At 44.5% G+C, this 72,089-nt stretch overlaps 2 protein-coding genes across 2 annotated transcripts; one reads left to right on the plus strand and one right to left on the minus strand.

Moving 5' to 3' along the window:
- The first annotated feature begins 30,178 nt into the window (after window positions 1-30,178).
- On the plus strand, window positions 30,179-32,808 carry LOC147960007 (putative methyltransferase At1g29790). The gene has a single exon (XM_087534426.1). The coding sequence runs from the start codon at window positions 30,860-30,862 to the stop codon at window positions 32,162-32,164; it is 1,305 nt and encodes a 434-aa protein (XP_087390552.1). The 5' UTR covers window positions 30,179-30,859; the 3' UTR covers window positions 32,165-32,808.
- Window positions 32,809-32,933: 125 nt separating this feature from the next.
- On the minus strand, window positions 32,934-38,940 carry CHIP (carboxyl terminus of HSC70-interacting protein). The gene is made up of 8 exons (XM_048685533.1): window positions 38,636-38,940; window positions 35,901-35,968; window positions 35,739-35,802; window positions 34,369-34,440; window positions 33,756-33,889; window positions 33,540-33,669; window positions 33,349-33,459; window positions 32,934-33,254 (listed from the first exon to the last, which is right to left on the minus strand). Exons 1-8 carry the CDS (start codon window positions 38,753-38,755, stop codon window positions 33,129-33,131), a joined length of 825 nt encoding a protein of 274 aa, XP_048541490.1. The 5' UTR covers window positions 38,756-38,940; the 3' UTR covers window positions 32,934-33,128.
- Window positions 38,941-72,089: the final 33,149 nt, after the last annotated feature.

Here is a 72,089-nt window from a genome sequence, read left to right on the forward strand (position 1 = left end):
TGCTAATACTACCAAGACTAAGTTCATGATAAATTAAAGTTCAATTAATCATATTACTTAAGAACTCCCACTTAGATAGACATCCCTCTAATCCTCTAAGTGATCATGTAATCCAAATCAACTAAACCATGTCCGATCATCACGTGAGATGGAGTAGTTTCAATGGTGAACATTACTATGTTGATCATATCTACTATATGATTCACGCTCGACCTTTCGGTCTTCGTGTTCCGAGGCCATATCTGTTATATGCTAGGCTCGTCAAGTTTAACCTGAGTATTCCACGTGTGCAACTGTTTTGCACCCGTTGCATTTGAACGTAGAGCCTATCACACCCGATCATCACGTGGTGTCTCAGCACGAAGAACTTTCGCAACGGTGCATACTCAGGGAGAACACTTATACTTTGATAATTTGGTGAGGGATCATCTTATAATGCTACCTTCAATCAAAGCAAGATAAGATGCATAAAAGATAAACATCACATGCAATCAATATAAGTGATATGATATGGCCATCATCATCTTGTACTTGTGATCTTCATCTCCGAAGTACCGTCATGATCACCATCGTCACCGGCGCAACACCTTGATCTCCATCGTAGCATTGTTGTCGTCTCGCCAATCTTATGCTTCCACGACTATCGCTACTGCTTAGTGATAAAGTAAAGCATTACAGCGCGATTGCATTGCATACAATAAAGCGACAACCATATGGCTCCTACCAGTTGCCGATAACTCGGTTACAAAACATGATTATCTCATACAATAAAATTTAGTATCATGTCTTGACCATATCACATCACAACATGCCCTGCAAAAACAAGTTAGACGTCCTCTACTTTGTTGTTGCAAGTTTTACGTGGCTGCTACGGGCTTAGCAAGAACCGTTCTTACCTACGCATCAAAACCACAACGATAGTTTGTCAAGTTGGTGCTGTTTTAACCTTCGCAAGGACCAGGCGTAGCCACACTTGGTTCAACTAAAGTTGGAGAAACTAACACCCGCCAGCCACCTGTGTGCAAAGCACGTCGGTAGAACCAGTCTCGCGTAAGCGTACGCGTAATGTCGGTCTGGGCCGCTTCATCCAACAATACCGTCGAACCAAAGTATGACATGCTGGTAAGCAGTATGACTTATCTCGCCCACAACTCACTTGTGTTCTACTCGTGCACAACATCAACGCATAAAACCTAGGCTCGGATGCCACTGTTGGGGAACGTAGTAATTTCAAAAAAAATCCTACGCACACGCAAGATCTTGGTGATGCATAGCAACGAGAGGGGAGAGTGTTGTCTACGTACCCTCGTAGACCGGCAACGGAAGTGTTGACACAACGTAGAGGAAATAGTCGTACGTCTTCCCGATCCGACCGATCCAAGTACCGAACGTACGGCACCCCCGAGTTTTGCACACGTTCAACTCACTGACGTCCCTCGAGTTCCGATCCAGCAAAACATTGAGGGAGAGTTTCGTCAGCACAACGGCGTGATGACGGTGATGATGTTCTACCGACGCAGGGCTTCGCCTAAGCACCGCTATGATATGACCGAGGTGGAATATGGTGGAAGGGGGCACCGCACACGGCTAAGGAACGATCACAATGATCAACTTGTGTGTCATGGGGTGCTCCCTTGCCTCAGTATATAAAGGAGGGAGAGGGGGAGGTGCGGCCGGCCCTAAGGGTGCGCCTGGAGGAGTCCTACTCCAACCGGGAGTAGGACTCCCCCCTCTTGCCTTGTTGGAAAAGGAAGGAGGAAGGGAGAAAGAGGAAAGAGGGGCGCCGCCCCCCCCCCTTCCTTGTCCTATTCGGACTAGGGGGAGGGGGCGCGCGGCCTGCCCTGGCCGGCCCTCCTCTTCTCCCTTATGGCCCATGTAGGCCCAATAACCCCCGGGGGGGTTCCGGTAACCCCCCGGTACTCCGGTAAAATCCCGATTTCACCCGGAACGTTTCCGATATCCAAATATAGGCTTCCAATATATCAATCTTTATGTCTCGACCATTTCGAGACTCCTCGTCATGTCCGTGATCACATCTAGGACTCCGAACAACCTTCGGTACATCAAAACGCAAAAACCCTAATTACGATCGTCACCGAACTTTAAGCGTGCGGACCCTACGAGTTCGAGAACTATGTAGACATGACCGAGACACGTCTCCGGTCAATAACCAATAGCGGAACCTGCATGCTCATATTGGCTCCTACATATTCTACGAAGATCATTATCGGTCAGACCGCATAACAACATACGTTGTTCCCTTTGTCATCGTATGTTACTTGCCGGAGATTCGATCGTCGGTATCTCAATACCTAGTTCAATCTCGTTACCGGCAAGTCTCTTTACTTGTTCCGTAATACATCATCCTGCAACTAACTTATTAGTTGCAATGCTTGCAAGGCTTGAGTGATGTGCATTACCGAGAGGACCCAGAGATACCTCTCCGACAATCGGAGTGATAAATCCTAATCTTGAAATACACCAACCCAACAAGTACCTTCGGAGACACCTGTAGAGCACCTTTATAATCACCCAGTTACGTTGTGACGTTTGGTAGCACACAAAGTGTTCCTCCGGTAAACGGGAGTTGCATAATCTCATAGTCATAGGAACATGTATAAGTTATGAAGAAAGCAATAGCAACAAACTAAACGATCAAGTGCTAAGCTAACGGAATGGGTCAAGTCAATCACATCATTCTCCTAATGATGTGATCCTGTTAATCAAATGACAACTCATGTCTATGGTTAGGAAACATAACCATCTTTGATTAACGAGCTAGTCAAGTAGAGGCATACTAGTGACTCTCTGTTTTTGTCTATGTATTCACACATGTATTATGTTTCCGGTTAATACAATTCTAGCATGAATAATAAACATTTATCATGATATAAGGAAATAAATAGTAACTTTATTATTGCCTCTAGGGCATATTTCCTTCAGCCATAGTTTTCATTAGATTCTTCTCTCTCGAATAAATAGTATGCGGTGAGTAGACCAATTACTGTTGGGCAATTTATAGAAAAGAGCATAGTTATGATGTTATTCGTGGCAATGATCATGTAAATAGGCATTACGTCTGTGACAAGTAGACCGACTCATACCTGCATCTTCTACTATTACTTCACTTCGGGGGTGCTTCTATGTTTGCCTCTCTACGTATTAAGTTCATGACAGACAGAGTAATGCAGGAAGTATGATGACATAATGTATACAAAATAAAACCAAACAATATGATTGAACCCCGTTGTTTTACCCTTAATGACAACAATACAAATACGTGTCTTGCTACCCCTTCTGCCACGAGGCGAGGACACCGCAAGATTGAATCCATTACAAAGCACCTCTCCCGCTGAAGATAAATCAATCTAGTTGGCCAAGCCAAACAGATAGATCAGAGAGAAATATAAAGCTATAACAATCATGCATAACAAAGTTTAGTAAAGACTGAATTACTTTTAGTGAATAATCTGATCATGGACCCACAATTCATCGGATCCCAACAAACACACCACAAAAGAAGATTACATCTGATAGAACTCCATGGAGATCATGAAGAACATGGTATTGAAGATCGGAGAGAAAGAAGAAGTCATCTATCTAGCTATGGACTCGTAGATCTGTGGTAGACTACTCACACATCATTGGAGGTACAGCAAGGTTGATGTAGAAACCCTCCGTGATCGATTCTCCCTCTGACAAAGTACTAGAAAAGGCCTTCAGATGGGATCGCGGAAGAACAGAAGTTTGCAGCGGCGGAAAAAATGTTTCGGGTGGCTCTCTGTTGGTTTGGGAATGTTTGGAAATTTATGGAGTTGGAATTAGGTCAAACGGTAGCTCAGGTGGCGCCCCCCTAGGGGTGCGCCATGTGAGCTCGTGGCTCTCCCGTAGATCTTCTAGCCTCCTCCTGAAAGTTCTAGGGTCCCTTCTGGTCTAGAAAAAATCACCCGTGAAGTTTCATCGTGTTTGGAATTTTTTTAGTACTGATTTTCTGAAAAACCAAAAACAAGCAAAAAAACAACAACTTGCATTGAGCATTGTGCTAATAGGTTAGTCCCCCAAAATAATATAAAATTGCATATAAAGTGTCTAAGATTGGTAATATAATAGCATGAAAAAGTTAGATACATTGAATATCAAGGTGGTGTTGCAGTGGTTGCCCTGTGGGTGTGGCGGTGTCTGATGTGGGTGTGGTAACGGCCTTGGGGTCCACAAGCTGGGAGAGTGTGGATTAGGAGGGGTGAGGTGGTGCACGGGTGGAATATTTGGGTGAGGCCCGACTATCGGATCGATGCGGCGGACAGTTCGTACTCCCCTACTCCTCTCCCCCATTTGACCTTGAATCGGGAGTATCGAAAATTCCACACTGTCCGAATTGAAAAGAGGGAGGTTGCTAGATGACCTTTTCGATCTAGACAATCCGGTCCAAATATATAGGGAGAAGTAGAATAGCCCGTTTGTTGCCCTCATGGGGGAGTAGTAGGAATATCAAAAGGTCCAGAATATCTGACTCGAAATGAGGGAGCTCGTTAGATGCCGTTTTTGATTCGAGCAATCTGGTCCAAACATAGAGAGGGGGTAGTAGAAGAGCCCGGTAAAGTTGGGACGAGGATTTTTGACACACAGGTCTCACGGCACGCAGGTTCCTCGGGTGTGCTTTTATTTTGGCTTCCAATTTTTAAACTTTTATGCCTTTTGAACGAAAAGTCTAGATTGAGTTCTGGTTCCATATTTGTGTTTTTCGTGATGAGGGCTTTCAAATAAGATCTATTTTAAATATGTTTCGACGAATTTCAAAAATAAATGTTAGGTTTCAAATCTTGAAACTTAGTATATGCAATCGATAAAATCATGATTTTTGTGCCTACAACTGACAAAAAAATGTCTTAAAGTTTTATCTATGAAACTTGGTAAGATCGAGCGAGTTGGACCGTTAGTGTACGACTGAAACTTAAAACTTATTGTGCCCTCGTGCGGGAAAGTCATAAGGTTTTTAAATGGAAAGTCATAAATTTCAATGACTGAAACTTAAAACTTAATGTGTCCTCGTGTGGGATCCAACTACTTTGCGAATCCCAAAGTAATCGAGCGGCCGCGCGACGCTTGGCAGATGTGTGCCCTGTGAATTTGTAGGTAGAGTTGCTCCTAGATTTGCATATGAATCAAGGACATGCCAGCATTTACACACACACCCGTACGTAAATAGGATGTCCTTCTGGGGCAATTCGATCTTCCCAAGCATGTGCCATTGTTTGCTAGCTAACACCGTCAGGCCCCTCCCAATGCTCCACCGTGGACAGGTGCTAAGCATGCCACATAAGCGAAAAAATGACATGGCACTACATTTAAGGAGGAGAGAGAGTACTTTGGTGACCCCAGAAAGAACCAATGCTAAGCGCAAAAACCTAGGCAAACCACTTAAGGGCATCTCCAATGGTTGTAAGATAGTTGTTGGTAGACTTTGTCACATAGGATTTTTGATGATGTGTCATACAATAAATGAGGGAAGAGAGGAAGGTTGTATGTACATGAACCAACACTCCTTGCACAAGCTCCAATGTAGAATGAGAGAGCACCTTATTTATTATCTCACATCCTATTGGGCAAACTAGATACAACCCATTGGAGTTGTTGTATGTTAAGTTGTTGGTTGATGACATGTCATATTTTACCAACAAGCTAACATACAAACTGTTGGAGATGCCCTAAATGAAACAATTTGACCAATACATGAAAGACTTTAGGTGCTAACTCATTAAATAATGTGTCCTTAGCAACAACAAGCTAAGCACCTATGCATTGGGGTGTTGAGTTGCTAAGGTATTTAATGCACTTAGCACCTCATCTAAGCACCTCATCTAAGCACCTTTGCATTGGAAGAGGTCTTAGGCTAGCCATAGTGGGGGTAACTTCGATAGTAACTTAACACATCCCAAGACAATTTTGCTTATGTGGCAAGTATTGAATGAGGAAAGAGGTGCTTGTGATAACATAAGGCCCCTCCCAATGCTCCACCTTGTACAGGTGCTAAGCCTTCCACGTAGGCAAAAAATCTGATGTCGCGAGTTATTTAAGAAGAGAGAGATGAGTGTGGTGACCCCAGAAAGAAACGATGCTAAGCGCGTAAACCTAGGCAAAACATTTAAAGGAAGAAAGCCCACCAATACATGAAGAGTTTTAGTTGCTAAATTATTAAATGAAGCAAACTTAGCAACCATAAGCTAAGCACCTATGCATTGGGGAGTATAGTTGCTAAGCTTTTAATGTGCTCAGCACCTCATCTAAGCACCCATGCATTGGCAGCAGCCTAATATGTTACTGTAACATAGCGTTTCCCGAGGCAAAATGAGTCTATAAGCTAATAAATGAAGCAATCTATGACACTACTACTATATTATTTTGCATTATGAAGATAGTAATTTAGACTAGTGTCATAGGCATGATACTATTATAAGTTACTTCCCACTATGACCAGTCTTAATGTATGTAGCATATCATGCATCAATGTATCGCAGTGTTCGGTCGTGTGGTTTCCAAAGGCTAAAACATCTCTATACTGTGATCTGTGTATGCCATCTCTAAGCCATTCAAATAGCGTCAAATTTGTATCCGCCCATAAGTGTTGTCAATATTTTTGGTCATTGGCTGGACAGTATTTCAAATAGGTACAAAATGCTAATAAGGATGGGACCGTATGCCTTACTATGGTCGCTTTGACTATGTAGAAATGATGTTGTTTTTAATGACAAAAATGCTTCTCATTTGTAGGTTATTTTTGGTTGTACGCACTCGTTTCGTACGTGGTGTACGCTACAACGAGCGGAGTACTAATCGTTGTTCAAGGCGGTGTGTACGCTGTTGAAGCAGGTGGTTACGGAGGTTTTTACCCAATATGGATGGCTGCATAATCTCCGGATTGGTCCACCATCTCTTTCGACATAGGCATAGTGTCGGTCTACGGACTCTACTGTTGCCGAATTGTCTGTCTTTTATCTTTCTGTTTATCAGACTACTGGTGTTTGGCTGTGTGTATCCTAATTATGCAGAAGTTGGGTAATACTCTTAATGCTTTATATCATTTTAATGCTACATTTTTGAGATAATAAAAACGCTCCTTATCGAAAAAACTGTGATCTGTGTTCGACCGAACTGTGATGAGTCAAGGGATGCCTGTGACTTTTTTTTTTACATAAAAGGCTTGACGCTCGATTTTATAAATAAACGCATGCCGGCAACGTCACCCGACAAATGATCAACCAAGTACAACGAGGTTCGAAAGCACAACAGGACAAATACAAAAAAATAAGTTCAACAATAGATCAGGCATGCATGCCAAGCTAAAGAAGGCAAAAAAAAACACTACGTAGGCAGGAGCGGTCATGAAGCATTTCGAACAAAAAAAGGAGGGGGGGGGGGGGGGGGGGGGGTGATGAAGCAGCAGGATGTGTCAAGTTGATAGGAGAAGCTCGGATCTTCGAACCCATCAAAATAAGGGCATCGGCATCCACAACTCTAGCGAGTGGCCTCCACTCCTGCAAATGAGCAATCATTTTGAACATGCAACGATAAACTTATTATGAGTATAGTCCACAAAGAACAACAAAGTGCCACAAAGGCGGTCCAGAGACAAGAAGAAGTTGACCCGATATGTTCGATACTTGCACAAATAATTCTGCAAAGTTGCTCGTGTTACAACGGATGTTCAGTCACAACCGAATGCAAGTCCAACCGAATTTAGCCAACACAGTTGAAAATAATATGTTTAGTGTTTCGATCTCCCCACAAAGAGACGAGCTAGGTTAGCGTTGCCATTGTGCTTAGGGATCTGATCACTAGTCCCAAGGCGCTTTCTAATTGCTTGCCAAAGAAAAATCTTGATTTTGAGAGGGATCCAAACGCGCCAAACACCCACGAAGTGGTTAGACCGATGCTTCTACACTAGCTTGGAGTAGGGCGATTTGACCGAGAACTCGCTCGAGAAAAGGTGTGGGGCCAGAGCAGCCGATCGGGAACCTGTGAGAGGGAAGGGAATATGTGGAAGTAAGGTCCTGTCAATTTGCCAACTCTTCAGGAGGAGACAGGGAATGGCGAAACCCCCATCCCCAACACTAGCGGCGAGCTCCCAAATGGAGGCCTCCTGGTTTGAATAATAGGAGAAAAGGGCTGGAAACCAAATTAAATCTAAGGGGGCTATCCCCTGCGACCAGTCGAGCCAAAAGCCGACCGAGGTCCAACCTCGAACTTGATCAAACTCCTAAATTCGTCGGCTCTCTCTCTCTCACACACACACACAGAGAGACATGCAGACATTTTTGAGCTATAGCTAGTGTTTTTTTTTAATCTATCTGCCTACCTTTGTGCGCACGCACACAGACCTTTCAGCAACGAACGGCATGAAGTAGTTAACAGAGAGAACCAAATAAACTACCGTTGATTTGTGTTGGCTAGCTCCAATACACGCTGATAAAAGTTAAGATGCTTCTCTCTCTAGCTACCTAGAGCTACAGCCGCATGCAAGCTTTATCATGACATTTGCTTGTCTTAGGTGCCGTGTCTACCAAGTGGAGCCTACACAAGTCTGGTGCATCACCATTTGTATGCATTAGACTAGCCTTATCATGTTGTCATCTCATCACCATGCACTGGTCACTGATACACAGTGCATGCATGCTACTATCCAACCCACCATTTGAACCAACCAATGAACCTACACATGCATATATATGTGCATGACATTACACTTTTAACCTAGCTAGCTAGACGCTGAGTTCCATGTCTCTGATCTCCCAAAGTATCAGTTGTCCATTGATGTGGCATAAGGAATCATGAGCTTCCGAAGCATCATGAGCTCCATGATGAACAGTTCTCCCGCTATGGTTGGATCTTCTTTTCTGGGCCCTCCTCCTTTTTCTCATTTGTCATGTCAATATATACATCTCAAATTCAAAAGCGTCGAAGATGCATACTCATGCACACCACGTTAGTTATATATATATCCTGTAGCTATATGTGTGATAACCATGCAGATATATAATACATAGTGTTATCTAAAAACAATAGAAGTGTACTAGTACATGATGAGTTGAGATATCAACATATATATGGATTTGACTCTCTCTATGAACCTCCTACAATGGACAGTGATCCTTGCATAACCAAACATGTGGAGAACTGAATCAGTGACAACGGCTAGATCAACGACTACAAGATGTATGCTTCAGTGCCTAATTCATTGAGGATTCGGTAGAACCAAACTTGAATCGTCTTTTCAGTAAGGCCCTCCTTCTCTTAATCTTAGTCCTTTTTCTCTTCGTGAAACTAGTTTCTTTAAAGTGGGCGTACATGAGACCTTGATTGAGGTAGCACACATATCATTTCATTTCATTTGAAACCTCATCATGTATGATGGTACAGCAATGAAATAACAGCTCATAGGCTTCTCTTTATATAGTGGAAGACTGAAACAAAAATGAGACCAAAATTTCATAGATTTAAACTATATTAACACTGAATACTGAGCATGTGATTTCCGTATCTTCGGTCATCAATGATTAAAGGATTTTTCTTCAGTTCTTTTTTCAAACAGAATATGGCTCAATTTTCACAGCTAGCAATTATAATTGTCAATGTAAAGTCAGATGAACGCGGCGTAAAATCTCACTCAACCTCAGCAACTATACTCTGATAGGGAATTTAGCTGTATCTTTCGTGTGTGTTTTTGGTATTCAACACCAAATTGGTTTTGTCATACATATGTCTAGAGTGCATGCATCTCTGTCCTGTTGTATTTTATAGATCATCTATTTGTACACCACACATGTTTTAATTGATGAAACCAACTGCATTTGTACACCACACATTGAATTAAAATTACGTATGTAAGTAAATTTCACTTCCAGATGCATCATTATTACTAGAACACCATACATGCAAGTATATTTTAGCGTGTGCTCAAAATCTACAAAATTAACTGCCTTTGAACTAGCATTGAGGTTGATCCAATAAAGAGCATATAGTTCAATAACATGATGTCACGATCCATTACAAAGAAGTGTAGAATTTGAATACTAAGATAAAGTGCGTATTTCACTGTGCAAAATAAAATAACACCAATTAGCATTGTTCATTGAGAAACTTGCGTAGGAGTCGCTAGCTAGACCGAATGCATTAATGGAAGGTTAAATCCTATTGGTTCTTGCACATGATGCACCTTTCCAATTGAATTCTTCAAGCGGATACCATACGGCAGGAATAGTCGCCTCTCGTTTATGATAATGCTAGGACACCTATACAACAAAATATACCAGTGGTCGACTATTTCTTAGCATGTTACATACTCCTTAGCATAAGTTGTGGAAACGGTTTTTTCCAATGGAAATTACAATAAATTAGTGGATGCTAAACATAAAAACATCAAGGTGTGATTGATTGAACAAGATGTATGACTTACCTTAATTTACCTCATGATCAAGATTGATTGATGTACCAATGTTAGAGATATAGAACTCAATTTGTGGCGCGGGCGCGGGATAATATGGATCAGTTAGGAATGACCACAGAACTAATTACAACTAGTTTTCACAAATGCAAAAGAAGTCAGACTAGTTATGCTTAATTAATCGGATGCATCTCCATCAATTCACAATTTCGTTTATAGAGATGTCAAATTAGCTAGGGAAAATAACACTACTTCAACTTGTAGCTCGAGCTACGAAAGATAAATATGAACCCAATTAATATTAGTAAGAAAACGTGTGACATTTTCAGTTACACAATTACCTAGTACCAAACTTCTATGTTTATCATAGCTAGGTATCCTGTAAATTTTCCCTCCGGTTCCCTAGTTAAAAATGTTTTGGGCCTAGAAAAGGAGTACATCTGACATCAGATTTTAGGGTTAAAAATCTGACAGCCCTCAGGTTTGTCGGAGCCCGATGGAATGCATGGCAATTACTCGCTGCAGCATGCAAATTTTGCTGAAAAAAATTTACACTACATATCAATTTTCACTTTAGAACATGGCAAATTTATCTGGTATTTTTCGCCTGGCAAATCTGGACATTTGCTGAGAAACATTAAGAATCTAATGGCAGAACTTTAACATTAGGCTAGAAAAATAGTAAGAACTTTGACCATCAACATGTGAAAGAAATGTTGCAAAAGAATTGTATGTGTGAATTTATCTCGTAAATTATTTTTAGAACACATAATTTGACGACGTTTCCTAAATGTATTCCAACCAAAAGTTTGAGATCAAAGCTAGGTATATTTTCAAGATGCGTAAGATGTCTACAAGGATACATGATCTATGGAAATCTGAGTTACTAACATTGAGGATGGCCAAAACCCTAAGCCCAATATCGGCTAGCATAAAATGAAGAGAGCATGGATAGAGGACGCTTGTGAGCTAGCTAGGTCAAGCATGCATTGTATTTAGTGAGTTCGGTGAGCTGGGTCCACAGCCACAAGGGGATCCATCGATGGAATCGTAAAAGAAGAACAATGAGAGGAGGAGGAAGAGGAAGTATTAAATGCGGCACCGCGTGAGATCGACATGGGCGCATGCATGGAGGTGAGGAATGCCCTACCGATCAGGAAGACGGTTCCAATTGGTCCCGGCACGTACGTCCATTGATGGATCTCTCCGACCTTGTCGCGGCCGACCCTCTCTCACTCTCTCTAGTATCATGTCTTTGCATTTGGCCGGCCGGCCAATTTAATTATATCGCTAGGAGTAGTACGTACTTTCGAGTAACCAGACCGCTCGAGCTTGAAGGATCACCTAATTTGCACTTGGCAGCTGTAGTTTAGTGCATGGGTAAGTTGTCCATATGCATGCATGCACGGAAAATACGTACGAAGTAGAGTATATGTGTATGCTTTCTTCTGAGAATTGATATGCATATATACGTATGCAAATGCAAAAGAACGGAGGCCAGTAACTCCATCGTCTTCCCGCAAAAAAAAAAAGTAACGCTATGTGTCAGGGCTGTTTTGTGCCGGTTTTAGCCTCGAATAAGTCTGGGGGTGACGGAGTATAAAGTGCCGGGCGTCAAGAAAAAAAATACTCTACTCGACGTTTGGAATGAGATTTTCCGCATCCAATTTCACTGGGCGTCAATGACCATATGAGCCCTCAAAAAAATTGACCTTATGAGGGGGTTTTTTTTTGTAGACAGGCATGATGAGGTGATTAATTGATTGAATTCGTGCGGTGCGAGGCCGGGCCGGAAGAATACGCGTACGTGCGTAACGCAGCGGCGGTCCAGTTGGTGCACGCGCCGGCCGGCCCGCCGCCCGCCGCCACGAGCTTTAAATTGTTTTTTCTCCACTTGCATGCCTTGCCTCGCTGGCTAGATTGACCCAGCAAAGCCGTTTCCTTTCCGGCTTGAGTGGTTGACCACCAGACGACGTACACTACACGCGATGCACTGGGAAAAAGTGAGGCGAATGGCGGTGCGTGGTCGGCCCGGAAACGAAAGCTCCTGCTACTCCACCGCACGCCTCCAATGTCTTGTAAGCCCACACGTCTACTGGCAATCCCTGGGGCCCAGCCCACGCAGTTTCTGCGGTTGGGTCATAACTTACTGGTGGGCTTTTCTCAACAACAACAAAAACTTACTAGTGGGACAAATCTTGGAAGCAACTAATCAAGAGGTACCCCTTGCAGTAGCCCCGCTAGTGTCACTTTGGTGTGCTGAGAGCATGGCATTTGGCGTGATCTCAGCCCAGAGTCGGAGCCAGCATTTCTCGAAGCCTGGGACTAAAATTAAGCAGCTAAACAAAACGTCTAAAACTAGTATACCACAAGTATCAATGCGTGTCAGATCTACACCACATATTCACAATTCGAAGGAAAAACCAGCTTCATTATTACCACATGAGAAAAATCGACAAAAGGATGTAAACAATTCGATAAAAATACCTCATTTCAAAAGTGGGTACCAAATTTACGAAGATTTATTCATTTGAGCCCATTGTTTCCTCATCGGCAGTTGTAGAAAGATCTAAAGCTTAAAGATAAAAATCAGTTTTCAAAAGCAAGACACTTGACATAGGATAAGTTAAATTTTCATAAATTTTAGAAATAAGAATATTATATATTATTACCATAAAATGTGTGATGTTTCATGGCAAATACATCACACTCTTCATCTTGGATATTTAATTTCCTGTTAACAGTAAAATCAAATTGACTCAAGTTATCCTGTACAATTAAAAATCACCAACTAGTTGATTTTGGCTGATTCAGAAACTAGGGGGCGGAGGTCGGATGATATGAGTAGAGATTATTTACCCGCGGAGGCGGCCAAACAGATTGTCAATCCGCAGTAGGGGGAGTAGTGCAGTAGGGGAGGGGGCTGCTCTCCGGTGAGATGATCTCATCCTGAGCCGCCTGGCGCAACCGCGCAGATCCGTTCCGCCCCTGTCAATTGACGAGGTTCCACGAAGGTACAAGGAATCTACGCTTGGGAGCTCCTAACCGGCGCTCTCAGCGCCGGTTCTCGTACTGGCGCCCGAAGGCGATTCAACTGGGACGGCCCAGCAAGATTCAATCGCTACAGAGGAAACGCCAAAAAGACAGCGCAAAAATGGTCTTCGGCAAGGGTCGAATTCACGCCGTGACAACACGGAACCAGTAAGACCAACCACCTGACCTACCACGCTCTACTGACCAACTACAGGGACAACTTTCTAAGTACATTTGTACCCCCGCAAATGTTTACTGTAGCGCTTTGATTTAAATTTTTTGAAAACATTTTGGAAAAGGTTCACGAATAACAGAAAAGTTCATTTGTTTTGAAAAAAAGTTCACGATTTTGAGAAAAATGTCTAGCGATTTTGAAAAAGGTTCATCCATTTCAAAAAAAAGTTCACAAATCTTGAGAAAAAAGTTCACATATTTGAATAAAGTTCATCAAAATTCAAAAATGGTTCATCGATTCTGAAAAAAGTTCACCAATTTTAAAAAAGTTCATCAATTTTGAAAAATAGTTCATGCATTTGAAAAATAGTTCATGCATCTGAAAAAAGTTCATCAATTTTGAAAAAAAAGTTCACAAAAAAGTGGAAAAAAGTTCATCAAATTTGAAATAAGTTCATCAAAATTGGAAAAGGTTCATCAAAATTCAAAAAAAATTCATCAAATTTGAAAAATAGTTCATCGAATTTGAACAACAGTTCATCGTAATTCAAAAAAAGTTCATCGATTTGAAGAAAACGTCCATGTATTTGCAAACCAATTCATCACACCAAGACAAAGAAAAAAAACGAAAAACTAAAAAAGGACAAACTAAAAAAGGGAAAACTAAAAAAGGGAAAAGGAAGAAGAACGAATAACAGAGAAAAAGGTATGTTCCAACCAGGTGTTGTGCGGCGGCCGAGTGGTTTGACTAGCGGTCCTTGATGCGGGATGTGCAGCCCCCATTTTTTGCAGATTAAGACAGAAAAGAAAACACTTTCGATGGGCCGGCCCAGAGCATCGCGGGGGTGTGCGCCCGTTTGCGCACATGCCTGTAACGAGCGCCGTTTAGGAAACGCCGATTTCTTTTCCCCCTTTTTGACCCCAGGGGAGGTCGTACGTGACTCATTGGGCCAGAGCGTGGGGCTGGGCTGCACTTGCGCGCCTGGGGCTGGGCTTTCTACAAGTGTAAAATACAGAAAAAATACTACTGAGTATAAGGCATTAGTTGGGGCACGCCTAGGGCTATAGCCCCAGTTGCCCTAGGCCCAACTCCGCCCCTGTCTCAGCCGTCCCCATGTGTCGCATGTTGGATGCTCATTCAGGATTTTGTTTCTTTTTTCTATATGTGTTTTTGGGTTTTAGATTTTTATTTTTTGATTATCGTTGACTTTTCTGTTTTCACCCAGTTTTCCCTAGGTTTTGGAAAGAGAAAAAAATGAAAATATATATTTGCTCGACTTTTTTACTTTCACAAAAAGCACGGATTTGCTTCCGCCAAGAAGAAGAAAAATGTGTTTTTTGTGCTTCCACGGAAGCACATATTTTCTTTTCATGGAGCCACAGTTTGCTTCCGCGTGAAGTACAGTTGTACTTCTCGGATAGAGAAAAAGGTAAGAAAAAACGTGCTTCTGGCTCTGGATTTTTTGTATCAGTTTTTTTTCTAGGTTTTTCATGGAAAAAACTCACTAAAACCTATTAACATGGGATCTAGTTTTGAAGATCTTGACATGAGAAATCCAACGGTGAAAATGGTTTGGGATTTAGACACATAGTTCAAGAAAGAGAACATATTGAAAAAATAAATCTAAGAAAAAAAGGGAAAAACTCACGGATACGACAAATGCCGCACAGCCAGTCCCTGAGAAGGTATGAGTGACCTTTGCAAGAGATACACCTCAATTAGTGATCTCGACAAATCTTACTCCTGGGTTTCCTATATAGCGGTTTAAATTGGCGTGTGTATAGCCCAGTTTACTCAGAGTGGGCTATCAACCAGCTATCAACACCAAGAGGTCTTACACCCGGGCTATGTGTCGCCTAGTCCAAATGCTATTAGGAAACGCCTTTAGCGGGAGACTGTCAGGCCAACCCAGCACTACAGCAAGCAAGAGTTTTCCTCTTCTGTTTGTTTTCAGTTTTTCCATGGTTTGTACTATGACTTTCCTAGGTTTTCCACATTTTTCATGTTTTTGTTTGCCTTTTCCTTTTACTTTCCTTTTTTCCTTCAATTTTTTGGTTTTTCCTGATTTTTTTCCTTTGGCTTTCACTTGTTTTTCTTTTTCCTTTTTTTCAACATATATCTAATTTGTTTGCATGTGCATTATGTAGTTTTTGTATCCATCAAGAAATTTTTGTACACATTTAACTTTTTAAAATGCATGATTCACATTTTAATATATAGATGTTTTGATGCCTACTTTTTTCCAAACAGAGTATACATCAAAAACATTTCTATATACATTTAAAATTTTAATATACATGATTAACATTCTTTCAGATATTTTTTGAACATTTTTCTCGAATACCTGTTGAAGCATTTTTTGATTACAAACATTATTTTAAAAAATGTAAACATTTTTATACAGTGGATGATTTTTTGTGAAAAAATCACAAAGATACTATTTGAAACATGTACACATATTTTTTAAATGTAAATTAAATTTTTTTTGAATGGTACAATAAAAGATTGAATTACACAGACATTTTTTCACATTCTATAGCATTCTTTTACAAATGTCACGCACATGTTGTGAAACGCGTGAACATTTTTTGTAATGCCACATATAATTTATTTTTGAACAGTACTACATTTTTTTAAGTTGACAAACACTTTTTTATACTAAAATTTACTTTTTTTAATGTGCAATGAACAATTTTTTTCAATGAACTAGTTTATTTGTTTAGATGATATGTATTTAGGTTTTCTAAAATAAACAAAAAGAAAAACATGCTTTACGTCAACATGACGAGTCCACGCGATTACTGGGTGGGCCCAGTATTGGCTCCCTGCAGGCGACCCATTCATAGGAGTCGATGCAAGCAGCACATTGCCGCGCCCGAGGTCCTATGTGACATGTTAAGCTCCAAATTAAGATGTGGGCGCTTGAGCGGGAAAAAAGTGAGAAGAATGGCGGTGCGTGGTTGGCCCGGAAAGTAAACCTCCCTACTCCACCGCACGCCGGGCTGGCCAAGCCGACCGAACGGAGAAAACACCCGATCCGATAGTGGAAGAAGAGAAACTCGATGCAGCTGCCTGGTCATAGATCTTACCCTATGTATCTCCTGGGAACTTCACACCCACACAATAAAGATATTGGGAATGGAGACTTCGAAGACGAAAGTGATAGTAGCAAGCAGGCTTATCGGCAGGCTAGGGGTCTTTAACTAACACAAGCCAATGGGACTTGGTCTCGATGTCAACTAAAGAATTGACTCAGTCAGGAGAAATTCTAAACCATTTCTAGGGTGGGCGACGGGTGGATCGTTATTAATTTCCTCCAACCGCGGGAGCATTTACTATTTGGAAGTGTGCGAACGTAGCTGGTGGATCGGGGAAACAGGAAATCCTTGTGGTAATGCCGTGGCAAATCTTTTGTAGGGCCACATGTCTACTTGCAACCTTCAAGGCCGAACCCGCACGGTTTCTGCCATTGGATCATAATTTACTGGTGGACCAAATCTTACTCATGGGATAACTACGTAGAGGTTGAAATTGGCCTGTGTATGGCCCGATTTGCTCGAGTGGACTATGAACTATCTTTTTTTATGCCGGCACCCAAGCCTAAACATATCTACCCCTAAAAAAACCAAGCCCAAATTCATCAGTGAGCACATCAGGATTGCAATTGACAAAGATATTCCTTCAAATTTGAACTAAAACCACGGCAATTGTTATTGGATTGGTGGGAGTACCAAGGACGACAGCTATCCTGGCCCAGCTGTGCAATACTCCAGCTTGGATCTATCCTCCTACGGGTTTGGCAAAAATCAATGTTGATTGTGGCATGTCCAGATCAAGGGTGGCAGTTGCATTCTGTCCAGATGATAAGGCCTTTTCCTAGGAGCGTGACTTGAGAGTGACTTTTCCACCATACACGGGATACACCACGCATGTATCCACGGTTTTGTCGTTGTGTTAAGAGTCATGCCACGTTTTTTGATTTTTGAAAGAAAAAGTTGTCTTGTTCTGGATTTCTATTTCTTGTTCTAAATTGTGTCATAATATTTCATTGTGTACCAGGAACTCCAAGAGAAAAGATCTAATGAAATATTATGTTTTCTTAGAATTTGATGAAATATATTTTCCAAAAACTGGTGAAATGTTATGTTTTTCTAGGGGTGTGAAATATTATGTAATACTATGTGTCATACCCGTGCATACATATAGGGTTTTGTTTTTAGGGGTGCATATATATAGGTATACTAGGCTCAATAGAGATGGGCCGTGGGCTGGGCTTGTGGATCGGCTTTGTGACTACAAGAGAGCAATGCAGTACCTTGGGCTCGGCCCATTAGTTTTCTTCCTTTACTTCTCGACAGCCATCACACCTAAATGGGCCAGCCTATGTAACGGTCGACAGCCAGTGAGGGATGAAATCCAAGCTGCCTGGTCACCGGAGCACCCTAGTGGTCGGGTGGAGGATGTAAAACAGAAGCTCCTTGCGCTGTCACAAAGCCTGAGTCGATGGGATAAACACACTTTTGGTTTAGTGCGGACTGAAATAAAAAACTTAAAATGCGAGCTTGGAAGATTAAGAGATAATCCTCTACGCACTGGTCCGAGCCACGTCGAGCAAAAGATTCATGAGCGGCTTGTGGAGTTGTATCACAGAGAGGAAATACTCTGGCGACAAAGATCGAGAATCGAATGGTTAGCAGTGGGAGACAAGAATACAAAGTTTTTTCATATGAGGGCCAGCATGAGAAGAAAGAAAAACATGATCAAGTCTCTGTCCAATGCTTTGGGCGTCACGATAGACGATCCGGCAGAGCTGAAAATTCTTGTTTCCAATTTCTACAAAGATCTTTACACATCAGAGGGAGTAACAAATATGGAGGCAGTGCTAGCACATGTGCCTCGGAAATTCACCAATGACATGAATGGCACTCTCTGTGCTCCCTAGACGAGTGAAGAGGTGAAAGTGACGCTTTTTCAAATGTTTCCCACAAAGTCGCTTGGACCAGACGGCTTCCCCGCACACATTTATCAGAGGCATTGGGACGTGTGTGGGGAAGAAATAACTAAGGCGGTGCTAAGAATCGTCAAGGGGGAAGAAAGTACAGAGTGTATCAACGATACTTTTTTGGTTTTAATACCAAAGGTAATGAATCCAACTCTCCTCACTCAATTCAGACCGATTAGTCTATGCAATGTTTTGTATAAAATTGTTTCCAAGGTGGTGGCGAATAGGTTAAAGTAAATTTTGAAGGAAATATGCCCTAGAGGCAATAATAAAGTTATTATTTATTTCCTTATATCATGATAAATGTTTATTATTCATGCTAGAATTGTATTAACCGGAAAGATAATACTTGTGTGAATACATAGACAAACTAAACGTAACTAGTATGCCTCTACTTGACTAGCTCGTTAATCGAAGATGGTTATGTTTCCTAACCATAGACATCTGTTGTCATTTGATTAACGGGATCACATCATTAGGAGAATGATGTGATTGACATGACCCATTCCATTAGCTTAGCACCCGATCGTTTAGTATGTTGCTATTGCTTTCTTCATGACTTATACATGTTCCTGTGACTATGAGATTATGCAACTCCCGTTTGCCGGAGGAACACTTTGTGTGCTACCAAACGTCACAATGTAACTGGATGATTATAAAGGTGCTCTACAGGTGTCTCCAAAGGTACATGTTGGGTTGGCGTATTTCGAGATTAGGATTTGTCACTCCGATTGTCGGAGAGGTATCTCTGGGCCCTATCGGTAATGCACATCACTTAAGCCTTGCAAGCAATGCAACTAATGAGTTAGTTGCGAGATGATGTATTACGGAACGAGTAAAGAGACTTGCCGGTAACGAGATTGAACTAGGTATTGAGATACCGACGATCGAATCTCGGGCAAGTAACATACCGATGACAAAGGGAACAACGTATGTTGTTATGCGGTCTGACCGATAAAGATCTTCATAGAATATGTAGGAGCCAATATGAGCATCCAGTTTCTGCTATTGGTTATTGACCGGAGACGTGTTTCGGTCATGTCTACATTGTTCTCGAACCCGTAGGGTCCGCACGCTTAACGTTATGATGACAGTTTCACTATGAGTTTATATATTTTGATGTACAGAAGGTTGTTCGGAGTCCCGGATGTGATCATGGACATGACGAGGAGTCTCGAAATGGTCGATACATAAAGATCGATATATTGGACGGCTATATTCGGACACCCCCCGGGGAAGTATTGGGCCTTAGTGGGCCTGAGGGGAGAGAGAGGGCAGCAGCCCAGGAGGTGGCGCGCCCCCTCCCATGAGGAGTCCGAATTGGACTAGGGGAGGGGGGCGCGGCCCCTCTTTCCCTCTCCCTCTCCCTCTCTTTCCTTCCCCCTTCTCTCTTCCTAGTTGGACTAGGAAAGGGGAGTCCTACTCCTACTAGGAGGAGGACTCCCCCCTCCTTGGCGCGCCCCAAGGGCCGGCCGGCCTCCCCCCTTGCTCCTTTATATACGGGGGCAGGGGGGCACCTCTAGACACACAAGTTGATCTTCGTGATCGTTCTCTTAGCCGTGTGCAGTGCCCCCCTTCACCATAATCCTCGATAATATTGTAGCGGTGCTTAGGCGAAGCCCTGTGACGGTAGAACATCAAGATCGTCACCACGCCGTCGTGCTGACGGAACTCTTCCCCGACACTTTTCTGGATCGGAGTCTGGGGATTGTCATCGAGCTGAACGTGTGCTAGAACTCGGAGGTGTCGTAGTTTCGTTGCTTGATCGGTCGGGCCGTGAAGACGTACGACTACATCAACCGCGTTGTCATAACGCTTCTGCTTTTGGTCTACGAGGGTACGTGGACAACACTCTCCCCTCTCGTTGCTATGCATCACCATGATCTTACTTGTGCGTAGAAAATTTTTTGGAATTACTACGTTCCCCAACAGTGGCATCCGAGCCTAGGTTTTATGTGTTGATGTTATATGCACGAGTAGAACACAAGTGAGTTGTGGGCGATATAAGTCATACTGCTTACCAGCATGTCATACTTTGGTTCGGCGGTATTGTTGGATGAAGCCGCCCAGACCGACATTACGCGTACGCTTACGCGAGACTGGGTCTACCGACATGCTTTGCACACAGGTGGCTGGCGGGTGTCAGTTTCTCCAATTTTAGTTGAACCGAGTGCGGCTACGCCCGGTCCTTGCGAAGGTTAAAACAGCACCAACTTGACAAACTATCAGTGTGGTTTTGATGCGTAGGTAAGATTGGTTCTTACTTAAGCCGGTAGCAGCCACGTAAAACTTGCAACAAACAAAGTAGAGGACGTCTAACTTGTTTTTGCAGGGCATGTTGTGATGTGATATGGTCAAGACATGATGCTAAATTTTATTGTATGAGATGATCATGTTTTGTAACCGAGTTATCGGCAACTGGCATGAGCCATATGGTTGTCGCTTTATTGTATGCAATGCAATCGCCCTGTAATGCTTTACTTTATCACTAAGCGGTAGCGATAGTCATAGAAGCATGAGTTTGGCGAGATGACAACGATGCTACGATGGAGATCAAGGTGTCGCGCCGGTGACGATGGTGATCATGACGATGCTTCGGAGATGGAGATCACAAGCACAAGATGATGATGGCCATATCATATCACTTATATTGATTGCATGTGATGTTTATCTTTTATGCATCTTATCTTGCTTTGATTGACGGTAGCATTATAAGATGATCTCTCACTAAATTTCAAGATAAAAGTGTTCTCCCTGAGTATGCACCGTTGCCAAAGTTCATCGTGCCCAGACACCACGTGATGATCGGGTGTGATAAGCTCTACGTCCATCTACAACAGGTGCAAGCCAGTTTTTGCACACGCGGAATACTCAGGTTAAACTTGACGAGCCTAGCATATGCAGATATGGCCTCGGAACACTGAGACCGAAAGGTCGAGCATGAATCATATAGTAGATACGATCAACATAGTGATGTTCACCATTGAAAACTACTCCATTTCACGTGATGATCGGTTATGGTTTAGTTGATTTGGATCACGTGATCACTTAGAAGATTAGAGGGATGTATTTCTAAGTGGGAGTTCTTAAGTAATATGATTAATTGAACTTAAATTTATCATGAACTTAGTACCTGATAGTATCTTGCTTGTTTATGTTTGATTGTAGATAGATGGCCCGTGCTATTGTTCCGTTGAATTTTAATGCGTTCCTTAAGAAAGCAAAGTTGAAAGATGATGGTAGCAATTACACGGACTAGGTCCGTAACTTGAGGATTATCCTCATTGCTGCACAGAAGAATTACGTCCTGGAAGCACCGCTGGGTGCCAGGCCTGCTGCTGATGCAACTGACGATGTTAAGAACGTCTGGCAGAGCAAAGCTGATGACTACTCGATAGTTCAACGTGTCATGCTTTACGGCTTAGAACCGGGACTTCAACGACGTTTTGAACGTCATGGAGCATATGAGATGTTCCAGGAGTTGAAGTTAATATTTCAAGCAAATGCCCGGATTGAGAGATATGAAGTCTCCAATAAGTTCTATAGCTGCAAGATGGAGGAGAACAGTTCTGTCAGTGAGCATATACTCAAAATGTCTGGGTATAATAATCACTTGATTCAACTGGGAGTTAATCTTCCGGATGATTGCGTCATTGACAGAATTCTCCAATCACTTCCACCTAGCTACAAGAGCTTCGTGATGAACTATAATATGCAAGGGATGGATAAAACAATTCTCGAGCTCTTCGCAATGCTAAAAGCTACGGAGGTAGAAATCAAGAAGGAGCATCAAGTGTTGATGGTCAACAAGACCACTAGTTTCAAGAAAAAGGGCAAGGGGAAGAAGAAGGGGAACTTCAAGAAGATCAGCAAGCAAGTTGTTGCTCAGGAGAAGAAACCCAAATCTGGACCTAAGCCTGAAACTGAGTGCTTCTACTGCAAGCAGACTGGTCACTGGAAGCGGAACTACCCCAAGTATTTGGCGGATAAGAAGGATGGCAAGGTGAACAAAGGTATATGTGATATACATGTTATTGATGTGTACCTTACTAGAGCTCGCAATAGCACCTGGGTATTTGATACTGGTTCTGTTGCTAATATTTGCAACTTGAAACTGGGACTACGGATTAAGCGAACACTGGCAAAGGACGAGGTGACGATGCGCGTGGGAAATGGTTCCAAAGTTGATGTGATCGCGGTCGGCACGCTACCTCTACATGTACCATCGAGATTAGTATTAGACCTAAATAATTGTTATTTGGTGCCAGCGTTAAGCATGAACATTATATATGAATCTTGTTTGATGCGAGACGGTTATTCATTTAAATCAGAGAATAATGGTTGTTCTATTTATATGAGTAATATCTTTTATGGTCATGCATCCTTGAAGAGTGGTCTATTTTTGATGAATCTCGATAGTAGTGATACACATATTCATAATGTTGAAGCCAAAAGATGCAGAGTTGATAATGATAGTGCGACTTATTTGTGGCACTGCCGTTTAGGTCATATCGGTGTAAAGCGCATGAAGAAACTCCATACTGATGGACTTTTGGAACCACTTGATTATGAATCACTTGGTACTTGCGAACCGTGCCTCATGGGCAAGATGACTAAAACGCCGTTCTCCGGTACTATGGAGAGAGCAACAGATTTGTTGGAAATCATACATACAGATGTATGTGGTCCAATGAATGTTGAAGCTCGTGGCGAATATCGTTATTTTCTCACCTTCACAGATGATTTAAGCAGACATGGGTATATCTACTTAATGAAACATAAGTCTGAAACATTTGAAAAGTTCAAAGAATTTCAGAGTGAAGTTGAAAATCATCGTAACAAGAAAATAAAGTTTCTATGATCTGATCGTCGAGGAGAATATTTGAGTTACGAGTTTGGTCTACATTTGAAACAATGCGGAATAGTTTCACAACTCACGCCACCCGGAACACCACAGCGTAATGGTGTGTCCGAACGTCGTAATCATACTTTACTTGATATGGTGCGATCTATGATGTCTCTTACAGATTTACCGCTATTGTTTTGGGGTTATACTTTAGAGACGGCTGCATTCACGTTAAATGGGGCACCATCAAAATTCGTTGAGACGACGCCTTATGAACTGTGGTTTGGCAAGAAACCAAAGTTGTCGTTTCTAAAAGTTTGGGGCTGCGATGCTTATGTGAAAAAAACTTCAACCTGATAAGCTCGAACCCAAATCGGAGAAATGTGTCTTCATAGGATACCCAAAGGAGACAGTTGGGTACACCTTCTATCACAGATCCGAAGGCAAGACATTTGTTGCTAAGAATGGATCCTTTCTAGAGAAGGAGTTTCTCTTGAAAGAAGTGAGTGGGAGGAAAGTAGAACTTGATGAGGTAACTGTACCTGCTCCCTTATTGGAAATTAGTACATCACAGAAACCGATTTTTGTGACACCTGCACCAATTAGTGAGGAAGCTAATGATGATGATCATGAAACTTCAGAACAAGTTACTACTGAACCTCGTAGATCAACCAGAGTAAGAGCCGCACTGGAGTGGTACGGTAATCCTGTTTTGGAAGTCATGCTACTAGATCATGATGAACCTACGAACTATGAAGAAGCAATGGTGAGCCCAGATTCCGCAAAATGGCTTGAAGTCATGAAATCTGAGATGGGATCCATGTATAAGAACAAAGGGTGGACTTTGGTTGACTTGCCCAATGATCGGCAAGCAATTGAGAATAAATGGATCTTCAAGAAGAAGACTGACGCTGACGGTAATGTTACTGTCTACAAAGCTCAACTTGTCGTAAAAGGTTTTTGACAAGTTCAAGGGACTGACTACGATGAGACCTTCTCACCCGTAGCGATGTTTAGGTCTGTCCGAATCATGTTAGCAATTGCCGCATTTTATGATTATGAAATTTGGCAGATGGATGTCAAAACTGCATTCCTGAATGGATTTCTGGAAGAAGAGTTGTATATGATGCAGCTGGAAGGTTTTGTCGATCCAAAGGGAGCTAACAAAGTGTGCAAGCTCCAGCGATCCATTTATGGACTGGTGCAAGCCTCTCGGAGTTGGAATAAACGCTTTTATAGTGTGATCAAAGCATTTGGTTTTGTACAGACTTTTGGAGAAGCCTGTATTTACAAGAAAGTGAGTGGGAGCTCTATAGCATTTCTGATATTATATGTGGATGACATATTGCTAATCGGAAATGATATAGAATTTCTGGATATCATAAAGGGATACTTGAATAAGAGTTTTTCAATGAAAAACCTTGGTGAAGCTGCTTACATATTGGGCATTAAGATCTATAGAGACAGATCAAGACGCTTAATTGGACTTTCACAAAGCACATACCTTGACAAAGTTTTTAAGAAGTTCAAAATGGATCAAGCAAAGAAAGGATTCTTGCCTGTGTTACAAGGTGTGAAGTTGAGTAAGACTCAATGCCCGACCACTGCAGAAGATAGAGAGAAAATGAAAGATGTTCCCTATGCTTCAGCCATAGGCTCTATCATGTATGCAATGCTGTGTACCAGACCTGATGTGTGTCTTGCTATAAGTCTAGCAGGTAGGTACCAAAGTACTAAAGGAGTGGATCACTGGACAGCGGTCAAGAACATCCTGAAATACCTGAAAAGGACTAAGGATATGTTTCTCGTATATCGAGGTGACAAAGAGCTCATCGTAAATGATTACGTTGATGCAAGCTTTGACACTGATCTGGACGATTCTAAATCGCAAACCGGATACGTATTTACATTAAACGGTGGAGCTGTCAGTTGGTGCAGTTCTAAACAAAGCGTCGTGGCGGGATCTACATGTGAAGCGGAGTACATAGCTGCTTCGGAAGCAGCAAACGAAGGAGTCTAGATGAAGGAGTTCATATCCGATCTAGGTGTCATACCTAGTGCATCGGGTCCAATAAAAATCTTTTGTGACAATACTGGTGCAATTGCCTTGGCAAAGGAATCCAGATTTCACAAGAGAACCAAGCACATCAAGAGACGCTTCAATTCCATCCGGGATCTAGTCCAGGTGGGAGACATTGAGATTTGCAAGATACATACGGATCTGAATATAGCAGACCCATTGACTAAGCCTCTTCCACAAGCAAAACATGATCAGCACCAAGGCTCCATGGGTGTTAGAATCATTACTGTGTGATCTAGATTATTGACTCTAGTGCAAGTGGGAGACTGAAGGAAATATGCCCTAGAGGCAATAATAAAGTTATTATTTATTTCCTTATATCATGATAAATGTTTATTATTCATGCTAGAATTGTATTAACCGGAAACATAATACTTGTGTGAATACATAGACAAACTAAACGTCACTAGTATGCCTCTACTTGACTAGCTCGTTAATCGAAGATGGTTATGCTTCCTAACCATAGACATGTGTTGTCATTTGATTAACGGGATCACATCATTAGGAGAATGATGTGATTGACATGACCCATTCCATTAGCTTAGCACCCGATCGTTTAGTATGTTGCTATTGCTTTCTTCATGACTTATACATGTTCCTGTGACTATGAGATTATGCAACTCCCGTTTGCCGGAGGAACACTTTGTGTGCTACCAAACGTCACAACGTAACTGGGTGATTATAAAGGTGCTCTACAGGTGTCTCCAAAGGTACATGTTGGGTTAGCGTATTTCGAGATTAGGATTTGTCACTCCGATTATCGGAGAGGTATCTCTGGGCCCTCTCGGTAATGCACATCACTTAAGCCTTGCAAGCAATGCAACTAATGAGTTAGTTGCGAGATGATGTATTACGAAACGAGTAAAGAGACTTGCCCGTAACGAGATTGAACTAGGTATTGAGATACCGACGATCGGATCTCGGGCAAGTAACATACCGATGACAAAGGGAACAACGTATGTTGTTATGCGGTCTGACCGATAAAGATCTTCGTAGAATATGTAGGAGACAATATGAGCATCCAGGTTCCGCTATTGGTTATTGATCGGAGACGTGTCTCGGTCATGTCTACATTGTTCTCGAACCCGTAGGGTCCGCACGCTTAACGTTACGATGACAGTTTCATTATGAGTTTATATATTTTGATGTACCGAAGGTTGTTCGGAGTCCCGGATGTGATCACGGACATGACGAGGAGTCTCGAAATGGTCGAGACATAAAGATCGATATATTGGACGGCTATATTCGGACACCGAAAGTGTTTCGGATGATTTCGGAGAAAACCGGAGTGCCGGAAGGGTTACCGGAACCCCCCGGGGAAGTATTGGGCCTTAGTGGGCTTGAGGGGAGAGAGAGGGCAGCAGCCCAGGAGGTGGCGCGCCCCCTCCCATGAGGAGTCCGAATTGGACTAGGGGAGGGGGCGCGGCCCCTCTTTCCCTCTCCCTCTCCCTCTCTTTCCTTCCCCCTTCTCTCTTCCTAGTTGGACTAGGAAAGGGGAGTCCTACTCCTACTAGGAGGAGGACTCCCCCCTCCTTGGCGCGCCCCAAGGGCCGGCCAGCCTCCCCCCTTGCTCCTTTATATACGGGGGCAGGGGGCACCTCTAGACACACAAGTTGATCTTCGTGATCGTTCTCTTAGCCGTGTGTGGTGCCCCCCTCCACCATAATCCTCGATAATATTGTAGCGGTGCTTAGGCGAAGCCCTGCGACGGTAGAACATCAAGATCGTCACCACGCCGTCGTGCTGACGGAACTCTTCCCCGACACTTTGCTGTATCGGAGTCCGGGGATTGTCATCGAGCTGAACATGTGCTAGAACTCGGAGGTGCCGTAGTTTCGGTGCTTGATCGGTCGGGCCGTGAAGACGTACGACTACATCAACCGCGTTGTCATAACGCTTCCGCTTTCGGTCTACGAGGGTACGTGGACAACACTCTCCCCTCTCGTTGCTATGCATCACCATGATCTTGCGTGTGCGTAGGAAATTTTTTGAAATTACTACGCTCCCCAACAAATTTTGCCTGACATTATTTCTGAGGAACAATCTGGTTTCGTTCTTGGAAGATTGATCACGGACAATACTATATGTGCCTATGAATGCCTGCATTTCATGAAGAGGAGCAAATCCAAATCCAACAGTCATTGTGCTTTGAAGCTGGACATGATGAAAGCTTACGACTGGCTAGAGTGGTCGTATCTGGAGGCAATTATAATTAAGCTTGGCTTTGCAAGATCTTGGATTGGAATTGTCATGGGCATGATCAAGTCAGTATCGTTTTCAGTACTTTTTAATGGAGAGAAACTGGATCAGTTCAAACCTACCAGGGGTATTCGACAGGGAGATCCAATCTCCCCTTACCTCTTTTTGATTGCAGCGGAGGGCCTTTCGTGCCTTTTGAAATCTGAAACTCAGTCATCGCATTTCGTGGGAGTACAGGTGGCTCCGACAGCTCCGGTTGTTAACCATCTTCTCTTTGCTGATGATAGCCTGCTGCTATTCAAAGCGAGTAATGAGGGGGCGACTACAGTGTCAAAATTGTTGACTACCTATTGCAATGCTTCTGGCCAGCGAGTGAACAATGCAAAATCATCAATTTTTTCAGTAAGGGGTGCCCTCAATCTGTTCGCGATGGCATAAAAAACTCGCTTGATGTGCACAATGAACAATTGAGTGAGAGGTATCTTGGCATGCCCACTGATGTAGGGCACTCGAGGAACGGAACCTTCAAATATTTGAGGGACAGAGTGTGGGAAAAGATAAAAGGATGGATGGAGAAGTTATTATCTTATGCGGGTAAGGAAGTATTGATAAAAGCAGTCGCCCAAGCTATTCCGGTTTATTCTATAGCATGCTTCAGGCTGCCGCGTGGCATTTGTGAGAATGTGACGTCAATGATCCGCCAATTCTGGTGGGGAAGCAAGAGAGGTAAAAGGAAGCCATGCTGGGTTTCGTGGGCTGTATGCACTAAACTAAAATCTTTGGGAGGATTAGGCTTTCGAGACATAGAATTACTCAACCTATCCCTCCTTGCAAGACAAGCATGGCGCTTGGTTGAGGGGCCTGCGACATTGAGTGCAAGGATACTAAAGGTTGTATACTTCCCATCGAATTCTTTCTTAAATTCTGAACTGGGAACCCATTCGTCGCAGATTTGGAGGGCTATTATTGATGGACGAAATGCTGTTGCACAGGGCATCATTAAGCGGATTGGAACGGGCGAAAATACCAATATATGGACAGAAAATTGGTTGCCCAGAACGGGCATGATGAGGCCGATCTGTTCCCTTGTGGCAAACCCACCAAAACTAGTTTCTGAACTTATAAATGCAGCTACAAGTACTTGGAAGGAGGAGGAGTTGAGAAGGGTTTTTCTTCCAATTGACGTGAATGTCATATTATCTATCCCACCGTGTACGAAGAGAACAGATGATTTTTGGGCTTGGGGAGAAGACCGTCGAGGCAAGTTTTCAGTCAGCTCGGTTTACAAGATGCTCTTCAATATCAAAACCCAAAGGGAAATTTTATTGGCTGGTAATGGAGGCTCTTCAGCATACGAACAAGAGAAGAAGGCGTGGGTGTCTTTGTGGAACATCAAGGTTCCCTCGAAACTGAAAAAATTTGTATGGAGATTGTGCAAGGACTCGGTACCAACTTCAGACATTTTGCATCATCGACATGGCCTCAACCCCGGCCTGTCTGTTCTGCCCAGCGGAGGACAGTTGGAAACATGCTTTAATTAACTGTATTACTGCAAGGTGCGTTTGGTCTCTTTCGTCGGAAGAGATAGTGGAGCATATGTGTGACAACATGAGTTTAAATGCTAAAAACTGGATCTTCACAATGTATGAGAAACTAAAGCATGAAGAATTTACTCGCATGATTGTTACTCTTTGGGCAATTTGGAGATCAAGGCGTAAAGCCATTCATGAGGATATATGTGACAGCCCTATGCAGATCCATCTTTTCATCAATGCTTTTTTGAGGGATATACAGATACTATCAACGCCAGTACAGCGGACTAATGCAAGCCGGATGCCCAGGTCAGCTCTTTGGCAACCTCCGCCACTAGATCACGTGAAGTTTAATGTTGATGCCACTGTTTCAAGTGGAAAATTTGGTGCAGTTGGAGTAATATGTAGGGATGTGGCTGGCACTTTCCTGGGTGCCTCTTCTCTTACTTTCCAACACATATTTGATCCTGTTGCATTGGAAGCATTGGCGGTAAGAGAGGCGCTGGCGCTCGCGGAGGATTTATATGTGCATAAGATACAAGTGGCGTCTGATTGCAAGATCGTGGTGAATGAAATCAAGAAAGGTACATCGTCGAATCATGTGGCAATCGTACATGAAATCATAGAGAGATCGAATGCTTTTATTGCTTGTAATTTTGTCCATGAATTTAGGAGCTCAAATTTCGAGACTCACAATCTTGCTAGGCATGCACTTTCGCTCGGGTTAGGCCGCCGTGTCTGGTTAGGCCTCCCCGGAGATTTGAATTTTATCCCTGTAAATATTGTGACAATTTAAATAAAGCCTGGCGAGGATGTCTAAAAAAAACGTTCTTAGCCAGTTTTGGGAGGCTTCTAGAAGCTTCCGGCTAGTTTTTTTGTTTTCATCTGGTTTTTTCTTTTTCCTTATTTCATTTTTTATTTTTCATGTTTCTTCGTCTCACGAACTTTTTGTGTCCTGCGTCTCTTCCTCTCGTCCGAATCTCCTGTCTTTCCGATGGCCGCTCTCCACAAGCGGCGTCAGCACCCTCTTCCTCACGTCTGGGCGTCTGCCGATCACCGCGGCCACGGGGTGTGAATGTGTGATACTATGAAACAAAAGCAAACATAAACTAGAAAACATGGCATGAATCTCTAAGCAAGGACGGACCGACTGCTATCATTTCTTTAATCTGGCTAACTGGCTTGTAGCGAAGGCAACCATGGACCTGGATTCGCTCCTCGCATTTCGCTAATGGACACCAAACGACCTCCAGATTCACCACGGACTAAGCAACATGAACGTGCATTAACGTTGTAGTAGTAGTATGGATCTGCAAGCGTCTTACTCCCTCCTTTCCACGTCCTACGCAACGCGATTGAATCAAGCTCGATCGATGGATCCTCCACTCTAAACTATCATTACTAGACTAATAACTCTCTACCTAGGTCGTTAGCACTTGGCACTTCCGATTAGCTAATACTACATGCATGTCGCAACTCGCGCGCGCGAAGAATTAAACCAAAACTTGCATCGCCAACAGTAGCTAGATACAGTTTGCGAGGGGGAGAATCAAAATGGAGGGCGAACTGCTGGGGAAGAAGCAACTCAGCCCCCCCAACGGGAGGCGCTGGTGCAGGTGCAGCACGACCACTGTGACGCTGCTGCTCTTCCTGGTCACCAACACCGCCTCCATCCTCCTCTCCTCCGGCGCCGGCGCCTCGGTCGTCCGCCGCTACGAGCCCGCCACCGTCCGCCTCTGGGACGACTCCGCCGCCCTCCTCGCGGACCTCAATGCCACGCGGTCTGCGCTCGAGTCCAGCCGCGTCGAGCTCGCCGGCCTCCACGCGCGCCTCGGCACCGCCACCGCGCTCCTCCAGACCCTCCTCGCCGAAGCAGCGCGCGGCGGCGACGATCAGCGGAAGGAGGAGGCGCCCGCGTCCGGCAATGGGTGGTGGGCGCGCGAGCTCGTCGGCGAGCTCAAGCTGGCTGTCGGGAACGCCTCCGACGGCGAGGCGGCTCTGGGCCACGCGTGCGGCCGCTTCCAGGACGAGCTCGAGCGGTACATGGACTACAAGCCCGGCGGCGAGTGCCCGTCCGACGCGGCGCTCGAGCACCTGCTCATGCGCGGGGGCTGCGAGCCCCTGCCCAGGCGGCGTTGCCGGCCGCAGTCACCGCCCGGGTACGCTGAGCCGGCGCCGCTGCCGAAGAGCCTGTGGTCAATGCCGCCGGACACCAGCGTCGTCTGGGACGCGTACCACCCGTGCAGGAACTACTCGTGCATGGCGAGCCGTGGCTTGGGCCTCGACCTCCGCGGTCGCCGGGAGAAGGGCCTGTGGACGCGCGACGACGGCGCGCTCGCCTACTCCGTCGACACGGCGCTCGCGGCCAAGCCCAAGGGCACGGTGCGCATCGGGCTCGACATCGGCGGCGGGGGCGGCACGTTCGCGGCCCGGATGCGCGAGCGCGGGGTGACCGTGGTGACCGCGACCACCAACGCCGGGGCGCCGTTCGGCAGCTTCGTCGCCTCGCGGGGGCTCGTACCACTGCACGTAGGCCCGGCGCGCCGCCTGCCCTTCTTCGATGGCACGCTCGACGTCGTGCACGCGGGGCGCGAGCTGACGAGCGACTGGATGGTGCCCGGCGACGGCGTGGCGATGGAGTTCGCGCTGTTTGACGTCTACAGGGTTCTCAGGCCCGGCGGGCTGTTCTGGCTCGACCACTTCGTCTTCCCCGGCGCGCAGCTGAACGCTACGTATGCTCCAATGCTTCACCGCGTGGGGTTCAAGAGGCTGCGGTGGAACGCCGGCCGGAAGCCGGACGGCGGAGTGGAGAAGAACGAGTGGTACCTCTCGGCGCTGCTCCAGAAGCCCATGACATGACTTAGGCAAGAACATGAACTAAACAAAACTGTTGTTTGCAACCGAAGTACTGCTGGGCGGTCTGAGAACATTGTAATTTTTATCTATCGGGAAACAGAACAATTTCATCATGCGTTTTCTTTTAGTACTTCGTACTATTTTGCCCTACTCAATTCTCATCGAATTCAAGTTTACTACTCCTACCATTGTTATTTCTGAACTCAACTATCTACGTAGTTGAGCTAAGCACACTGGACTTGGATGTTGTTCGACATTCCTAAAGCAAAATCCCGAATCCAAACAATCCACTACCAGCAATGATGTACACCCTCCTTCAAAAAGGAAGCCTATAAAACTTGTCTCAAGCCAAACAGTGCAATGGATTGTTGATCGCAAACTCAATCGAACATTTGACTTCAAGACAAAATTTATAGGCCTTCTTTTGGGAGATGGAGAGAGTAGATTATACTCCCTCCGTTCCTAAGTGTAACTCTTTTTAGAGATTTCAATAAGAACTACATACGGATGTATATAGACATATTTTAGAGTATAGATTCACTCATTTTGCTCCGTATATAGTCTGCATTGAAATCTCTAAAAAGACTTATATTTAGAAACGGAATGGTCTATTGAGGGATTATAGGAACCTAGTCTTACCCCTGCAAAGTTGCAATGCAGAAAGACTGGTTCAAACCCAAGACATCTTGACACAAGTGGGGAGGACTTCACCACTGTGCCAGGCCTGCCCTCTGCTCTGAAAACGTTTAGGAACACAAATAGCCAAAGGATGTGAAGATATCAGCAATTGTACTTGCTAAACCCAACTATGTATTGCCCATGACAAGTTCTATGTATGATCCAGTCCAATTTAACAACACTCGAAAGTATGTACAACTTCCTTTATGTCAACAGAACAACATAACTATGTATTGCCAATCTTACTTCCAATCAAGGTGTACCCTACCAATTCAATTGTACAAATCAATCACCTGATCTTGTAAGCCCAACCATGGTCCTTCAAAAATACATCTACAGCCTCCTTGACGGCAAGGTTTGATATTAGTTGGAATGGTTCCAGTGGTTCACGGGTCACAGGGTCAAATTTCCCCACCTACGAATTTGAAAGTCTCATGAGTTTGGTACGCAAAACACGAGTATCCAAGTATGTCTCAAGAGATTTATGTTTATTTCACGCTTCTGCTTACCCTATTTAAATGGTCAAGAATCACAGCCCTCTCGTAAGTAATTCCGCTTGGAGTGATCACTGGATCCCTGAAGATATCAAGTGTAATTTTGCAGCAGAGATGGTCAGGAACCTGCACAAAATGCATGTTGTTTGATTATTAGACCAGGCAAGCCAGTATAAAAGTAAGCACTTTGCAAGGCAGTTTCATACTTCTGTTGGAGTATCAGCCTTTGCAGCTTTCCTGAAAACTTCATCTAGCTCATTTAGATGCTCTTCAGACACGTCTGCAGTTGGATTATCAAGGCTGTTATAACTCTTTAGAGCTTCTTTACATGTTGCACTGCAAAAGGACAAATGATATGTTAGACAGGAACTGCAATACATCCCACTGATACGCAATGCAGGGAAAAAAAATTAGTTACGCACTTCAGTTTATGCATTTGAGAGGATCGCATTTTTGATAGTCCTTCCCATTCAATGTATTTTGCTTTAGAAAGCTCTTGCCATATCTCTTCAACCATATAGCTTGCAGGATGTGCACCCCTTCCAAGCTCCAAAGACTAATTTTGCATAGTTTGGTTCATCAGTAAAAATGGCATAAACATAATTGTTTTGCAACTAAAATAACATCATCAAAAGAGCAAACTACATCAATGATGGCATTTAGCATCGCACTTTCCTGTTTGTGTTGGTAGTTGGTAATACCCATGATCAACTCCGCACAACAATTTTCTTTTACCCAGATTAAGATCACATTTACAAATTACCAAAATGAGAGGACGAAAGATAGGGCAGGTGGATGTTAGTAAGATGTGCTCCCAATCAATATTGTGTCTCTGAAAAGGCCAAATTAGTACCTAAATAATACCAAATCCAATTCAGGAGTCCAATACAGACATCAGGAAAGAATGCCAGTAAGGCGCAATTAAACCATCACCCATAAGTGGGTTACTCACGTTAATGGTAAGTCAATATTTTCTACAAATAGTCAGATCAATACTGATAGTTGGAGCAACAAAGAGCTTAACAAGAGAGGAACCTTTTCTAGTGCTTTTATTCCTCCAGCCAATTCTTGCCTGTTGAGAAGTGCAAGCCCAAGCATGTAATGCGCCTACCAACAGAGTAAAAAAAACATTGTCACTACAGACAGAAGAATAAACATACTAACATTGCAAGGAAAATATTACGATGATGCTTTTTCAACAAAACGAAAACTATGTCGCGTGTAGTGTAACATCAAGTTCGAACAGTAGTGTTCAAGCCGATTTCAAAATGTCCAGACCTGAAGCAATCATCTCTTACTTTCTCTCTTTAAAAAGGAAGCTGAATAATCTTGAAATGCTACATGTACTTTTATGATTAACTTTTTACCAAGGGTATTTGAAGCATACACATTACCTAAAGCAAGAACATTATAGGTTTGCTTACAGATTCACGAGGCAATTCATACATTGTCTTCTAGTGATGATGAATGTCACAATACATTCAAGGACATTTTGCTATAGTAAGAACAAGCACTAGAGCCCAAAATAAAATGATACAGGACTTCTTAAATGATTTGGCAAATCAGGTCTAAGGGGCTGTTTGGATTGGAGCCCTGGGCTGCCCGTCCAAAACATTGGTTGTTGACCAGATTTCGTTGCCCGTTTGGATGGCTACCCAAAAATTGGCGCGCCCAGACCACCTCAGTTTCTCTAGTTCAATCCTACGCCAATTCGTTGGCGAGTTATCGGCGGCAGATTCGCTCGCCAATCTTTTGGCTAGCCCAGGTTTGGCGGGGCTGGCAATGGCACGAACCAAACAGCCCCTAAAATTCAATCTTAGTCAAATGAACCAAACAAAACACAAGCTTGATATTGAGTTAACAATGAGCGCAGCTACATAGCTACATATCTCAAGTAACCTCCCAGCTGAGAGGTCAACACCGTGCAACCTCAAATTGTTCATATGTCTAGGTCCAGTTTCTTAGATAAAAGGCGACAGCCCGACTTAATATTAATAAAGCCACCAAGCATCCGACAGAGTTATCAGAACCATCGAGCACACGACAAGGCATAAGTAACAAGTTCAAACGGCCACAACCAGCATGAAGCTTCATGGCACACAGGCCGGCAAAACAAAGAGCAAACTAAGGAGACAACACTAGAGACCTTCTAGATGCAGTTTCCAATTGCAGGATAATGTGTACACTAAAAGATCCAGTAATACCGAATAAAGCCTAACTTAACTAGAGTGTGGATACATGCTACAAGGAGTTTCTCAAAACAGGGTAAAAGATCAAATCCATTACATCTTTGGTCAAAACGGAAAATGCTATTTATTTGCACTACAGGAATCGTGACCTTGGAATACATAAACAAAGCATTTAAAGAGGTTAACTACTAAATAAAGCTCAAGACACAAACGCACCTTAACGGAGTGGCTGTCATAATGGATAGCCATTCTACAATCTTCCTCAACCTTAGCCCACTCACTGCCAAATTTAATAGCAACACAGTACAATGTAAACCTTGGAGTGCATCGAAGACGAATAAGACGCGATAAACAAATGAAAATAGGAGTTGTACATACTTCCGCTTCTTATAGCACAGTGCTCGGTTGGTCCAGTATACTGCAACATTTTGGCAGAGAGCTATAGCCTGTTAACCAATAATATGCCGCAGTTAGCAAGGAAGGTGTAAATAATGCAGGAATTTCTAAATAAAAAGGCACACCAAGTTGACAGAATAAATATTTCTACAACTGACGCCATGAAGAGAAATTTTAAGACGCTCCCAAACTTTCTGGGCCATTCATTTTTATTGATCCAGGGAGCAAGACTAAACATGGTAACCTATTACCAGGCTCGGCCCTGGGGCAGGGCAGCCAGGGCAACGACCCTGGGCCCCTAAACCTCTAGGAGGCCGGCCCAGCTAAGTCGGCAATGATTTTTAGAACCCAGCGCTGAAGTGTCCAACCAAATCGATAAATGACAAACATCCAATAAACTCTAGTACAGGCAGTGGCGGCCCATGTGCATCCTTTGTTCGCTTGACTGGTGGAGTGCCATTTTACTCTAGCTAGCTAAAAAAAACTATTTCCTCCAGAGCAAATGAGAGTGCATTTGCAACAATAGTTTTCTCGTACAAAACAAAGGCCACCTCATTCTTGCTCTTCTCTTTCCAAAACGATAACATGCACTGGCTTCGGTGAAAAGCATAAGAAATACTCCTGGTTCTAAAAAATGATTTGCATTCTTCTAACTTTTTCACACACAACAAAGAGTGGTGGGGTCAATAATATGTGTAGAATTTTATGTTCCGTAGCACTTTCTGTCGCATGTGCACTGAAATCAAACTTATAGCACCCGAGGCTGCAGTTTTAGCTCCTCATTTTCTCTTTCATCATACTTCAATCACTATTTATTTCACATGAACTTGAAGATACATAGTTCGTTCTTTATCTACTTGCATCAATTTTTTTTTTCTAATTCATTCCTTAGTTGTTCTAAAATAAAGGGAGCACAGGCACCTAGGACCCAGGTGTGCGAAAACAACACCCGCACAGGCTTTGCCTAAAAGCCTAACCACAATTTCTTACGTTGTCACAACTAATAATGCAGGAGATATATCAACCGACAACCTCGCTTGCTGCAGGAGTACTATTATTCCTTCTCCAGGTTCAGCTTGTACCTTGAATGTAATTCGTCTTTTTAGGCATGTTTGGGCAAACATAGAAGTTAATATCACGAAGTTAACATAGTAACAGAGAGAAATGGCTATAAGCCTATAACTATAGCTTTGCGCTAGTTTTCAATTACTAAGGGCCTCGGGCTTTAGTTTGGTCCCGGGAACCCTGAAATCCGAACCGTCCCTGCCTATTTTACCTCCTAGGGGGTAATAGGTCACCCGTAACTACCAAATAGGCATCAGTGTCTTTTGTATTTGGTATATTGCGCATCAACGGAATTGGAAGGTCTATTGCATATGTATGCATCTGTATAGGTTAACATGAGAAAACATGTAACATGTACGTGACAACACATACGTATCTGAGCAGTGTACTACATGCATACATGTGTACGATCAATCGAAAACAAGTCTTAACAATGTACTACTGCTTTCCTGCAAAAAAATGTACTACTGCTATAACAAGGTGTACGTAAGCCTGAAACCATTTCTATGTTGATTTTGACAATGTACTAATGCTTATATTAGATGAATTTGTAGTTTTATTTTCGTGAAATAAAATACGGTTGCAGCATGCACCTGTTTGAAAGTATAACATGGAGACTACATTATGTCTATTTCCATTTGTGCCACATGTTTCGAAGTTAAGCACATTCGTGATTCATTTCATTGTATTATCCAAAAGAAAATAATTAATTACCTTCCTTATAGTCAGATACGAGGAAAAGTAAATGGCCTTGCATCTTACAAGATGAAAGGCACCGGCTATTCTATAGTGCACATGGTCATATAATTCCACCTATTTTTAGCAAATAAACGGTTTGGGGGTATTCACTTCTATTAACTCATAGAGGGTAAGTTGGAACATCTTAAAGAGCTCATGATCTGAAGAGGCAAAACAAGAAGAGTTCCGAAGCAACTAGAACTAAATTGTAGTCTTAGCTGGATTGCAAACATGTATGACTTGCCACAACATTCCATCTTTCTTGTGACCATAGCGAAAGTTATAATTTGTAGAGTTCACATATGCAACACTTCTAGAGATACGTGAGTAGTTTCTAATTTCTATGCCCAGGTGTAAAAGTACACCATGATGCAGAAACCACATTTTCTCTGTTCTCTCTTCTCCGGGGGTCCGGGCAGGCCTTATAAAAAGCATCAGCATTGAAAATGAATACCCAAGATAAGCATTGGCATTGAAAATGAATACCCAAGATGCTTAAATGTGACTCATCCTGCATTTCTTACCTGCACAATGACATAATGGTGTTCTGTTAAGTAGCTCCTCTCAGCTAACAAAGAGGGAAGAATATGTGTAATCACTGATCAAACCACCTAACTGCTCACAGGTAAAAGCACACATATATAGGTAATGGCATAGCATTCCATGTCAGATAATTCAGCAAAGCTACAGTTGGTAGAATTCGGCAGGAATTCCCGATGATTGATCAAAGCGACGGCCCGCAACTAGCCACGATCCTCGGTAGAATGGGCTCCGTCGTTTCAGACCGCTAAACCATTCCGCAGCACACGGATTCGTCTGAAGCAAATGGAGCCTAGCGACTCCAATCCAGCAAAAAATGGGCGCGCGAAGATAAGCTAGCCGCGCGGCGGCGAGCGCGAGCAACCCCTGCTTACCCCGGTGTAGGCGTCGATGGCGGCGCTGATGCGGTCCTTCTTGAAGCAGGTGTTGCCCTCCTGCTTGAGCAGCTCCGCCTGCCGCTTCGATCCCGACGCGCTGTCCGCCGCCGGCGACATCTCCGGCGGCCCTGGCTTCGTGCCGGCGAGGAAGGAACGGGGTTGGTGGATGGGTGGGAGAATGGGGGGAGATTTGGGTCTGGAAAAATCGTCGCGTGCGCCTCGAGGCTTCTTCCCCTTTCGAATTTGTATCGATCCCCCGAACGCGAGACGAGGAAAACCTGGGGTGCGTTTTTTCCGTTTTTGCACGGAGGCCCCTCTATTTGACTATCCAAGGGCTAAAATTCAGACGTTATGGCTCGCATTCGCGGGTGCGCTCGTTGAAAATTTGGACCAAATATTTGCAGCTCGGTAAAAAGTTGATTGTAATAAATTACTACTGCTTTTTTAGGGAATCTAATAAATTACTACCTAAATTACGATCAATCTTACTTACTACTAAGTTTACAGTTCACAAAGTAGACATAATCGATGTAAAAAAAGTGAACTGTTTTTTTTTCTTTCGAGCAACAGGCAGGAGCTTTGCCTTTTCATCATTAAGAAAAAAAAGAATTGATCAATTTATAAGAAAAGTTGGATGAAAACCGATACATCTACGATATACGCACACGCTAGATGAGGATATGCACCAATTGAATCCCCGATAGTGCCACCCAAGTGACCGGAGACTCTGCGACACCCTACAACACAACACTTGGATCTGGAGCCGCCGCCCCGACATCCACACCGGCCCCGAGGTCGTGCACCAGTCTAGTTGACGGCTTTGCCACCCTAGAGGCCAAAGCCAACACCCTACACACATGAGATCTTCGGCGCCGCCGCGCCGACTTCCACACCGGCCACAAGGCCGTGGACCCACCTAGCCGACTGTCATGTTGCCCTAGCGACCAAAGCCAAACACCACACATGATAGACTTCCGGAGTCGCCGCTCCGACTTCCACACGGGCCCCGAGGCCGCGCACTCGCCTAGAAGATGACGAAGCTACAAAACCACAGAAGCCACCGCCAACGGATGAAGGACCGGACCTCCAAGGCGTCGCCCCCAAAAGGGAAGCGAAGAGGAACGCCTTTGACGGCCACTTCGGCCAAGGTCGAAGATTGGGTTTTCACCTGAAGAGTCCATGGCCTAGATGCCGAAGGAGGTGAAGGGGCTGCACGACGACGCCTCCAACGAGGGAACGACTACCTAGGACGCCATCGACGCCGGCATCGACCGGGGTCAATCTAGGCTTTCACATGGAGCTCACCAAACTCATCGTCACCACAGCAATCACAAATAACGGCGGCCAAGCACGCTCACAACTCGCCACCGCCAACCACCACCTACACGGCCGACAAAATCACCACGCCCCCCTCGCGCTGCCATAACAACCCCAAAACCACCGCCAAGAGCGGCGGTGCTGCGCCGCCATCCTGCATCCTCAGTGCAGTGGAAGACGTCTCAACCCCACCATCGCAGAATTGGCCGGAGCCGGACCACACACAGCCAAACTGTGCCACAGTGTCACCCACTGCCAGCTGAATCAAAGCAGCCCACCACACACCAGATCTGGGGCTGCCCGGGCCAGATTCGCGTGGCAGAAGCCACCGGGACCCGCCACAAGAGCACCAACCAGCTAGGTGAAGGAAATATGCCCTAGAGGCAATAATAAAGTTATTATTTATTTCCTTATATCATGATAGATGTTTATTATTCATGCTAGAATTGTATTAACCAGGAACATAATACTTGTGTGAATACATAGACAAACAGAGTGTCACTAGTATGCCTCTACTTGACTAGCTCGTTGATCAAAGATGGTTATGTTTCCTAGCCATAGACATGAGTTGTCATTTGATTAACGGGATCACATCATTAGGAGAATGATGTGATTGACTTGACCCATTTCGTTAGCTTAGCACTTGATCGTTTAGTTTGTTGCTATTGCTTTCTTCATGACTTATACATGTTCCTATGACTATGAGATTATGCAACTCCCGTTTACCGGAGGAACACTTTGTGTGCTACCAAACGTCACAACATAACTGGGTGATTATAAAGGTGCTCTACAGGTGTCTCCAAAGGTACTTGTTGGGTTGGCGTATTTCGAGATTAGGATTTGTCACTCCGATTGTCGGAGAGGTACTCTGGGCCCTCTCGGTAATGCACATCACTTAAGCCTTGCAAGCATTGCAACTAATGAGTTAGTTGTGGGATGATGTATTACGGAACGAGTAAAGAGACTTGCCGGTAATGAGATTGAACTAGGTATTGAGATACCAACGATCGAATCTCGGGCAAGTAACATACCGATGACAAAGGGAACAACGTATGTTGTTATGCGGTTTGACCGATAAAGATCTTCGTAGAATATGTGGGAGCCAATATGAGCATCCAGGTTCCGCTATTGGTTATTGATCGGAGACGTGTCTCGATCATGTCTACATAGTTCTCGAACCCGTAGGGTCCGTGCGCTTAAAGTTTTGATGACAGTTATATTATGATTTTATATGTTTTGATGTACCGAAGATTGTTTGGAGTCTCGGATGTGATCACGGGCATAACGAGGAGTCTCGAAATGTGAAAGTGCTAGTGATCGACTAGAGGGGGGTGAATAGGCGATTTTTAAGAAAGTCTTCAAAACATGGGAGTTTCGAAGACAAACGATAGAAATAAACCTATTACCATGCAGCGGAAGGTAGACTACACTAAGCAAACCATAGTCAAGTATTCAATGAAGTGAAAGCACAACAACTAATGGCAGCTAGGCAGTATGGATCAGGTAGGAACATAGTATGAAGCCAATCAGAACAAGCAGTCACTCAGTGAAGACAAAAGATAATGCAAACAAACAGTGACTTCACAAGGATCAACTGTAAATAAAGAGATGGGAAGGATAGAACCAGTGACTCGTTGAAGACAATGATTTGTTGGACCAGTTCCACTTGCTGTGACAACTATACGTCTGGTTAGGGAGGCTGAGATTCAACTCAGAAGACCGTGTCTTCACCTTATTCCCCTTGAGCTAAGGACACCCAGTCCTCGCCCAATCACTCTGGTAAGTCTTCATGGCAGACTTTCAAACCTTCACAAACTTCGTTCACCGGCGATCCACAATGACTCTTGGATGCTCAAAACGCGACGCCTAACCGGCTGGAGGATTCATAGTCCTCAAGTGTAATAAGTCTTCAGGTCACACAGACAGGAAGACTTAAGTGATGCCTAACACTCTTTGGCTCTGGGTGTTTAGGGCTTTATCCTCGCAAGGAATTCTCTCTCAAAGGCTTCGAGGTGGGTTGCTCTCAAACGACAAAAGTCGTACACTAACTCTGAGCAGCCGACCGTTTATGGTTGTAGGGGGTGGGCTATTTATAGCCACTAGGCAACCCGACCTGATTTGTCCAAAATGACCATGGGTCACTAAGGAACTAACACGTGTTCCAACGATCAGATTTCAAACACACGGCAACTTTACTTGGGCTACAAGCAAAGCTGACTTATCCAACTCTGGATAAGATTTGCTCTCATAGTCTTCATTCGAAGACATAGGATTTTGGCTAAGCATCACTTCAGTCATTATGACTGGTTCTCTTGGACCCCACTTAACAGTACGGTGGTTCCTATGACTCAACGAAGAAGAAAAAGAACGACGAAACAACTAAGTCTTCGCGCTCCATAGTCTTCATGCGATGTCTTCTCTTGTCATAGTCTTCAATGTGAATGTCTTCACATACCACCTTTGACTTCAATGTCTTCATACATTTTAGGGGTCATCTCTGGTAGGAAAACCGAATCAATGAGGGACTTCTACCTGTGTTATCCTGCAATTCTCACAAACACATTAGTCCCTCAACCAAGTTTGTCGTCAATACTCCAAAACCAACTAGGGGTGGCACTAGATGCACTTACAATCTCCCCCTTTTTGGTGATTGATGACAAACTGGTTGAAGCTCTCGGTCATTTAGGACACGAGATCGCCTTCGAGGCCTTTGCGCAATGATGCTACCAGTGGCGTCAGTTTGAGCGCGAGGGGCACGTGTGTTGCCATCAAGGGGATAAACGCGCGAGACTGCTTGAACTCCTTCAATAGGCTGGGTGAAGCTTTGGTGATCAACATTGTGAAGATAAATGGGATCCTTAGCAGGCTCTGGGTAAATAGCTTCAACCGACAGATCAACCTCTGGCAAGAAGACAAGATGATTGCGCGTAGACGGCTGATAGTTGATTGCAGAGTGAAGCTTGATAAGGCGCATTACCCATGGAGCATAAAACTTTAGACCAAAAATGTCAGAGCCAGATGCAGCCATCTGTCTGATGAAGAAGTCTTGAGCATTGAAGCTGATGCCATTGAAGATATAGAAAACCAAAGTATTCATTGCTCCTTCAAGCTTCGCTGCAGATGAATATCCTTTGACAGGCCATAGAGTCTTTCTGATGATATGGTAAATGGTGCGAGGCAGATACTCTAGGTCTTCAACAAAGAATTCAGATGGGTATTCAGCGTCGTGAGGTAAAGGCTTCATCATGCTCAGCATTTGACTCATGTTGGGTTCTGCCTTCTGAAAAATGCTTTCCAAGGCATTCTGGTGTTGTTGACAACCTGGTTCATAGTATTCACCAGGAGTGGGCAGGCCTGTGAGCTCAATGATATCAAGAGCTTTGGCTTCATGATGGACATTGCATGTCATCCACTCAAGGACCCAAGTCTTTGGATCCCTGTTGTAGCCTCAAATGTGAAGAGTTGCATAGAACTGTAGCAGAAGCTCTTCATTCCAGTGTTCCTTATCTGTGACAAATTGCAGCAGTCCAGCATCTCTGAAGCAATCCAACGCTTCTTCAAGGCAGGGCAGGCCAGCTATAGCTTCAGAGTCGAGGCGCATATGTGGAAATATGCGCCCTTGATTGTATAAGACGCATGAATCGTAGTTGCGCTGCTGATAGCTCCAGAACCGATCTGATGAAATGCGAGGTTTGGTATAAGGGTTCTTGCGCTGTTGAAGAAGGTGTTATGTGCCACGAAGCCATTCACATTGAAGACCCCAGGTGAAGTTGCATTGCCTGGGAATTGTGGAAGTCTTGGCTTGGGCTTCTGGACGGAAGGTCTGTCCTCGACATGATAGTCAAATTGGGGACCCGCAGCAGGTGGAGGAACCAGAATGGGCCATCGAACCATAACAGGCTGACCATGATCAAATGCCAGCTCAATGGTGTGCGGTCTTGGAGGGGGGACAGGAGCATTGGCATTGTCGTTGACATGGGCTTCAGGGGCCACATTGGCTTCAGGTGCTTCAGCAGTGGCTTCGGGCGCTGCAGTGGCTTCAGGCGCTTGTACTTCTGGCACCGCAGTAGCTTCAGGCGCCACATTAGCTTCAGCCATGACAACGTCATTGGTTTCAGTGGTGATGTTGGTGGCCGCCTCAGGATCGTTAACCTCCACTTCAGAAGCTGGAGGGTCGGACACGTTCTCGAACAACATCTTGGTGAGACGGGGGTGTAGCAACTCTTTCTGCTTCAACTCTTGGTTCTTCTTCTTCATCGGCTGATGCAGCCAGAATATCTTCAGCCATTTTGGCTTCAGACTCAGACACGTGCATAGTGGGAGTGACTTGGGGCCTTGGTCCTTTGCGAAGCCTGCATAGTGCTGGCGACGCTTGCGGAGATGGAGTGTGCTGGGCCTCAAAGTCATCGTCATCTTGCACTGGTGAGGTGGCTTGCGGTTGGGGAGAACTTGGGGTGTCTTGTCATTGTGGGTGATCAGCCCACGATGCATCATGAGCAGTTGGCGTCAGAGGACGACCAATGCTGATGAGTTCGCTGTGCGTGAGCACATGCGATGATACCAATTGGTGCTCGATCTGAGAAAGGACTTCATCATCTTCAACATTGTCGTGAGGACCAATGTCTTCAGTTGCGGTGGGGTCAACAGCTAGATTGTCTTCAGCTTCAGGAGCCTCTAGGGAAGCAGGCTCATGAACTACCACTTGGCGTTCTTGATTTTCAGACGCAGGACGAGCCACTAAGATTGGATCGACCTCAAGGGGCTCTGTGGGAGCAGCCCGATCTCTCTTCTTGGTTTTGCATTTCTTAGTTGGAGGAGCATCATCAGTGGTGCCCTTGGTTTTGCGCTTTCTGGCTTCAGCTTCAGCTGCCCTTGTTTTCTTCAGTTCTGAAGCCACTGTGGGGACCTTAGGCCTTGAGCCTGTCATACTGGCTGGGAAGACAATTGGATGTACTTCCTGCCTTGGTGCTTCGGGTTCTGCCACAGCTGGCTTCTTCTTCTTCTTGGCCGCCATTCTGGGGTCGATGCCTGGTCGCCCCAAGGCCTTGCACTTTTCAGCTTCATTATATCCCTGAACACATTTAGCAGCAAGATCCTTCATGCGTTCACGAGAACCTTTGGCTTCTTCGCGTTTGGTTCGGAATGCTTCCTTAAGCTCATGCATCATGGTCTGGAAGTTCTGAATGTCTTCAACATTGAGCTTGGCCATATGCTTCTTGAACTAATCCTTTTCATAATCTATCTTATGCTTCAGCTCAACAATCTTCTGAGCTAGAGCCAGCTCAGCAGCAATGGCTCCGTGGAAGGCGACGCTGAGGCCAATGGGAAGCTGAAGATCATCAAAGCTAACATTTGGGTTGTCAAACCACTCATCAATGAATGCGTTGATGATTTCAACATCAAAGAGAGGAAGGTCATTGAAGATTTCTGCCTCTTGCTTGCTCTTCATCAACTGCTCAAGAGCGTCATCATTAAGATAATCGTCACTGGACAGATCAATGGCGTCATTCTCATTTCGCAGAACAGCAGCAGGGGTCGGTGCTTGGCTGGTGGGTTGCATGGGCATCTTCACTTTAGAGGGCTTGGAGATGCGTGAAAGATCTTCAGACTGCACACTGTGTTCAGGAGGTGCAGTGGCCAGAGGCTTCACCCGTGAAACCTTTGGTGCAGGGGCAGGCTTCGAAGCTTTAGGCTTCTTCAGCTTCTTTGGCTTTGATGGTGCAGGCGCTTCATTAGATTCAGCGTCGTCTGCAAGTTGATCCATGACTGCCCCTTGAACCATAATATGAGTGATGAGACCTTCCAGGTTGTAGAAGGGCCCAACAAGATTGGGTTCAACTTCGCGTGAACCATCGGCACGAGGAGCAGAGGGACCTGGATTGAAGTCTAATCCTCGCAACTTCTTATTTTCTTTGGCCGAGTTCCTGGCAAACTAGAGGTTGCACTTGAACAGATTGTCATCATGACACCATAGCAATGACGATGGGTCTGCATCTGCAGGCTGTGGTCCACAGACCATGCAGGGATAGAAGCCTTGTTCAATGGCTTCAGCTCTGGACCTGGGTTGAAGATTTTTGTATAGGATGTCTCCCCACGGTCGCTTGATGGCATTCTTCTCAGCATACTCCTGGGTCACGAACCTGTACTTGAACCATTGTTCTGCCCAATATCTTCGAATCCATTGGATTCGAGTTTTCCGCTGATTGTAGTCCTCCTCCAGATCTGTCTTGTACAACTCATAGAGGTCAGGAGGTACATCTCTTGAGGTGTTACCACGACGCTGTCTGCCACCCTTCCTTGCAGATTTTTCTAGTGCCATGAAGTTTAGACTGAAAGGCTTCAAAACTGTCAAAGTGCGAAGACATTCACTCATAGATAGAGAGTTGTTTCCAGATTTGTACAAATCCATGAATAAGTACAAGTGAGGAATCTAACTACTTTGTGAAGCATAAGTGAACATACTAGGCATATTATGACATGCAGTATGAAATAGATCCAACTTGTGTGAACAGAATATAGTGACCCTCAAACAGTCTGATCTCTGTGCTCCGGTGTCATCCCTGGATCAGTAATGCTGAAACCACACAGTACTCAGAGGATTTATAGCAGAGTAGTAATCACACACTTATTACATCGAGTGTCTCAGAAGAGAACTTATTACAATAAGTATGGCTTAAGGCCATCTAATAACGATAACAGCGGAAGGCTTGGAAGATAAGTGAGTCCATCAACTCCAACGACATCACTGAGTATAGAACCACGACCTAAAAACTCCTTAATCGTCGTCTGAAAAGTGTGCAACATTAACGTTGCAGCCCGAAACGGGTCAGCACATGGAATATGCTGGCAAGGTAACACATAGAGAGTAATGGAATGAAACAGCTATACTATATGGATATTTGGCTGGTGGAAAGCTCTATGGTTACAGTTTTGCGTAAAGCCAATTTTTCCCTACTTCAAAGGAATAAATTTAATTACTATCATGGTGGTTGTTAAACATTGAGAATGGTTGACAGCATTCTCAATCCCAATTAAGCATAATCATTAAACATAACCCAACAAAATTAATTTATAGTAACATGTTGAGATTCACATGAAAATCCAAGTACTAGATACTCAAGATGTCCATAACCGGGGACACGGCTAACCATGATTAGTTTGTTACACTCTGCAGAGGTTTGCACACTTTTCCCCACAAGACTCGATCGCCTCCGTTTAGTTTCTCGCACTACATGGTGCTTGAGAAGACGGATGACCGAGACATAGTCTTTCAGAAGCGCTAGCACCTTACGATCGGGTAGACCGTACCACCTACATCCCCTACATCTGCTAGTCTACCACTGTAAGAGTTCGCACAACTTAGTCAACTATGCTAGAGCCCATAATAGCTTGTGGCTGCACACGGAAGTTTCTAGTATGAATAGTCTCATGATCCCTTTGAGCCTGGGTGGCGGTCCAAAAGAAAACAGGCAAGTCCTGGAATACCCAGGTGCCTCAATCCACCCAGATGTGTGTTTAAGTTGCCACCTTAGATAAACCATTAATTGACAAACTCACATCTGTCATGGATATCACTCACCCGATCCACGTCTACTAGCATAGCATGGCATAACAAGCAAACGTAGAAGTAACTCCCAAAGGTTTGATAATAAACAGGTAATAGATACTACCTCAACTACTTCTCATCCCACAATTTAATTAGATCCTAATCATGTAATGTGTGAGGATTGATCTAATGCAATAAAACTGGGTAGTAGAAAAGGTATGATCAAAGTGTTACTTGCCTTGCTGATGATTCGCGAAACCTAACGATTCGAAGTAACAGGCGGCGCACTCCGGGTATTCTATCGCAAACAAACAAACAAGTATAAAATAAGTACTCATCTAATGCACAGGTAAAACTCAAATAAGAGATCTAACCAGAAGGTTCAACTTAAGAACTCCGGTTGGCAAAAAGAATCAAATCGAACGAAGCAACGAAAGTCAAACGGTGAAAGAAAACACTTCGTTCTAGTAATCTGGATCTAGGGTAAATTTTACAGTAGCAAAACCTTGTTTAAGTTGATTAAACGGATAGAGGGTTTCGAGACGAATTCCTAGGCGCTTGAATCGCCCGATTTCGATAAACGAGTGAAAGTTTAAACTAAAACAAAAATCGGATCAGGAATCGCGATCAGAAAAATCGCGGATTTAATCCGAGAAAAATAAAAACACCGAACGCCGATTTTTTTTTCTCTTTTTTTCAGCACGGAAATTGAGGCGCGACGAACCTCGGGCGGCGGGATCGTCGGCGGCGGCGGCGGCGGGATCGTCGGCGGCGGCGGCGGCGGCTCCGGCGGCGCGCGTGGATCGAGGCGGGGCTGATGGGCTGGGGCGGCTCGGGGCGGCGCTATTTAAAGGCTGCCCCCGGGCGGTGTCCCGCTCGAGTACGGCCCGAAGTCGGTTCGTTTTTTTTAATTATTCCGCTCGGAAAAAAAATAAAAAGAAATACTAAAGGACTCCAAAAATTCCGAAATAAATTTTCACGGACTTCTAAAATCAAGCCGCACAAGGTGAACATTTATTTGGGCCCTAAATGCAATTTTGAAAAACACACATTTTTCCTAAATTCAAATAAAACTCCGAAATAAAATCTTATTTGATTTTATTATTAAATCCTCAACATTTCTTTATTTTGGGAAAGTCATTTTATTCCCTCTCTCATATTTTTGTAATAGAAATAATTGATGATAAAATAAATAAAATCAAATGATCCTATTCTCAAAATTTGAGAAAACTCAAATATGAAAATAACGAAATCCCCAACTCTCTCCGTGGGTCATTGAGTTGCGTAGAATTTGTAGGATCAACCAAAATGCAAAATAAAATATGATATGCATGATGATCTAATGTATAACATTCCAAATTGAAAATTTGGGATGTTACAAACCTACACCCCTTAAGATGAATCTCGCCCTCGAGATTCGGGTTGGCTAGAAAATGGGTGAGGGTGGTCTTTGAGCAAATCTTCCTCTTGTTCCCAGGTGGCTTCATCCTCCGTGTGGTGGCTCCACTGAACTTTGCAGAACTTGATAACCTTGTTGCGAGTAACTCGGTTGGCAAACTCGAGAATCCTGACTGGTTTCTCCTCGTACGTCAAATCGTTATCCAACTGAATAGTTTCCAAAGGCACTGTGTCTCTCAACGGTATGTCAGCCATCTCCGCGTGACATTTCTTTAACTGAGAAACGTGGAACACATCATGAACTCCTGACAATCCTTCGGGCAATTCCAACTTGTAAGCCACTTCTCCCATACGCTTCAAAACTCGATATGGTCCTACAAATCGTGGTGCTAACTTCCCTTTAACTCCAAAACGCTTTGTTCCCCGAAGTGGAGATACTCGAAGATAAGCTCTGTCTCCGACTTCGTAAACTGTCTCCTTGCGTTTAGAATCCGCATAACTCTTCTGTCTGGACTGGGCTACCTTGAGCCTATCGCGAATCAACTTCACCTTCTGTTCAGACTCTTTAATCAAGTCAGGACCAAACAACTGGCGGTCTCCAACTTCGTCCCATGACAACGGTGTCCTGCACCTCCTTCCGTACAAAGCTTCGAAAGGGGCCATCTTTAAACTAGTTTGGTAACTGTTGTTGTAAGAGAACTCTGCATATGGCAAATTATCGTCCCAACTAGATCCGTAATCTAGCGCACAAGCTCTCAGCATATCCTCCAAAATCTGATTGACTCTCTCGGTCCGTCCATCTGTCTGTGGATGAAAAACTGTACTGAATTCTAGCCTGGTACCCAAAGTTTCGTGCAACTGCTTTCAGAACTTTGAGGTAAACTGGGTTCCTCTATCTGATACGATACTCCTTGGAACTCCATGCAGACATACGATCCTGGTCATGTATATCTTTGCCAACTTAGCACTGGTGTAAGTGGTCTTTACTGGGATGAAATGAGCTACTTTCGTCAATCGATCAACTACAACCCAAATCGAGTCATAGCCTGAACGAGTCCTGGGCAATCCCATGATAAAATCCATGCCTAGCTTATCCCACTTCCATTCGGGTATCGGCAATGGTTGTAACCATCCTGCTGGCTTCTGATGCTCTGCCTTTACTCTTTGACATACATCACAAACTGCTACATACTCCGCTATATCCTTCTTCATTCCAGTCCACCAGAAAATATCCCTCAAATCCAGATACATCTTGGTATTTCCTGGGTGAATTGAATACGGTGAGTCGTGTGCCTCTTGCAAAATCAACTTCCTGATCTCCGGGTCCTTGGGCACATAAATGCGGTCTTCAAACCATAGGGTGTCGTGCTCATCCTCACGAAATCCTTTAGCTTTTCCTTTGCTCAGTTTCTCCTTTATAGCGGCAATCTCTTTGTCAGCTTTCTAAGCTTCTCTGATTCTATCCATCAAAGTTGACTGAATCTCCAATGCTGCTACATAGCCTCTCGGCACTATTTCCAAACATAGTTCACGAATATTTTCTGCTAACTCCTTGGGTATTTCTCCCGTCATTAACGTACTGACATGGCTCTTACGGCTTAATGCGTCTGCTACTACATTAGCCTTTCCAGGATGATAATGCAATTTCATATCATAATCCTTGATAAGCTCCAACCATCTCCTTTGTCTAAGGTTTAACTCCTTCTGTGTGAAAATGTACTTCAAACTCTTATGATCCGTGTACACCTCACAATGATTTCCAATGAGGAAATGTCTCCATGTTTTCAAAGCATGCACTACGGCTGCTAACTCCAAATCATGCGTAGCATAATTCAACTCATGAGGCTTCAGTTGTCTTGAGGCATATGAAACAACTCTCCCTTCCTGCATAAGCACTGCTCCAAGTCCTCGACGTGAAGCGTCGCAATACACCTCATAATCCTTGGTCTGGTCTAGCAAAATCAACACTGGTGAAGTAACCAAACATTTCTTCAACTCCTGGAAACTAGCCTCACACTCCTCTGTCCATATGAACTTGGTATCCTTATTCAACAACTCAGTCATAGGCTTCGCAATCTTTGAGAAATTCTCAATAAATCTCCGGTAGTATCCTGCGAGTCCAAGAAAACTCCGGATCTCTCCAACTGTTGTTGGGGCTTCCCACTTGGTCACGGTTTCAACTTTAGCGGGATCTACTGCTATACCTTCTCCAGATATAACGTGTCCGAGGAATCCTACTTCCTTCAACCAAAACTCACATTTGCTGAACTTGGCATATAATTGATGTTTTCTGAGCTTTCCAAGTACCAAACACAAATGCTCCTTATGCTCCTCTTCATTCTTCGAATAAACCAGGATATCATCAATGAACACTACGACGAACTTATCCAAAAACTCCATAAACACTTTGTTCATCATGTTCATAAAATAGGCAGGTGCGTTAGTCAGACCAAATGACATAACGGTATACTCATACAGCCCATACCTGGTGGTAAAAGCTGTCTTCGAAATATCCTGTTCTCGAATCTTCAACTGGTGGTATCCTGATCGCAGATTGATCTTGGAAAATACCTTAGCTCCTTGCAATCGATCAAACAGATCATTGATCATTGGTAGTGGGTACTTGTTCTTGATCGTTACTTCATTCAATCCTCAATAATCAACAACCATCCTTAACGATCCATCCTTCTTCTCCACTAGTAGTACTGGCGATCCCCAAGGCGAAGAACTTGGGAGAATATATCCTTTATCCAGTAACTCCTTAATCTGCTTATTAATTTCCACCAAATCCTTTGCTGGCATCCTATATGGTCTCTTTGATATTGGCCCTGTGCCTGGCAATAGCTCAATCAAAAACTCAAGATCTCTATCCGGTGGCATGCCTGGAAACTTCTCTGGAAAAACATCAGGAAAATCCCTTACCACTGGTACTTCCTCCTGCACAACTCCTGTTAGGCAATTTACTTGGGTCCTCTTTGGCACATGTCGGGATACATACTTGATCCTTCTCCCTTCTGAGGTGGTAAGCAAAATTGACTTGCTAGCACACTCAATATTCCCTTCATACTTTGATAACCAATCCATGCCTAATATCACATCCAATCCTTGAGATTCCAATACTATTAGGTCTGAGGGAAAAACATAGTTACCAATCCTTAATGGTAACCGATCACACCATAGACTAGCCACATACTCTGCTCCGGGCGAGGTTACTAACATGGGTGACCTAAGGGCTTGGGTTGGTAGGTTATACTTATCCACAAATCCCCTTGAGATGTATGAATGCGATGCACCAATATCAAAAAGAACGAGTGCAGTAAATGACTTAACCAAAAACTTACCTATTACTGCACCGGGCTGAGCTTCAACCTCCTCCACGCTAACGTGGTTCACCTGTCCCCTGTTAAAAGGGTTCGGCTTCTTCCCAGAACTTCCATTGCTATTTCCATTTTGTAATTCAGGACATTCATTGGCATAATGTCCTGTCTTCGAACACTTAAATCAAGTGACTTGGCTTAGGTCCTTCTTGGCCGGGGTTGAGGGGTTGGTGCGATTCTGGCCGTTGCTTCCTCCGTTGCCATTACCATTCTTGGTGCCATTGTGATTGTGCGAGCTACCTCCTCCATGGGTATGCTGAAAATGTCCTCCCGGTCTAGGGGTAAAACGTGGCTTCTGCTGAGCTCCTGAATTGTACTTTCCTTGTCCATACTTCCTCCTGCGGTTCTCAATTTGCTGCTGCTTGCCTTCAATCATAAGAGCACGATCTACCAACTCCTGGTAGTTGTTGAAGGTTGCTACCATCAACTGCATGCTCAACTCATCATTCAGTCCTTCCAGAAACTTCTCCTGCTTAGCTGCATCCGTAGCGACGTCATCTGGGGCATAACATGCTAACTTACTAAAGTCCTCCACATACTGGCCAACTGTCCGTCCTCCTTGGCGCAAGTTGTGAAACTCATGCTTCTTCATGGCCATAGCTCCTACTGAAACATGTGCAGTATGAAAAGCCTGCTGAAACTGGTCCCATGTGACAGTGTCAATTAGGGAAGTGGCTGTGAAATTCTCCCACCATGATGCTGCGGGTCCTTCTAACTGATGTGCGGCAAACTTCACCTTCTCCGCATCTGTGCATCCTGCTGTGGTCAACTCCCTAGCTGTCTTGCGGAGCCAATCATATGCTACTATCGGCTCGGTGCTACTGGAAAACACCGGTGGATTTAGCCTAAGAAAACGGGCTAAGTGGTCAACAGGTGGTGGTGGTGGTGGGTTGTTGTTGTTGTTCCCTTGATTCTGATTCTGGACTAGCAACTCCATCAATGTGTTCTGCTGCTGGATCAACTGAGTGAGCTCCAGTGGAAAGGAAAATCTGGGGTCACGTCTCGGAGGCATCTGAGGGTTTTAGAAAAGATGAGATGTAAGAATAGAGGGGGTCTAAAGAGAAAACACTACCCATATGCACATGAGGCAAAAACAAACAATTCACTTCTTTCAATCAAACAAGGGCATACAATCGATCTATCTATCGCAAAAGTGCTCGGACTACTATATTTACATGGTGGACTACTACTACTGATGAGGTGGTCTACTAGAAATATTCTACGGTTGTTGACTCCATGATATCTGCTCCAGCTTCATCAACATAGTCATCATCGCTACTATCTGCTTCGGAGTCGGTGCCGTTGATGATGATGTAGTCTTCCAGGCTAATCTCCATGGGTTCTTCGTCTTCATCTACTGGCGTAGGGCCTCCCAGAAATATTCCAATCTTCTTGATCAGGTCATCATTCTTCTTCACCAATACTTCAATTTCCTCTTCATAATCTTCACGTGTAGCCTTGAGTTCTTCCTCTAGTTCCTTGATTCTAGTCTTTGCCTTCTTCAGGTCTATCATGTCGGCGCACATCTGGTTCTCCTGTCGTCGAATGTGCTGGTTTAGCTCCTGGATAAAAGCTGCGATTGATCTATCCTTCCTGGTGCTGATCATCTCCCAGTGCTCATCTCGGCGCCCACAAATCTGGTAGATAGTATCCTTGAGATCCTTGTGGTAGACTTCTCCAATGCGTCCCATGGCGATATGAGCTGCCGTGCTCTTTCCTAGACTCCAAGTGGGTGCATCAAAAGAAAACTCTATGGGCTCAGTGACTAGCATGAACGTCCTTCCTGGAACTTCAACTTGAATCATCCAGCGCTCTTCTTCAGGTAAAGTGGCGTTGTAGGTTCCCGTGAAGCTTGGTACTCCTATGTTCAGGTATCTAGTGACTTCCTTCAAGTGTCGTCCAAAGGGTGTATCTTCATTCGGTTGTGTGAACTTGTTCCTTGCATCCGCCATCCTAAAGAGTAGAATGTTGGGGAACGTTGCAGAAAACAAAAATTTTCCTACGGTTTCACCAAGATCCATCTAGGAGTTCATCTAGCAACGAGTGATCGGATGCATCTACGTACCTTGTAGATCGCGAGCGGAAGCGTTCAAAGAACGGGGATGATGTAGTCGAACACGACGTGATTCAAATCACCGATGATCAAGCACCGAACGGACGGTGCCTCCGCGTTCAACACACATACGGAACGGATGACGTCTCCTCCTTTCTTGATCCAGCAAGGGGGGAAGAGAGGTTGATGAAGATCCAGCAGCACGACGGCGTGGTGGTGGATGCAGGGCGTCACAGTAGCAGGGCTTCGCCTATACTACGAGAGAGAGACGTAACGGGGAGAGAGGGAAGCACCAAAGGCTGAGGTATGAAGTCCTCCTTTCTCCTCAACTATATATAGGAGGGCCAAGGGGGGGGGTGGTGCGCAGCCTAGGAGATCTGATCTCCTAGGTGCGGCGGCCAGGGGAGGGTTTCCCTCCCCCCCAAGGCACCTCGGGGTGCCTTCCACCACTTGGACTCCTCCTTGGTGGAAACCCTAGGCGCATGGGCCTAGTAGGGCTGGTGCCCTTGGCCCATGTAGGCCAAGGCGCACCCCCTACAGCCCATGTGGCCCCCGGTCAATAACCAACAGCGGGATCTGGATACCCATGATGGCTCCCACATGCTCCACGATGATCTCATCGGATGAACCACGATGTCGAGGATTAATCAACCCCGTATACAATTCCCTTTGTCAATCGGTATGTTACTTGCCCGAGACTCGATCGTCGGTATCCCAATACCTTGTTCAATCTCGTTACCGGCAAGTCACTTTACTCGTGCCGTAATGCATGATCCCGTGATCAACCACTTGGTCACCTTGAGCTCATAATGATGATGCATTTCCGAGTGGGCCCAGTGATACCTCTCCGTTATATGGAGTGACAAATCCCAGTCTCGATCCATGTCAACCCAACAGACACTTTCGGAGATACCCGTAGTGCACCTTTATAGTCACCCAGTTACGTTGTGACGTTTGATACACCCAAAGCACTCTTACGGTATCCGGGAGTTACACGATCTCATGGTCAAAGGAAAAGATACTTGACATTGGAAAAGCTCTAGCAAACGAACTACACGATCTTGTGCTATGCTTAGGATTAGGTCTTGTCCATCACATCATTCTCCTAATGATGTGATCCCGTTATCAATGACATCCAATGTCCATAGCCAGGAAACCATGACTATCTGTTGATCAACGAGCTAGTCAACTAGAGGCTTACTAGGGACATATTATGGTCTATGTATTCACACGTGTATTTACGATTTCCGGATAATACAGTTATAGCATGAATAAAGACTATTATCATGAACAAAGAAATATAATAATAATGCTTTTATTATTGCCTCTAGGGCATATTTCCAACATAGAAAAGATGAGAGGTCACAAGAGAAGAGAGTGAATAGTGATCTAGGTCTTGTGCTTAGTGGTCGTGTCCTACAGTCAGCGTGTGCTCTGATACCATCTCTGTAGCGACCAGACCTCAAACAGTCTGATCTCTATGGTCCGGTGTCATCCCTGGATCAGTAATGCTGACACCACATAGTACTCAGAGGATTTATAGCAGAGTAGCAATCACACACTTATTACATCGAGTGTCTCAGAAGAGAACTTATTACAATAAGTATGTCTTAAGGCCATCTAATAACGATAACAGCGGAAGGCTTGGAAGATAAGTGAGTCCATCAACTCCAACGGCATCACTGAGTATAGAACCACGACCTAAAAACTCCTTAATCGTCGTCTGAAAAGTGTGCAACATTAACGTTGCAGCCCGAAACGGGTCAGCACATGGAATATGCTGGCAAGGTAACACATAGAGAGTAATGGAATGAAACAGCTATACTATATGCATATTTGGCTGGTGGAAAGCTCTATGGTTACAGTTTTGCGTAAAGCCAATTTTTCCCTACTTCAAAGGAATAAATTTAATTACTATCATGGTGGTTGTTAAACAGTGAGAATGGTTGACAGCATTCTCAATCCCAATTAAGCATAATCATTAAACATAACCCAACAAAATTAATTTATAGGAACATGTTGAGATTCACATGAAAATCCAAGTACTAGATACTCAAGATGTCCATAACCGGGGACACGGCTAACCATGATTAGTTTGTTATACTCTGCAGAGGTTTGCGCACTTTTCCCCACAAGACTCGATCGCCTCCGTTTGGTTTCTCGCACTACATGGTGTTTGAGAAGACGAATGACCGAGACATAGTCTTTTAGAAGCGCTAGCACCTTACGATCGGGTAGACCGTACCACCTACATCCCCTACATCTGCTAGTCTACCACTGTAAGAGTTCGCGCAACTTAGTAAACTACGCTAGAGCCCATAATAGCTTGTGGCTGCACACAGAAGTTTCTAGTATGAATAGTCTCATGATCCCTTTGAGCCTGGGTGGCGGTCCAAAAGAAAACAGGCAAGTCCTGGAATACCCAGGTGCCTCAATCCACCCAGATGTGTGTTTAAGTTGCCACCTTAGATAAACCATTAATTAACAAACTCACATCTGTCATGGATATCACTCACCCAATCCACGTCTACTAGCATAGCATGGCATAACAAGCAAACATAGAAGTAACTCCCAAAGGTTTGATAATAAACAGGTAATAGGTACTACCTCAACTACTTCTAATACCACAATTTAATTAGATCCTAATCATGCAATGTGCGAGGATTGATCTAATGCAATAAAACTGGGTAGTAGAAAAGGTATGATCAAAGTATTACTTGCCTTGCTGATGATCCACGAAACCTAACGATTCGAAGTAACAGGCGATGCACTCCGGGTATTCTATCGCAAACAAACAAACAAGCATACAATAAGTACTCATCTAATGCACAGGTAAAACTCAAATAAGAGATCTAACCAGAAGGTTCAACTTAAGAACTCCGGTTGGCAAAAAAAATCAAATCGAACGAAGCAACGAAAGTCAAACGGCGAAAGAAAACACTTCGTTCTAGTAATCTGGATCTAGGGCAAATTTTACAGTAGCAAAACCTTGTTTAAGTTGATTAAACGGATAGAGGGTTTCGAGACGAATCCCTAGGCGCTTGAATCGCCTGATTCCGATAAACGAGCGAAAAGTTAAACTAAAACGAAAATCGGATCAGGAATCGCGATCAGAAAATCACGGATTTAATCCGAGAAAAAGAAAAACGATGAACGCCAATTTTTTTCTCTCTTTTTTTTGGCATGGAAATCGAGGCACGACGAACCTCGTGCGACGGGATCGTCGGCGGCGGCGGCGGCTCCGGCGACGCGCGCGGATCGAGGCGGGGCTCATGGGCTGGGGCGGCTCGGGGCGGCGCTATTTAAAGGCTGCCCCGGGCGGTGTCCCGCTCGGGTACGGCCCGAAGTCGGTTCGTCTTTTTTTTTGTTTTTTTAATTATTCCACTCAGAAAAAATAAAAAGAAATACTAAACTGACTTCAAAAATTCCGAAATAAATTTTCACGGGCTTCTAAAATCAAGCCGGACAAGGTGAACATTTATTTGGGCCCTAAATGGAATTTTGAAAAACGCATATTTTTCCTAAATTCAAATAAAACACTGAAATAAAATCTTATTTGATTTTATTATTAAATCCTCAATATTTCTTTATTTTGGGGAAGTCATTTTATTCCCTCTCTCATATTTTTGTAATAGAAATAATTGATGATAAAATAAATAAAATTAAATGATCCTATTCTCAAAATTTGAGAAAACTCAAATATGAAAATAACGAAATCCCCAACTCTCTCCGTGGGTCATTGAGTTGCGTAGAATTTGTAGGATCAACCAAAATGCAAAATAAAATATGATATGCATGATGATCTAATGTATAACATTCCAAATTGAAAATTTGGGATGTTACACAGAAACTGCTTGCGGTAGAAAAGGATGAATCTATTGGATCAAAGAGACTGTAAAAAGGAGGTTTTATTTACCACACGAGGAACTGCTAGACGGAGTGGGAGAGGAGGCCGAGCAGTTCGATCTTCCGTGCCCTAACTTGGCGACGGAGGACACCTACGGCGTAGGAGGAGAAGACGATGTCCGCGGCCGGCGTGATGACGGCGTCGGTGTGGTCGTGGTAGCTAAGCGCTTCGTCGTCGGCGTCGTCGAGGGCTAGGGGTGGCGCTAGGGTTTGTGCGAGAGTGGAAGAAAGGATAATGACTGTGAGGAGGCGTGTATTTATAGGGACAGGGACGGCACAGTGTTATTACACAGGTGCCCCTGGCGGTTCACATCTGAAGGACACGTGGCTATCATGCAACACATCGGAGGTTGTTCCACGTTCCCACGCACGCCTGGATTGTCGGGTGGTCGTTCCCACTTCTCTGGGTTTCAGGTGGAAGGATTTAGCATTGAAAATGGATTAATGTTTGTCTCTGTGTCTTCTGCTGACAAGGACATAGAGAAGACATTTTGACAGTGTCAATAGAATGCATATGATTTGGATAGATAGACTTAGGAAAGAAGCATAGAGGGGTTAGGGTCAGATCACATTCACTTAGTTCAAAAGATTCAGCAAGAAGCCATAGCTATAAGTGAATGTTGTAGAGGACAAAAACCAAATCCGTACGTTGAAGATAACCATGAGGTCATGTTAACATTGAAGACAAACAGAAAGCGAAGACTTTGCAAAAGTAACGCCATTGTGAGAAACACTTCTTAGGGAAGAATTTGGTGGTGGCATTACCCACCGTATAGGAAGTATTAGACCCAGACACAGCGCACAACTATCGTGGCGCTCTGAAGTCAAATTCCACGCTAATGTATTCACACTCAGAATGCAAGTCTTCATTGATTGAAGACATACGTTACTTCGTGTGTTGCACATCTAAGTCATCAACATGCAAAAGTGTTAGGAAGTGTGCCTGATCACAGGACATTTGAGGATTCCAAGATATTTAGCTCACACCGTAACTTGCAAAACCTCTTCTCACCCAAGGGCTTTGTGAAGATATCTGCCAATTGCTCTTCAGTGTTGACGTGTATGATATCAATATCTTCCTTCACAACATGATCTCTGAGAAAGTGATGACGAATTTCAATGTGCTTTGTCTTCGAGTGCTGAACTGGGTTGTTGGCAATCTTGATGGCGCTTTCATTGTCGCAGTAGAGTGGCACTTGCTTCAGATGAATGCCATAGTCCTTGAGTGTTTGCTTCATCCATAGAAGCTGAGCGCAGCAAGATCCAGTAGCAATGTATTCAGATTCAGCAGTGGAGAGAGATACACAGTTCTGCTTCTTTGAAGACCAACATACAAGTGATTGTCCCAGAAAATGACATGTGCCTGATGTAGACTTGCGATCCACCTTGTCACCAGCATAATCAGCATCCGAGAATTCAACTAGATCAAACTCTGAGCCCTTTGGATACCACAATCCTAGTGTTGGGGTTTGAGCCAAATATCTAAGAATTCGCTTCACAGCTAAGTGATGCGATTCCTTTGGTGCTGCTTGGAACCGGGCACACATGCAAACACTAAGCATGATATCTGGCCTAGATGCACATAAATAAAGCAAAGAACCAATCATGGAGCGGTATACCTTTTGATCGAACTCTTTACCATTGTCGTCGGGACCCAAATGGTGTTTAGCTGGCATTGGCGTCGTGTAGCCTTTGCAGTCTTGCATTCCAAACTTCTTCAGGAAATCTTTGAGGTATTTCTCTTGAAATATGAAGATGTCGTTGCGTTGCTGTCGTATTTGAAGACCAAGGAAGAACTTCAGCTCACCCATCATGGACATCTGATATTGCTCTTGCATCATATATCCAAACTCTTCACTGTATTTCTGGTTAGTGCAGCCGAAGATAATGTCATCCACATATATTTGGCACACAAACAGTTCACCATCATATGTCTTCGTGAAGAGAGTGGGATCCAGGGGACCAGGTTTGAAGCCTTTGCTCTTCAGGAAGTCTTTGAGTGTGTCATACCAAGCTCGAGGGGCTTGTTTAAGGCAATACAGTGCCTTGTTGAGCTTGTAAACCATGTCAGGATGTTTTGGATCTTCAAAGCCAGGCGGTTGTGCAACATACACTTCTTCTTCAATCTTGCCATTGAGAAAGGCGCTCTTCACATCCATTTGATACAGAAGAATGTTATGATGATTTGCATAGGCCAGCAGTATGCGTATAGCTTCAAGCCTAGCCACAGGAGCTAATGTTTCATCGAAGTCAATTCCTTCAACTTGAGTGTATCCTTGAGCAACGAGACGAGCTTTGTTTCTGACAACTTGACCATGCTCATCTTGTTTGTTGCGATATATCCATTTAGTTCCTATGATATTGTGCTCACGAGGATCAGGACGCTTGACCAGTTCCCATACATTATTCAACTCAAACTGTTGAAGCTCTTCTTGCATAGCTTGAATCCATCAGGTTCCATGAAGGCTTCATCAACTTTCTTGGGTTTAGATATTGAGACAAATGCGAAGTGCCCACAGAAATTTGCTAGTTGTGTTGCCCTTGAATGAGTGAGTGGACCTGGTGCATTGATGCTATCAATTATTCTCTCAATCTGTACTTCATTTGCAATACGAGGATGAACAGGACGAAGATTTTGCTCTTGCTGACCATTATCATCGTTAGAAGGATTGTCATCAGGCTGAACATTGTCTTCAGGTTGATCTGGTGCAGAGATGATGAGTTCCTCTTCAGGCTGAGCTTCAGACAGTATGATTTCTCCAGTTCCCATGAGTTTGATGGTTTCACTGGATGGAACTTCATCTAGCACATTTGGCAGGTGCTCTCTTTGCGAGCCGTTAGTCTCATCGAACCGCACATCCATAGTTTCAACCACTTTACAGTGAAAGAGGTTGAAGACTCTGTAGGAGTGTGAATCCTTTCCATATCCAAGCATAAAACCTTCATGTGCTTTCGGTGCAAATTTTGAAGTGTGATGTGGATCCTTGATCCAGCACCTGGCACCAAATACTCTGAAGTAACTGACATTTGGCTTCTTGCCAGTAAGGAGCTCATAGGATGTCTTGTTGAGAAGCTTGTGAAGATAAACACGGTTGATGATATGGCATGCAGTATCAATGGCTTCAGGCCAGAACTTTCTTGGAGTCTTGTATTCATCGAGCATCGTCCGGGCCATCTCAATGAGTGTTCTGTTCTTGCGTTACACGACGCCATTCTGCTGCGGCGTGTACGGAGCTGAGAATTCATGAGTGATGCCCAAAGTATCAAGATAAGTGTCGAGGCCAGTGTTCTTGAATTTAGTGCCATTGTCACTTCTGATGTGCTTGATCTTGACTCCATAGTTGTTCATGGCTCGATTGGCGAAGCGTTTGAAGACATCCCGCACTTCAGTCTTGTAGAGGATTATATGCACCCAAGTATATCTTGAATAATCATCAACAATGACAAAGCCATAGAGACAAGCAGTAGTAGTAAGAGTTGAGTAATGAGTGGGACCAAAAAGATCCATGTGGAGCAGTTCAAAGGGTTGAGTCATTGTCATGATTGTCTTCGAGGGATGCTTGGCCCTCGTCATCTTTCCTGCTTCATAGGCACCGCATAAGTGATCCTTCTTGAACTTGACGCCCTCGATGCCTATGACATGCTTCTTCTTTGCAAGAGTGTGCAAGTTCCTCATGCCAGCATGCCCTAGCCTCCGATGCCAGAGCCAGCATTCTGAAGATTTTGCTAGAAGACATACGGCAAGCTGTGGTCCTGCTGAGAAATCTACCACGTACAAATCATCTTTCCGATACCCTTCAAAGACTAGAGACTTGTCAAATTCCATTAGAACAAGGCAACGATATTTTCCAAATATCACAATCATGTTTAAATCGCAAAGCATTGAGACAGACATTAAGTTGAAACCAAGGGATTCAACAAGCATTACTTTATCCATGTGTTGATCCCTCGAGATTGCAACTCTACCTAGACCCAATACCTTGCTTTTACCAGTATCAGCAAATGTGATGTGACTCTTGTCAGATGGACGTAAAGTTGAGTCCATGAGAAGACTTCGCTTGCCAGTCATGTGATTAGTACACCCACTATCAATAATCCATTCTGAAGCAGCTGGTGTCATACCCTACAGTGCAGTTAGGGGGATAGGCTTCACGAAGAGAATTGTGAAGCATAAACATTTGACGAGCAAGTGGATTATGAAAGCTTAGATCGAGGTTAGTACTGATAGGGCAAGTATCAAGTGACTCAGGAACAAAATACATAATAAGACCATTTGGGCATTTGATCTTGCGCCCTACAAGATGTTTAAGGTCCCCAACAATGGCTTCAGACGAATTTGATTTTTGGCTGGAGACCCTTCCTACAAAAGAGAGTTAAGCTTTCTTAGCCACCCACATCTTCAAGGGTGGCTTCGAAGCAATGAGTCTAAGTGTAGCATCTGAGAACTTTGGCTTTGGAGCCCTAGTAAATAGTCTTGCAGGTGGACAATAGTACTCATAAGAATAATCAGAGTAGTTCTTGGTCTTATGAACATGGCGGTTTGATGCAACGCGCTCATATTCATAGGCCTGAGTATGGCTTCCCTGCAAAACATTTGAGTTAGTGCGACTCAGGTGAGTCCTTTGTCGGTATGAAGCCTTTGGACCATATGAATCCTGTGGTCTGGGGTTTGTCTTCATCACTTGTGGTGTCATGACGACATTCACAGGAAGATTCTCCAACCACTTTTTCGGCACCCAGACTTTCTTCATAGGTGGCCCATTCCTGCAGTTAGTACCAATATACCTGGCAAACACTTCACCATTCTGATTCTTAAACAGTTTATAGTTTGCATCAAAGGATTCATCAATAACAATGGGATTAGCACAAGTGAAGCCGGGTGGATGCATCCACTGAAGGTTCCTTTGCAGCAACCCATGTGGTTTTGGGGTACTACTCAGGTTTCCAGTAAGATCCATCAACATTCATTTTCCTTTCGAACCCAAGACCCTCTTTCCTAGGGTTTCGGTTCAGGATCTGCCTTTTGAGGACATCACATAGTGTCTGATGCCCTTTGAGACTTTTGTACCACATCAACAGTTCCATGACGACTTTTGTACCACATCAACAGTTCCACAACAACTCATGTTAAGTATGAGGAACTTGAAAGTCATCATGCAATAGCAGTGGTATCGTCAGCAAAGGGGTTAGTTACCACATCAACAGTTGAATATATTTCAATAGTAGCAGCAGTAGAACATCCAGCAACAGAAGTAGCGTTGGCACGCTCAATGCATTTAAGACATGTTGGTTCAAATCCTTCCTGAGCAGAACTGATCTGTTTGGCGTGGAGTGACTCGTTTTCCTTTTGAAGATCTTCATGAGCCGCTCTCAATTTCTCAAGATCTTGCTTCCGTTGAAGATAATCATAGGAAAGCTTTTCATGAGTTGTTGAGAGCGTTTCTGTGACGCCCCCGATTTGACCGTACACTAATCATGCACGCAAATGTGTACGATCAAGATCAAGGACTCACGGGAAGATATCACAACACAACTCTACAATTAAAAAAAAAGTCATACAAGCATCATATTACAAGCCAGGGGCCTCGAGGGCTCGAATACAAGAGCTCGATCATAGACGAGTCAGCGGAGGCAACAATATCTGAGTACAGACATAAGTTAAACAAGTTTGCCTTAAGAAGGCTAGCACAAACTGGGATACAGATCGAAAGAGGCGCAGGCCTCCTGCCTGGGATCCTCCTAACTACTCCTGGTCGTCGTCAGCGGGCATCACGTAGTAGTAGGCACCTCCGGTGTAGTAGGAGTCGTCGTCGACGGTGGCGTCTGGCTCCTGGGCTCCAACATCTGGTTGCGACAACCAGGAAGAAAGGAAAGGGGGAAAAAGGGGGAGAAAGCAACCGTGAGTACTCATCCAAAGTACTCGCAAGCAAGGAGCTACACTACATATGTATGCATTGGTATCAACTGGAATAAGGCTATTATATGTGGGCTGGACTGCAGAAAGCCGGAATAAGAGGGGGATAGCTAGTCCTTTCGAAGACTACGCTTCTGGCAGCCTCCGTCTTGCAGCATGTAGAAGAGAGTAGACTGAAGTCCTCCAAGCAGCATCGTATAGCATAATCCTAACCGATGATCCTCCCCTCGTCGCCCTGTGAGAGAGCGACCACCGGTTGTATCTGGCACTTGGAAGGGTGTGTTTTATTAAGTATCCGGTTCTAGTTGTCATAAGGTCAAGGTACAACTCCAAGTCGTCCTGTTACCGAAGATCACGGCTATTCGAATAGATTAACTTCCCTGCAGGGGTGCACCACATACCCCAACACGCTCGATCCCATTTGGCCGGACACACTTTCCTGGGTCATGCCCGGCCTCGGAAGATCAACACGTCGCAGCCCCACCTAGACCAACAGAGAGGTCAGCACGCCGATCTAAACCTAAGCGCCCAGGGGTCTGGGCCCATCGCCCTTAGCACACCTGCACGTTGCGTGGGCGGCCGGAAACAGACCTAGCCTAGTGGCGTTCCAGTCCAATCCAGCGCGCGCCGCTCCGTCGCTGACGTCAAGAAGGCTTCGGCTGATACCACGACGCCGGGATACCCATAACTACTCCCGCGTAGATGGTTAGTGCGTATAGACCAAATGGCCAGACTCAGATCAAATACCCAGATCTCGTTAAGCGTGTTAAGTATCCGCGAACGCCGACCAGGGCCAGGCCCACCTCTCTCCTAGGTGGTCGGAACCTGCCCTGTCGCTCCGCCTCAAAGATCCACACAGAGGGCCGTTGGGACAAAGGTCCTTTCAGCCCCCAATCCGTGAATCACTCGCGGGTGCTCCACAAGCCGACCCGTCTTTAGTCACCACATGTATCATGTATAAAGCATATAGTATATACCCGTGATCAACTCCCGAGTGATCACGGCCCGATAGTATAGCATGGCAGACGGACAAGGATGTAGGGCCACTGATGAAAATACTAGCATCCTATACTAAGCATTAGGATTGCAGGTAAAGGTAACAACAATAGTAGCAAGGACAGGCTATGCATCAATATAGGATTAACGGGAAGCAGTAACATGCTACACTACTCTAATGCAAGCAGTATAGAGAAGAGTAGGCGATATCTGGTGATCAAAGGGGGGGGCTTGCCTGGTTGCTCTGGCAAGAGAGAGGGATCGTCAACTCCGTAGTCGTACTGGGTAGCAGCGGCGTCGGTCCCGGTGTCTAGCGAGAGAAGAGGGGGGGGGGAAACAATAAATATTTAAGCGAACAGATGCATAGCGATGCATGACATGACAAGTATCGGTGCTAGGGGTGCCCTATCGCGGTAGGAGGTGATACCGGTGAAGGGGGGAAAACATCCGGGAAAGTATCCCCGGTGTTTCGCGTTTTCGGACAGATGAAACAGAGGGGGAAAGTTGCGTGTTCGCTATGCTAGGGATGCGTGGCGGATAAACGGGCTGCGTATTCAAATTTGTCTCGTCGTTCTGAGCAACTTTCATGTACAAAGTTTTTCCATCTGAGCTACGGTTTATTTTATATTAATTTTAAAAGATTTAATCATTTTTAGAATTTATTTAATTATTTAACTCTAACATTATCCAGAATAGTGTATGCTGACGTCAGCATGACGTCAGCAGTCAACGTTGACCGTTGACCTGGTCAACCTACTGTGTGGGTCCAGTGGGACCCACCTGTCATTCACTGTTTAGTTAATAATCAGTAGTTCACTAGGTTAATTAGTCATTAGGTTAATTATACTTAATTAGTTAAATTAATCATAGTTAATTAAATTAATTATTTAATTAATTAATTTTAATATTAATATTATTAATATATATATATATTTTTATCTCTTTTTTTTAACAGAAACGTTCTGTGGGGGCTAGGCCCCACACGTCATTGGCCTAGGGGGGCCTTGCGGGCGTTGGGTGCAGGCCGCGGGCGCCACCCGTTAACGGGCGAACACGGGCGGCCGCTGCAGGCGCGTGGGCCAGCACCGGCGAGGCGGGCTGGGCGCCGGCTGCAGGCGAGAGGGGAGGCGGGCCACGGCAGGGCGTGGCCGGCGGCGCTGCAGCGTCCACGGCGCCGGACCGGGAAGGCGCGGGCGTCGGCGCCCGATGCGGCCAGCGAGAGGGGAGGAAGAAGGGGGGGCGGCGCGTGGCTCGTGGCCGCGGCCAGAGCAGCGACGCGACGGGCCGTGAGGAGGCCGGAGTGGCGCCGGGCAGGGGACGGTGACAAACGCGGCGGAGGCTGCGAGGGGAGCGGTGGCCGGAGTTACGGGTGGTGGGGAGGACATGCAGGAGCTCGTATCCGAGCTCGGGAAGGCACAGGGGGGGGGGGGTGGCGGAGCTCACAGCGATGCTGTAGGGACGGACAGCGGGCTCGGGGTGGTCCGACGAGGTAGATCGACGACGGGGGCGAGGTGGCAGCGACGGCGAATGGCGTCGGGTCGACGACGAGGCGAGGCGGCGGCTTCAGCTGGGCGCCGCGCGAGGGAGAGGAGGGGCGAGGAGTCCGGGAGGGGCGGCGCCGACGCCGGCTTGCATCGGGCGCAGGGGTGAGGCGGCGGGGCCGAGGCGCCGTCTCCCTCCATCTAGATCGGGGAGGGGCGAGGGAGACGCGCGGGGGAGGTTGAGGCGGAGGGCGGCGAATGGCGAGGCGGAGATGAGGAGGGCGGCAGCAGGGCGGCGCCGGCGACGGGCGCCGTCGTCGAGGTCGCGGGCGGGGCGGGATCGGGGCGATCCCGATTCAGATCGAGGAGGAGCGGGCGGCGTGGGGATCGAGCGAGTGGGGGGGACGGGGGTGGTTAGGGTTTCGGTCGACGGGGGTTAAGGGGAGTGGGGTGGGCCGGCCTGGTGGCCCTATGGCCTGCTGGGCCATGGTCCAGCGGGGGGGGGGGGGATCTTCTATTTTTTTTTGTTTAACTGTTTATAACATTTTTCTTTTACGGTTTTAATTCATACTATTTTTGTTTTATGAAATATAATTCTAGCACCTAAATTAGTGGTAGTAATTATATTACTGCCACAATTATCCTTTTATTTATTAAAAGTAGTTTTCAATAATTTAATCATTTAAGTGACGATTAAATAAATAATTTAGCTATTGTTTCTATCATTTAGTGCATCTAAGCATTTTATGAAATTTTGGGTTCACCACCCTGATCATATATGATTTATTTGCTACACTTTGAACATTTTAGATTTGACTTTAGAAAACTTTTATCGTTTAACTTTATTTTAAGTTAGAATTCGAAAGGGACGTGATACACCGCAAGATTAAAAATAGTAACCATGGTGACGTGGCATCATTATCGTGAGATTACTGTAGCCTAATTATCCGGACGTCACAATTCTCCTCCACTACAAGAAATCTCGTCCCGAGATTTAGGAGGGGACTAAGGGAAAGATGTGGCTACGAAATTCTATCGAGTCTTCTCGGTCTTGGTTGCTCTTCTCGAAGAGGTTGATCCACTACGCTGATGTCTTCATTCCCCTGCTCCGGGTCATCATGATGAAGCCGGCATCCTTTTCTTCAAGATCTCCATCGTCCTTATGGAAAAGATAAGGGAGGGAGACTCGGGAAGGACGGAGCTCAACACAAGCTAGGTACCTGGGGGCTATCTCAGTGAACAAGGCATAGAGGCATCTCTTGAGATGAAATTCAAGAGATTCATCAAGAGCAAGGCAAGAAGGTGCACTAAGAAATTTCAAGCGGATAGGCAATCGTTTGTTGCCTGAAATAGAGTGTGAAAGGTGTTCAGAGCAATGAACAAGAATGTTGCATCCAATACCGGAATGAAATATGGCAGGGAAGTTAGGTCGTGAATTACATACGAAACCAAGCGCGAGGAATAGCTTTGGAAACCGGGGGTGTACATGAGAGTCAGGTTTCGATCTTGTGGAACTGTGGGTTATGGGCCCACCATGTGGGATAAAAGTAGGAGGGGTGACATCTTGCATGGTCACGATAGCAAGGCATGTCAGAGGCTAGTCTGTCAGTTATGTCGGCAACAACATCGATACCAAGGGCGAGGGACGAAGAGAACCATTCTCCTGCTCGTTGAACGAGGCGGACCAATAGGCAAAGTTCTCGTCCATCGGTGGTTACCGGGATGCTATCAACAATGGTAACACGGTCTTACTGACAGAGTTGTACAACGAGGGGATTATCACTGCTCAGTTAAATAAGATTACAAGAAAGCTTAACAAGACAATGGAAGGGAAAATGTGATTATCAGGTTTAACAGAAGAAAGGAAAGGAAAATGTGTTTTAAACACATAATTCAGGGATATATCCTTCCCAAGGACAAGCAAAGCATGATATCCGTGGCAGGATATCATGTAGAAAACCCATTAAGTAAGGGGAGAGAAATTTCATGACATTACCCATACAACGGTGTTTGGATAATGGTTAAAGAAAACTTAGCATTGCGCTTTCAATGCTCTTATTGAAAATCGGAGTACCACAGACATGCTTCGAGATAGCGTTGGCGTGGTATTCAAGTAAGGTCAGACTTAGGATGCATAAAGGATTCATCAGGAACAACTTGTAGAATAAGTCTTATGATTTCCTCAAGGAAGAATCGCTAAGCTAGCTAAAAAGGGAACTGTAACAATAGGTCCTCTGGCCAGGGGTGATAGGCATGACCTCACCTTACCGGTATATAAGGACCAATGTTATATCTCTTGGAAATAAGTCCTAACCATCATATCTGACCGAGATTCAGATCTGATTGGTGTCAGGATAACTCAGACTCAGGATGCCTGAGAAGAAAGGTGCAACACAAATTGCCGAGATGACATTGTAAGATTCTCGGGAATTGAACTATGGAAGCGAGTTCCGAAACAAGAGTTCATCATTAAATCAAGGAGATAATGAGGAGGTGGCTGATGAACTCAGCGACAATTCAAAGAGTTTTCCAAAAGATGGATTTTCACAATTAAGTGAACAAGGAGATAACCTTAGTCAAATCAAATGACTTAATGATGTATGCTGGAGGGAACCATACACAATTAAACATTGGTTGAAAGGTGCACCCGAAATATGGGTTGGGTTGCACGACCAACGTCGGAATGGCGATTGGGCAACCAACACACCAAATTGGAATCATTGTCCAATAACTCTGAAGCAATAGGGTTGCTAGTGATATTAGATTTGCACAACGGAGTTCATTCAACACGGGGACCAAGTAAGGAATGGTGATGGCGAGAAGCATCACTGTATCACGAATTCTTAAGAGGTGGTGAAATTCTCACAACATTGATGACATAATAGAAGGTAATGTTCCAAGGTAAAGAAAACCAATTGCTGGATAGCAAGGAACTGAAGGTATAACACCAAACGCGAACACGCTTGTGTTGGTGGGAAGGCAATAAATGGTCGATGATAACACAAATCATCGAGGGCAAGGATGGTATTTCTCGTCATGAATTCGATTGGTATCCTGGAAAGAGTTAAAATTATGATGATGATCACAACCAATTTTGCCGAGAGGCTCCATGAGGATGCAATCGCTTGGCGATGACATCAAGCCAAGGGAATGGTGAAGCAAAAGGTTATTATAACCATAGATAAGATGCCATCTCAGAATTCAGAGTTGTCTCTCAAGACAACCAATATGATGGTGAAAGTTCGATGTAAGCTTAGAGCACTGTCGGGATTGTGTCTCGAGGATGAAGGACATAGGTAGAATGGTCAAGCAGTCAGCCTGACGATGATGATGTGGTCAATCAGCTGGGAATGACACGATCGAGTACAAACTCGTATGCATTGAAGGTTACTAAGAGTTGTTGAATCGCAGTGCGGACTCGATTCAGTTATCGATGTCTTTGAGTGTTAAATTACTCAGAGCTCACGAAAAATTTGAATCAATGAGAATGTAGCACTTGATGAAGAACTCATAAGAGGTTATGCAGTTCCGTGATAATCTTGAGATACTAGGGGGTAATACTCGACGACAAATGAAAGTAGAGGTTGGTCTGGGGTATTACTCCGCAGAAGACAAGTGCTTAAACTTGCACGAGAAATTGTATTTAAAGAAGAACATGGTCGGAACCACGATTGCAAAAGGCCAGATCCCAGATACAAGATGAACTTATACCAAAGGAATAATTAATTAAGAGAAGCTTTAATGATAAGATCTACATCGTGTCCATGGGCATGAACGCAAGGTTCAAGGTCGACTCCCACTTCTTCAATGCATAACTTTTCATTCACCTCTCGTATTTCAAAAATGACATTACTTGTTGAAAGTTTTTACCTGGTGCAATACCATATAAGTATGACCCGTGAAATCTTTTGGGTTCACACAGTTTTAGAGAAGGCATATGTTCAACCCATAGGGGCTTCTTAGAAACATATACCACAAGTTTCATGAGTAAATATTACCAGCTCGAAAGCAGAGCATGGTTGGCAAAAGGAGAGGATACAAATTACCAAAGGCATTATGTATCGGAGAAAGAACTCACAAGGTGATTAATTACGAATGACATTGTCGGATAATAATCCAACAGTGGATATGGTGACCCACAATGGAGCTGATGTGAGTATCGATACCCAATTCAGAGGAAGAAAGAATGCAAATGCATCGTTTTACAGAATATCTGAATAATTCAACGTTTAAATAACAAAGGAATTATGATTTTCAAATCAAGGGATCAGGAGCAAACGCTTTGATCAAGAACGGACAAGTTGAATAGACTTAGGGGTACAATCGATGGCAATCTGATTGGCCGAGGACCAGCTCACGTTTTAAATGACATCTGAGCTGGAAGGATGAATTTTATGATCTGAGTGAGGATTGCGAGCATTCGCAACATATTGAGTCAATGGACTCAAAATGATATTGACAAAGGTTGCCAATAAGATTGCTATACTTATGGGATTAACCATAATGCAAGCAAGCAAGAATTTCAGGAGCAATAGGTTGCTGAGGATCTTCGGAAGACCGAATGGTATTTCGAAGAATTTTGTGAACTGCATGAATATCTGGGGATGAGCGGATACTCGATAAATGCGAGTAATTATCCGTAGTGGTATGCATGTGGCAAAGAACTGCAAGGCAGTAGGCACAAAGTATTCTCGGGGTATCTTATAATAACAAGAACGACTGGAAATAAAAGTAAGCACGACAGGTCTAAATACTTGTCCAAAGGGATATTTCGGTGGTAGGGAATTGCAAAAGCAACGGCATAAGGTTTCGGGAGAATATCAGAGAGTATTGTCAGAATCTTCTGTTGAAGCAGTCGATCATCTGGCCTGAATGGGGCTCTCCGGGAGGAAGTATTTTCGAGAACCTAAAGTTAGATTTTAGTCAAATCATTTAACCCGAATAGAAGAGAGATCAGAGTCCCAGAGTAAAGGTCGAGGAGTAAAAGATCCTAGTACCACCCGATGGCGACGTGGGCCCGTAAGGCACACAGCCAAGTTAGTAAAAGTTTTTGCAATGTCTAGACTCGACTTCGGCCAAGGAGTGTGGAAGGGGGGTTCCTACAGGCAGTCGGCTCTGATACCAACTTGTGACGCCCCCGATTTGACCGTACACTAATCATGCATGCAAATGTGTACGATCAAGATCAAGGACTCACGGGAAGATATCACAACACAACTCTACAATAAAAAAAAAGTCATACAAGCATCATATTACAAGCCAGGGGCCTCGAGGGCTCGAATACAAGAGCTCGATCATAGACGAGTCAGCGGAGGCAACAATATCTGAGTACAGACATAAGTTAAACAAGTTTGCCTTAAGAAGGCTAGCACAAACTGGGATACAGATCGAAAGAGGCGCAGGCCTCCTGCCTGGGATCCTCCTAACTACTCCTGGTCGTCGTCAGCGGGCATCACGTAGTAG

This window comes from Triticum urartu, chromosome 7A (assembly GCF_056163025.1).
Source record: "Triticum urartu cultivar PI428250 chromosome 7A, HENAU_Tu73, whole genome shotgun sequence".
NCBI classification, from domain to species: Eukaryota; Viridiplantae; Streptophyta; class Magnoliopsida; order Poales; family Poaceae; genus Triticum; species Triticum urartu.

Excerpts from the sequence above, each read along its gene's own strand:
- CHIP (XM_048685533.1), bottom strand. The coding sequence starts at position 38,755 with ATGTCGCCGGCGGCGGACAGCGCGTCGGGATCGAAGCGGCAGGCGGAG. Across the intron at positions 33,670-33,755 it reads TCTCAAATGCATAAACTGAA|TGCAACATGTAAAGAAGCTC; the intron begins GTGCGTAACTAA and ends GTCCTTTTGCAG. Across the intron at positions 33,255-33,348 it reads TTCTTGACCATTTAAATAGG|GTGGGGAAATTTGACCCTGT; the intron begins GTAAGCAGAAGC and ends TCAAATTCGTAG.
- LOC147960007 (XM_087534426.1), top strand. The coding sequence starts at position 30,860 with ATGGAGGGCGAACTGCTGGGGAAGAAGCAACTCAGCCCCCCCAACGGG.